Here is a 72,089-nt window from a genome sequence, read left to right as displayed (position 1 = left end):
AAGAAAGACAAAGTCCCAACAAGAATGCAAAATGATCAAGCAATTCATACAAGTGGGCGGTTTAGCGAAAGTTTTGCAATACTTGAGATAATAGTCATACCATAATACAAGACAAGGAGTAAGGAAACAACCTATCAAAATACTTCAAATTGCAGAAAATAAAATATTCCAAGTTCAAGTTTATACATAAACCTTGGAGTTTTAGCACATAACAAGTTCTACCACAACTCGAGGAGTTAAATTCATTTACGTCATAGACCAACCAAAATCCACTTCGTCAAACGGTTTCTCTTAGCTTGTATAAGAGCATATACACCTTAAATACAAAATTAAATATCTACTTAAGTTTAAAATTCTCAGCATATCGAAACTCAATATGAAATCAATAAAAATCAGCCCAAACTATCAAAATAGGAATTCTGGACAGCCTATTATCTTGTATTGTTGCTGCGTTTTGAAGGGGTAAATAGGGGAAATAGGCTTTATGGCATCAACAAAAGTTATAGACATATGTATTAGAGTAGCATACAATTTTGAATCACCCCTACAGCAATTCGATACAAAAAGATATGTCCAAAATACCAACAGCAGTCCATGTAGGATTTCCAAAACAAAATCTGGGCAGCACCTCCCCTATACTTCATCACCCTTTTTCGAACAGATAAAAGAAAAATTGGGTTTTAGAGCCTGAATAAAAGTTATAGACCTATGAAATATATTTCGAAAACATCTTGAATCACTCGAAATGAAGCTTTACACAAGGAGTTATACTAATATTACTAACGGCAGTCCCATCCGAAAATGGATTTGCTAACAAGAAAAAGAACATCAATCTTACCTTAAAAGTGGGTCTCTCAAGTTGGCTAAAATATGTGGTGTGCACGTTAATCTCCTCTTGTTCTTTCTTTCTCTCAAATTTTCTCTAAGTTTCTAAGTGTAAAAGATGAACAAATGAGAACCCTTAGTCATTAGTTGCCTTATATACTTCTCCCTTGAGAGTGACACGTGTTAGCCCCTAAGGGTGACACATGTCCGGCTCTTAGGACGCCACCTCATTCCATGCATCCACCCCATGGATGCCACATGGTGGGGTGGGGTCCACCTAAGTAGGTGCATCACCTACTTGGTCCAAGTAGGTGCATTACCTACTCGTTCTAAGTAGGTGCGTCATCTCCTTATTACTCTTTTGTGGGTTCGAAATCTCGTCTCACTTGAAGAACCTATGAAATCTTTGCTACTTAAGCTCGACATATACTCAAGTAGCTTTATTATTTAAGACATCCAAGTCGGTAGCTTACGCAAGTAGGTTGATTACCACGACCCATTATTTGGCCTCCAACTCTTTCCAAATCCCTTTAAACCTATTTCCTACCGTTCCTACTCACGTAGAACTTCATAGATAACGTGGATCACCTGGCAATCTTTTAGAAAAAATATAAAAAGAAAATTAGGGTGTTACAGTTTATAAGTTGAAAATAGCTTATAAGTCAAAAAAAAAGTTGGTCTGTACCTACTTTTTAAAAAAACTTATAAGCAGTTTTCAACTTATAAGTTGCTTAAAAATAAGTCAATCCAAACAGGCTAATAGTCTTTTCCCTATTTTTAAGAAGGAATGATTTTAGACAGTTTTTGAGTCTAGGTTCCTAATCTATTTAATCCCCAATTCATTCACTAATCACCCATTCTAAAAATCTTCTCTCTACAAAAAGTCTCTCTAGACTCCATTGAAGACCTAGCAAGGATCCTCCCAATATCTTCATTGATCTTCAAGTTTTTCTTCAAGTTTCTTCAAAATTAGTATTCAAGGTACGTGGGCTTCATCTATGGGTACCTTTCACCCATGAAATCCAAAGAATTTCTTAAATCTTCCATGAATTTCAATTACATATTTGAATCTTCTTAATTCCAATTTTAATTGCATGAATTATGATGTATCTTGTGAATTAAAATCTATTTTTAGCATAAATCGATGAATAATTGTTTGGAATTGGTAGATTCTTCATATATATTCATTATATTGATAATTAGGGCTAAGGATCTCATTATAGGGTATGAAAACTCATGAAAAATGATGAAAACAAATATGGAAATTTTCTAGGGAAAGGTTGAGGCGTCGTGCCACCAACGCGCCAAAGCAAGCCCTCTCAAATTTAGGGGCTGGGGCGGCGCGCCAGCAGTGCACCATTTCTTGGTCTCTGAAGTTCAGGCCCTGGGTGCGGCACTCCAGCAGTGCGCCACCACCCAGATTCTTCCCTACACAACCTTTTTTACGTATTTGAGACCGACCCCTCAATAACTACTCTTTCAAGTGCATGAATTACGTTTTATTTATAATTTAAACTCATCTAAGCATGAATTACTACTACATTACATGATGTTGCTTTCAAGTATAATTATACAAATACGATTTCAGGTATGTTTTGAATTATGAGTTGCATGCAAGTTTATGAAAGAGTGACTTAGGATCCTTAATGAGGAAGGTGACCTAAGACTCTAATAATGTTGATACAATATGTATTTTTAAATGATAGAAGGCCTACACCTACATTACATGATAATGAACTAAATGTAAAAAGGTGACTCAAGATCCTTCATGGGTGACTTGTGATCCTTGTTGAGCTATTCCTATGAACATGTTATGAAGTATAATTATGAGAAGCTATGTGTCACGACCCAACTCCGTAGGCCATGACTGAGGTCTGACCTGGACCCTCGTATACATAAATCTCAACTATAAGAACTACACACAAAAATCCAGAGGGTGATAGCAAATTCGTCTGCATATAGCCTCTTTCATTTGCACCCTGTCATGCAAGGACGACAAGGCTACCTTAACATAATAACATTTATAATATGACATATAGGCACAACTGAATCAAACTCAAAAACAACCCACGTACATATATCTACAGACCTCTAAGAATATTAACAGTGACATATGGCGGGACAGGGCCCCCGTCATACCCCTGAATAAATAACTATATACATAATACGATTAGCACCAAAATCTAGGCTCCGGAATAGTAGAGCACTTCCGACATAGCTGAGTGGGAGTCCTAAGCTGGCGGATCTCCAAAGTAAGTATCTTTACCTGCGGACATGAAATGCATCCCCCCCCCCGAAGAAAAGGAGGACAGTAAGATATATGTACTAAGTATGTAAAAATAACACATCATAGCTGAGACCATAACTGAAACAAGGATGCAGGGGACAAGTGTAACAATTAAAAAATTATTATACCTGCACCTTAAGACACGTAGTCATATACATCATCATACGCTATGCCCGGCTCACTAAGGAACCCGGTATCATAACTATTTCATCATATTACCATATCACCATATCATCATCCCCTCTCATCATGTATATTATTTCATCAAGTCATCATATACAGCATCATCATAGATGGCGTAATCTTATCGTATATGTCATCATAGTACATCTGGTCTACTATGGGGCTCGGGGTCACAAGTGTATCCCTATATTTTCATATGCATGCCTACGTAAGTATCCAGCCCTTTAGGGAGGGACTCGGTGAAAGAGTAGTGTACATAACGTACCATACCCGGCCCCTTTATAGGACTCGGTGCCATTATCACATAGTAAAATATACTGAGGAACATTCGTCCCAATCCATAATTTAAAATAATGCCGAAGAATGTACGGCTAGATCCACATTTTCATCATATCATATATATATATATATATTTGGCTCGGGACTCGGTGAATAACTTCATCACATACGGTGTCATCATATGCTTCAACTTCATCGTATACGGAATTTCATCATCATATACTTCATACATACATATACATAGCCAGCTCGAGACTCGGTGAAAAAGTAATAAAGTTGTGCACGATAACATTCTCGACCGATCGTGGGACTCAGTGAAAGAAGGGTTACCGTATGCTCGAGTAGAGTAGTGAGAAACCATATGCAACTAGGTCATCTCTTGAGACTCAATGAAACGGTCAAGTGAACCATCACTTGAAGACCAGGGAATTAATTCTCCGAGGTACCCTTTAGATGTTATTAGGGATTTCATCAATTAGGGCCTCAGGAACCACAGGCGTGTACCAAGATAATGCCACACAATTTATGCAATCAAAGACATAATTTATGCAATCAGACATATAGCTTATGCAATCAGAGATACAACTTATGCAATCAGAGACATTTATCCTCTCAGAGCCTTTTAGAATAGGAGCTTATATTTCCACTTACTATTCAACATATAGGTGGCTCGGGAGTAGTAGTCTAACTACTTTAGGACCCTTAGTATTCAGAAGTGACTACAAGTCACGAATTATATCCGGAACCTATAAATGGAATTATCTCTAAACTCATATCAAACATCATTTCCCTTACCTTAAGCCCCTTTCAAAGAGAGAAATAGGCAAGCCTTATATGTACTACTTATCATCCGACAGCAAACTTGAAAGGCGGGGACTCCACTTATTACAAGAGTTCTAACATCCAGAAGTGAACAAGGCTCTTGACTCCTACTCAATGCTTTATGAATGGAATGACTCCCAAATTTCATATATATATATAGCTTAAGGCTAAGACATGTCAAAAGAAAAGAAAGGGTAAGCTTCACATACCTTTTGTGGATTAACTGTAATCCAGCTCGCCTCATTACCTCTTTGACCTAATAACATGAGAGTAATAATGAGTTTAATGACCTTTCTCTTTCTGATTTCCAACTCTACAACCAAGTACCCATAGAAATCATTTCTTTATCCAATACCCTCGACTAGTTTGTTGCTAGTTCCAAAGTTACCGAAAATCAGGTAGCATCTCCCCTATAACTTCAACATCCCCGAGATTTCACTCGGTCAAAATTTCAACAACCAATCCAACAACAACAACCATCAGCATATATATAAATAAATTACTTCAACATTACCCAATACAACTCCAAACAACTAGCTCAAAACTACGATACCAAAATAGAGTTTTAAATCTTTATTTTGTAAAACCTTTAACCATACTAAATGGGGGGTCATGTGGATGCAACCAGAAGCACCCACACCCTTTTTATAACCCTTTACATCCGTGAAAAACACAACCACACCAGATACAACCGCGTCCCACAATCACAACACCCTACGCGACTTCGATTTAGCTATGACGACTTCAATTTAGTTTGTTTCTAACATCAAGCATCCTTATTTAATTTTTCCACTTCCAACCTTATTTAAGACATTTAATATACCTTATAACGTCATCATAAACTCAAATTTAAAAGGGAAAACCTTACCTTGCTCGAAACTCGCCAAACTCGCCAAAACTTGCCTCAAAAGTTCCTTTAGCATGACTAAAACCTTGTGGCTGCTTGCAAACATTTTGGTGCTGCCCCAAACCATAAATTTACATTACTACCACCTTCATCACATCATTTTATACCCTAGATAATTAATTCATGGAAAAAAATCAGAGGTTTACCTTTCTTTCTCCTTGGCCGAACCTACACTTTTCTTCTCTTCTTTCTTTCTCTAGAAGTCTCTTGAACTAGGAAGATAAATGAATTTCTTGTAGATAAGAATGATTCATAACATATATATATAGGCTACTTTATGGGGGTGACACGTTTCAATCCCTAAGTGGTGACACGTGTCAACCCCTAAGAGGTGACACATGTCAAGCCTTAAGTGGTGACATGTGTCTAGCCCTCATTATGCCAACACATACCTTCCTCCTACCATAGGCTTCCACATGGAAGGTAGGGTCCACCCCCTTGCTCCAGATTCTTCCATGTGGCACTCTCCCTTAACGCCACGTGGCACTCTCTCATGCTTCCATGTGTCACTCTCTTTTCCTCCTCGTGGGTTTGTAATCTCGTCTTACTTTATGAACCTATATAATCCTTGCTACTTAAGCTTAGTATGTAATCAAGTAGCTTAAGTATGTATTATTTCCAAGTTGGTAGCTTACGTAAGTAAGTCGAGTCCTACGACTCATTATTTGGTCTCCAACTTGTTCTGGATTCTTACAATGCTATTTCCAATCTTCTCTATCATGAGGTGTCATATTCTCCCTTCCTTAGAGTTTTTTGATAGCGTTATGGACTATCCGGATCCCATGGTAACTTCTAAGAAGCTTGAAAAGCTTTAAGAAACTTAAGAATCCTTCCAAAAACTTAAGAACCTTTCAAGATACTTAAGAAGCTTAAGAACCTTCCAAGGTATAAAAGTATGGGGTGTAACACTATGATTTTACTTAAGTATGATTATTCACTATGATTATGATTATGATATGTATTCTGTAGGTTGATATACTTAGCACCGAGAGGACTTTGAAGTGGGGGCTCGACCTAAGCCTTAGTAGCAACCTCTAGTCCCTTAAACTATGTTGCCACCATAGGTTGCCTTATAGATTAGCTAGTGGATCCAAATATAGCTCTTAATGATGAACATGATTGGATGAAGCCTACCTTGGAAAGTAGCCTTCCCCCTTATCGATGAGGGGATCATAGAATTCCATGTTATAGTTCGCATGGTCTTAATATCGGTTACGGTTATCTCCCACATATGTATACTATCTATTATTTTCTTGACGATCCCAATTATGTCTCTTAAATGCTTTCGCCATTACGATTTCTCTCGTGACCTTATTTACCCTCTTTTATACTATGTATATTATTTTGATCATTGAATCTTATGCTTTACGTTGTATGGAATGCCCGCATACTTAGTACATTCAAATGTACTAACGCATATTTTTGCCTATATTGTATTATAATGTAGGGGTCAATAATCACATCTATCCTCTACGTGGTTAGAGTTGAGGTTCTACATTCCAATCTTGGTGAGCCCTTATTTATCGAGGGCAAAATTATGAGTTTCTTCCATGTCAAAGACTATTTTTCTTCATTGAGGGTGAGCTTGGGACTTGTCTTAGCCCCCTTCATATTGTCTATATAGAGGCTTGTTGGATCCCTTCGAGGTTTCAATTGCCGCGTCATGGCTTGGCACTAGTTTGGATCATAAAAAACTTGGTATCAAAGAAAAAGATTTAAGAGTGTCCTAGGGAGTCCAACATACCACGTCAAGTAGAGTCTTATTCATGGGTGTGAAGCACGTCACATCTATAAATAGCAAGCTATAAGGCATTTTTAGGAAATCCTCGCTTCTTTCATGATCTATGTCATGCGATAGAGTGTACTATAAGACTTTATCTCCTTAACAATTATTCTTTGCAATTTTTTTTAGAAAATGCCTCCAAGAAGATCATATTTTCCAAGAAGAATTAATGTTAATGGAGACCAAGCTCCTCTGATTCCTCAATAAAATGGTCCTTTGCCTGACCAAGTGAATAATGCGGAGTTCTGAATTGCTATCACTATGCTAGCTTATGTTATGGCCAACCAAGGAGGTATTTCTTGTTACACCCCGCACTCTTGAGCTCGGAACGTCTTCTTAAGTTCCTTATACACTATCATGTGAGCCGGATAAGCTACGACACTATCAAACAACTCTAAGGAAAGAAGATTGTGATACCTCGCGAGAAGGGAGGTTGGAGATAGAGTCATAAGAATCCGGAAAGAGTTGGAGGCTAAGAAATGAGTCGTAGGACTCGATTTACCTACGTAAGACACTAAGTTAAGAGTCTTATACACTTAAGTTGCTTAAGGATATACCAAGCTTATGTAGTGCAGATTACATAAGCTCTTAAAGTAAGACGAGATTATGAACCCGCGAGGAAGGGAAAAAGACGACGCGTGACAGCCAATGGAGGAGCGACACGTGGCAGCACCTCAAGCAAACAGGTGATGCACCTACTTAGGGTCAAGTAGGTGATGCAGCTGCTTGGGGGAGGTGGACTCCGCTGCCACGTGGCAGCCCCTAATTGGCAGCATGACACGGTGGCCAATCATGGCTTGACACGTGTCATCCTTAGGGGATGACACGTGTCACCCCTTGGGACCACCTATATAAGTTGATATGTATCCTAATGACTTCAGTTCATTAACAAATTTCCAGCAGCAACGTGAGAAAACAAACCCTAAGAGCTAAGGAGAAAATTTCGACGGCTTGGGAGAAAAAAATAGGTAAGTCCCATTTTCGTTCCGTAAATTAATTAATTAGCGTATACTACGATGATATGGAAGTATTAGTAGTACAAAATTAGGATTTGGTGCAGCAAAAATCGGACAGCAAGCTGCCACAACGATTCAGCACGTGAAAAAAGTTCCGAGGCACGATTTTGGCGAGTTCTAGCCAATTTCGGGAAAGGTAAGTTCTTCCCCTCTAATTTGAAGTTTATGATGTTAAATTATGGTGTATTACACACCTTAGGAGCTGCTGGAAGTTGGGGAAAAGGTTTGAAAATTTCGGCGTTCGAAATGAACGAATTTAGAATCGCTATAGTTAAGTTGTTGTCGAAATAAGGTGTTATGCGCGTGGGGGCTGCTGCTGGTTGTGTTGAGGCGTGTTGCAGGGTCTAAAAGTTCTCTAAATTAAGTGTGGGAGCTGCTGGTTACAGCCACATGACCCTCCGCTTGGCAATTAAAGAATTCGCGAAAGAATGATTAAAAACTCTAGTTTTGGTATCTTAGTTTCGAGTGTATTGTTGGGGGTTTATATTGTGTAATTTTGGTCGTAATATGTATATGTATGGGCTACTGGTTGCATTGTTGGTTGTCTGCAGGTTCTAAGGACATGGTTGGGAATTCGGATAGGGTACATTATAGGGGAGGTGCTGCCCAATTTTCGTTAACGCCTTAACTAGTTAAGGAACTAGTCGAGAAGGCGAGCGAAGGGATGAATGTTATGAATACTCGTGGGTAGTCAAAGTTGCTGAAAAGTCTAAGGTTGTTAATACTTGCATTACTTCCATGTTAAATAGGTTTTGAGGACAACGACGTGGACGTGATTAAGAGAAGTCCATACAAGGTATGTGAAGCTTTCCTTTGGCGTGTTTTTGGAATAGATATGTAGAGCTATTCTTCTTTTCTTTTGGCATGTCTTAGATATAACCTATAAATGATATGAATATGATATTTGGGATTTAATCTATTCATAAATGCCTGAGTATGAGTCGAGACTCTTATTTACTTCTTGATATTAGAACTCCTGTAATAGCTGAGTCATTGCCTTTAAGTCTTCTATGTGATGGAAACTAGTACATGTAAAGCCTATTTCTTCTTTCCTTTAAGATGACTTAACTTTTAAGTGAAATGATATATGATATGGGTTTAGAGGTAATTCCATTCATGAACTCTGAGGATAACTCGTGACTTGTAGTCACTTCTGACCATTTAGAGTCTGAAAGTAGTCAAACCATTATTCCTGAGCCTGCTATATAGTGAATAGTAAGTGGAGATACAAGCTCCTTTCCTTGAAGGCTCTGAACGATCAATGTCTCTGATTGCATAATTGTGTCTCTGATTGCATAACTATGTCTTTGATTGCATAAACCATGTTTCTGCTTGCATAAGCTATGTGGCATTCTCTTGATGCATGTCTGTGATTCCTGAGGCCCCAACTGATGTAAGCCTAATGACATCTAAAGGGCACTTTGGATAAGTACCTTCCTAGTCTTCAGGTGACGGTTCACTTGACAGTTTCATCGAGTCTCAGATAAGGACTTAGTTGCATATGGTTTCTCACTACTCTACTTGTGCATACTGTAACCCTTCTTCCTTCGCATCCCACGATGGGCCGAATATTATATCGGGCGTAGCTTTACTACTTCTTTCACCGCGTCCTGGGCCGGATGTGTATAGTTCCACGCACGAGGAGATAATGTCGTACGTGAGGTGTGATATATGTTATATGTTATGACAATACGATTATTCACCGAGTCCCAGGCCGGCTGCAATATGATAGTATATGTGGCAAAATAAGGGAGGCACTACCGAGTCCCTCCTTAGAGGGCCGGGTACGTATGTATATTATGATGGTACGCTATAGACGCACACCACTCCATTCACCGAGTCCCTCACTAAAGGGCCGGATACTTTATATAGGCATGCATATAAGATTAGAGTGATACATTGTGACCCCGAGTCCCGTAGTGAACCGGGTATAATATGATAACATACATGATAAGATGATACCGTATACGATGATATGATACCGTATACGATGATATGATGAAATGAAATGCATTATGATACGATGATATGTGATTATGAAGAAGTGATTATAACACCGAGTTTACTAGAGGGCCGGGCATAACAGGTGATGATGTGTATGATTTATGTGTCCTAAGGTGCATGTACAGTAATTCATTTAATTGTTATACTTGTCCCCTGCATCTCTATTTCAGTTATGGTCTCAGTTACGATGTGTTATGCTTTACATACTCAATACATATATCGTACTGACCCCCCTTTTCTCGGGGGGCTGCATTTCATGCCTGCAGGTACAGATGTTTATTCTAGAGATCCATCAGCATAGGAGTTCCTCTTAGCCGTGTCGGAAGTGTTTCACTGTTCTAGAGCCTAAATTTTGATGCTGATCACTTAATGTATATATTTGAACATTCAGGGGTACGGCGGGGGCCTTGTCTCGCCATATGTTGTGGTTACTATTCTTAGAGGTCTGTAAACATATGTGTATGTGGGTTGTTTGTGAGTTAGTTTCGATGTTGCCTATTCGATATGTTGTGAATGTTTTTGTTATAGCAGCCTTGTTGGCTTGCGTGCCCTTTCATGATATGATATGAATGGAAGAGGCTACAGGAACATGAAAAAGTTTTAACTCATTGGGGTTTTTTTTCGAGTAGTATCCCCTTGTTCATAGTTCAGCATGACTATAACAGATAGGTAGGTATACGGGGGTCCAGGTCGGACCCCAGTCGTGGCCTATGGGGTTGGATCGTGACATTTCTCCTCCTAATGCTCTTACCCCGACATCTAGAGTGAGGGATTTAGCAAGGGTGAACCCTCTCGAATTCTGTGATTCAAAGGTAGATGAAGATCCTAAAGAGTTCATTGATGAAGTGTATAAGGTGGTGGACATTATAGGGGTGACTTTGGAAGAGAAAGCAGAGTTGGCGGCTTATAAACTCAAGGGTATCACCCAAGTTTGGTACACTCAATGGAAGTCCGAGAGAGTTGAAGGTCTTATTGGTTGGTAAGTCTTCAAACTTGCTTTTCTTGATCGTTTCTTCCCACTAGATCTAAGGGAAGCAAAAGTAATGGAGTTCATTAATCTCAAGCAAGGTCAAATGAGTGTGAGGGAGTATACCCTCAAACTCATCAAGCTATCTAAGTATGCTCTTTCTTTGATTACCGATCCCTATGCCCGAATGAATCAATTTATATCAGGAGTGTCCAACCTAGTTGCTAAAGAATGCTGAACTGCTATGCTTATGAAAGAAATGGATATATCTTAGCTCATGACCTATTCCAAACAAATGGAAGTTGAAAAGCTTAAAAAGAGAAAGATGAGAGAGTTCAAGAGGGCTCGGTTTGAAGGTGGTTTCTCTAATGCTAAGACCGGTAGTGGTAATGGTCATTTTCAACAAGGCCAAAGATTCCAAGGTCAAGGTTCCTCTTAAGATTCGGACCAAAGATTTGACAAGCATAGGGTGTCATACTCTAAGGGCCAAGGTGGAGGTGTGAATGCTAGTGGTACTACTCTCCCTAAGTTCACCAAGTATGGAAGGAACCATGGGGGTAAGTGTTTGATTGGAATGGGTGCTTGTTTTGGATGTGGTAAAATGGGGCACAAGATCCCTAAATGCCCTAATAAAGGGAGAGAAGGACGTCCTCAAGGGCAAGCTACTCAAGGGGGACAAGCTCAACAAGGTGATGGTCAACGCCAAAATAGGTTCTATGCCCTACATGCTACGCAAGATGTAGATGAGACTCTTGATGTTGTTATGGGTCTTTACTTTTGACGTTTATGTATTACTTGATCCAGGTGCCAACTTCTCTTTTGTTACTCCTTATCTTGCTATGAGATTTGATGTGTTCCCCAAAATTTTATTAGAGCCTTTTTCGGTTGATACTCCCATTGGTAATTTGATGTTAGCCAAGAGAGTTTATAGAAATTCTCCCTTGTCAGTCTTGCATAAAGTTATTCCAGTGATATTGTTAAACTTGACATGATCTATTTTGACATCATTCTTGGTATGGATTGGTTACATACCGCTCATGCATCTATTGTTTGTACAACCTGTAGGGTCAAGTTTTAATTTTCCAATGAGCTTATTCTTGAATGGAAGGGTAATGATTTGGTGATTAAGGGTCGATTCATTTCATATCTAAAGGCCCCAAAAATGATTTCCAAGGGGTGTATCTATCATATAGTATTGGTTCGGGTTGTTGATTCTAAAACTCCTACTCTTGAGTTGGTCTCTATTGTTAATGAGTTTCCTGATGTATTTCTCGATGATTTGCCCGGTGTTCCTCCTGAAAGGGAAATCAATTTTGGTATAGATATTCTTTTTGGTACTCAACCTATTTCTATCCTCCTTACAGTATGGATCCGGAAAAACTTAAGGAATTGAAAGAGCAATTGAAGGACTTGTTGGATAAAGGTTTCATAAGGCCAAGTATTTCACCTTGGGATGTTCCCGTTATGTTTGTTAGAAAGAAGGATGGATCACTTCGAATGTGTATAGACTACCGGCAACTAAATAAGGTGACCATAAAGATTAAGTATCCAATTCCTAGAATAGATAATTTGTTTGATCAATTACAAGGGGCAAGTTACTTCTCTAAAATTGATCTTCGTTCCGGATATCACCAATTAAAGGTAAGGGAGTGTGATATTCCCAAGATGGTGTTTCGAAAAAGATATGGTCATTTTGAATTTTAGTCATGTCATTTGGGTTGACTAATGCTCCCATTATCTTCATGGATTTGATGAATCAAATTTTCAAGCCACATTTAGATATGTTTGTGGTGGTATTTATTAATGATATCTTGATTTACTCCCGGAATGAGGAAGACCATATGGGTCACTTGAGGATTGTGTTTCAAACTTTTAGAGATAAGCAATTATTTACCAAATTTAGTAAATGTGAATTTTGGTTGAAGTTTGTGGCAATCCTTGGTCACATTGTCTTCGGTGATAGTAACATGGTTGATCCAAAGAAAATGGAGGCAGTAAAGAATTGACCTAGACCATTGTCTCCTTCGAATATTAAAAGCTTTTTGGGCTTAGCCGGATACTATTGAAGGTTTGTTGAAGGGTTTTCGTCTATTGCTTCGCTATTTACCAAGTTGACTCAAGAGAAAGTAAAATTTCATAGGTCGGAGGAATGTGAGAAGAGTTTTCAAATATTGAAGAATCGTCTTACGTCGGCTCCTATTTTGACATTGCCGAAAGGTTTGGATGGGTTCATTGTTTATTGTGATGCCTCACGTGTTGGTTTGGGTTGTGTTTTGATACAACATGGTAAGGTTATAGCATATGCTTTTAGGAAACTCAAAATTCATGAATGAAACTATCCAACCCATTATCTTGAACTTGCGGTGGTTGTATTTGCATTAAAAATTTGGCGTCACTATCTTTATGGAGTGCCTGTGGATGTGTTCACTGATCACAAAGGCTTGCAATGTGTGTTTAGTCAAAGGAATTTGAACCTTAGGCAAATGAGGTGGCTTGAACTCCTAAAGGACTATCATATGAGTGTGTTATACCATCCGGGTAAAGCTAATGTCATAGCCGATGCTCTTAGTCGGTTGTCTATGAATAGTATGCTCATATTGATGAAGGTAAGAAATAGTTGGTTAAGGATGCACATAGATTGGATCTATTAGGTGTGCGTTTGGTTGACTCCAATGAGGGAGGTGTTCTTGCACATAATGGCTCAGGATCGTCTCTTGTAGCGGATCTTAAGGGCAAACAAGACAATGATCCAATTTTGGTTGAATTAAAGAAGTTGGCTATCGAAAAAGCCATTGAGTCTTTCTCCCAAGGGGGAGATATTGTACTTCATTACCAAGGTCGTTGTGTGTCCCTTATGTGGATGGTCTAAGGGAATTAATAGTGAATGAGGCCCATAGTTCTTGGTATTCGATTCATCTGGGATATACTAAGATGTATCGTGATTTGAGGAAAGTGTATTGGTGGAATGGCATGAAGAAAGAGATAGCAGAGTTCATGGCTAAGTGTCCAAATTGTCAACAAGTGAAAGTTGAGCACCAAAGGCCGGGAGGTCTAGCTCAAGACATTGAAATCCCTACTTGGAAGTGGAAAGGTGTGAATATGACTTTGTCACGGGTTTGCCTCGTACTAGAAGGCAACATGATTCTATTTGGGTTATTGTAGTCCAAATGACTAAATCGACATATTTTCTACCGGTTAAGACTTCTTATAGTGCCGAAGATTATGCTAAATTATATATTCGTGAGTTGGTAAAGCTTCATGGTGATCCCTTTCCCATTATATCAGATCGAGGTACTCAATTCACTTTATATTTTTGGAAGTTATTTCAAAAGGGCCTTGGTATAGGAGTCAATCTAAGTACCACTTTCCATCCTCAAACTGATGGTCAAGCTGAAAGAACTATTCAAACTTTGGAGGATATGTTGAGGGCATGTGTTATTGATTTCAAAGGAAGTTTGGATGAGAATCTATCATTGATTGAGTTTGTCTACAATAATAGTTATCACTTAAGCATTGAAATGGTTCCTTTTAAAGCTTTGTAAGGGAGAAGATGTAGGTCCCCAGTAGGATGGTTTGAAGTAGGTGAGGTAGCCTTGATTGGTCCTAATTTGGTATTTGATGCTATGGAGAAGGTAAGACTTATAAGGTAGAGGCTAAAGGCTACCCAAAGTCGCCAAAAGTCCTATTTAGACAATAGGAAAAGAGACCTTGAGTTTAGTGTGGATGATTGGGTCTATTTAAAGGTTTTGCCCGTGAAGGATGTAATGCATTTTGGTAAGAAAAGGAAGTTGAGTTCTAGATATGTGGGCCTTACAAAATCTTGAAACGTATTGGTAAGGTGGCATATGAGTTAGACTTGCCATTGGAGTTGGCTATGGTTCATTTGGTGTTTCACGTATTAATGTTGAGGAAGTTTGTGGGTATTCCAAATTCTATTGTACCAATGGAAGTGTGAGTATTGAAGAGAATTTGACTTACGAGGAGATTCCAATTGAGAGTTTGGACCACCAAGTGAAAAGATTAAGGAGCAAGGAAGTTGCATCTGTTAATGTCTTATGGAGGAATCAAGAAGTCAAAAGCTCTACATGGAAAGCAGAAGCGAACATGAGAAAACGATATCCTTACCTCTTTCCTTCAAATCCATCCAAAGGTACTTAGACATCAATACTCAAATCCTCTAAAAACTCCTACATTTCGACTTTTTCGTGTCATAACATATGCATGCATACCATGAAAATGATTTTAAAATGATGTGGATGTTTAGAAGTTGCATTGTTGCATTCATGTTTCGTTGTTGCATACCCACTCTTTTCTACTCAACCTAGCTCCTATCTCATTCAAACAAGAATATTTCCAAGGGGGAGATATTGTAATATCCTGATATGACAAAGATAGAGCATGATATAATAAGTGGAATAATAAGCCTTGATGGACTCATTGATGGGTTAAAGGAGATTTTCATTAAGGGCAATATAGTCTTTTCCCTATTTTTTAAAGGGGAATAAATCTAGACAGTTTTAGGGTGAGGTTCTTAATCTATTTAATCCCCAAAGCTCTTAATTCTTCTAATTCATTCACTAACCACCCATTCTAAAAATCCTCTCTGTATAAAAAGGCTCTTTAGACTCCACTGAAGACCTAGCAAGGATCCTTCCAATATCTTCATTAATCTTCAAGTTTTTCTTCAAGTTTCTTCATAATTCGTATTCAAGGTATGTGGGCTTCATCTATGGGTACCTTTCACCCATGGAGTCCAAAGAATTTCTTAAATCTTCCTTGAATTTCAATTACATCTTTGAATCTTCTCAATTCCAATTTCAATTGCATGAATTATGATGTATCTTGTGAATTCAAATCTATTTTTGGCATAAATCGATGAATAATTGTTTGGAATTGGTAAATTCTTTATATATATTTATTATATTGCTAAATTACGGCTAATGATCTCATTATAGGGGATGAAAACTCATTAAAAATGATGAAAAGATCTAGAAATTTTCTGGGTAAAGGGAGGGGCGACGCACCACCAACGCGCCAAAGCAAGCCTTCTGAAGTTTAGGGGTTGGGGTTGCACGCTAGCAGTGTGCCATGCCCTAGTATTTGAAATTCAGACCCTGGGGCAGCGCTCCAGCAATGCGCCACCGTCCTGATTCTTCCCTACACTACCCCTTTTACATATTTGAGCCTTATCCCTCATCAACTACTCTTTCAAGTTCATGAATTACATTTTAGTTATGATTGAAACTCTCATCTAAGCATGAATTACTACTACATTACATGATGTTGCTTTTAAGTATAATTATACAAGTATGATTTCAAGTATGTTTCGAATTATGAGTTGCATGCAAGTTTATGAAGGAGTGACTTAGGATCCTTAATAAGGAAGGTGACCTAAGACTCTAATAATGTTGATAAAATACGTATTTTGTAATGGTAGAAGGCCTACACCTACATTACATGATAATAAACTAAATGTAAAAAGGTGACTCAAGATCCTTCATGGGTCATAGGTGACTTGATATCCTTATTGAGCTATTCCTATGAACATGTTATGAAGTATGATTATGAGAAGCTATGATTTTATGCAAGTATGATTATTCACTATGATTATGATTATGATATGTATTTCGTGGGTTGATATACTTAGCACTGAGAGGACTTTAAAGTGGGGGCTCGACCTAAGCCTTAGTAGCAACTTCTAGTCCCTTAAATTATGTTGCTACCATAGGTTGACTTATAGCTTAACTAGTGGATCCACATATAACACTAAATGATGAACATGATTAGACGAAGCCTACCCCCTTCTTAATGAGGGGATCATTGGATTCCATGTTATAGCTCGCATGGTCATAATGTCGATTATGGTTATCTCCCACATATGGATACTATCTCTTAGTTCTTGACGATCCCAATTATGTCTCTTAAATGTTTTGGTCATTAAGATTTCTTTCTTGACCTTATTTACCCTCTTCTAAACTATGTATATTTTTTTGATCATTGTATCTTATGTTTTACATTATATGGCATGCCCGCATACTTAGTATATTTAAATGTACTAACACATATTTTGCCTACATTGTATCATAATATAGGGGTGAACGATCACATCCATCCTCCATGTGGTTAGAGTTGAGTTGCTACATTCTAATCTTGGTGAGTCCTTATTTATCGAGGACAAAATTATGAGTTTATTACCTATCAAAGACTATTTTGCTTCATTGAGGGTGAGCTAGGGACTTGTCTTAGCCCCCGCCATTGTCACGACCTGAACTAGGGCCAAGCCGCGATATAGGGATCGACATGCGAGGGATCCCAACCATGTCATCTTAGCATACATCGCATACATAAGGTAAAGAAACATAATAAGAAGAGCAGACGAATAAACTCAAGTAATATGTCCAAACGGACTACATCAACTCCTTGTCTAAACATGCCTCTATCATACTAACATATATGGGTGCATAGAACAAGCCACTAGCTCTCCGAATAAGAAAAGAACGTCTCAAAATAACAACATAGTCTAAAAGTAGCAAGGGAAGAAATAAGCTCGATAGGTAGTCCTCGAAGCATGAGGACTTACCAAATCAAGTGAACACGTCTTCTATCTAGCAAATAAAGTGTATAGGGTGATCACCGATCCCTACATTATAACACAATGTAGGCACAAAAGTATGTGTTAGTACATTGAATGTACTAAGTATGTGAGAAATACAATACATGGCATAAAATAAATGACGTATGATCAAGGCTAGAACACATAATAAGTAAACCATTTATACGTGATAGTGAATCAAGAGTAGGCTAATGCCATTTAAAAACCATAATACAACCTTATGAAAAGAGCTTATACAATGCATGAATAGTCATGAGTTATTATGAGGAATCATAAAAGAACTTGCAAGTTCATAATTAGTAGTAAGGACCTTAAGTCATGTTGAAAGTCATAAAAACCATGAGTGAGAAAAACATACTTCACGTTGTGAGAAACATATTAGCCATAATAAGAAATACCTTAAACTTTGAAAGTGGGACCTTATACCTTTTCGTGAGAGCGACCGTTAACCGATATAAATCATCTGAGCTATAACATGGAGCTCCAATGTTTACCCATACATTGGAGGAAAGGGGGAGACTACTTGCAAAGTAGACTCCTATATGCCTAAGTGGATCCACTAAGCTACATGAAGGATCAAGCCTCTTCTACGGGTGAGACTTAAAGGAATCAAGCCTCTTCTACGGGTGATCCTTTATCCTATGGTGGCACGTAGTTATGGGATAATGAGATCTTTTTACAGGTCTCTTGCCTTTACTATACGAGAGAATGCCTATCCCAAGGTCCACTCGGTTCTACGTAAACTCTCAACGGAATAGACAAACCATAAGACATAAAGTCAACATCATGTGGGAGGGGCCATATCTACTACCCGTCCACTCTTCATAAAAACATAATCATAGAATAGATCCTTAACTTTATCTCATGTAATGTGAGTGTAGAAATTTCATCATCTCATATCTTTGTTCATAAATATCTTTAGGGCTTTAACTCACTCTATCATTAACTTGTTTAAAACATCTTTGAATCATCATTCATAACTTTTCATGAGTCACTCATAAGCCTTGAAAATCATTCATAAAGCTTTCATTGAAATAACTTGAAATCCATGATCATAGCTTATACTTGAAAATATAGTGAAAACTTGAAAACACGATCAATTGACTTCGAAATCACGAGATTGACTTAAAAACATGCATGATCATATACTTTTTATCAATTCACACATATTTCATGAAGATGACATCAATTTGAAACATAATATGATGTACCAATGATCGATATCATAACCCTAATTACCAATGTAGGAAATTTATAGAAAATTATTAAAATCATCATTTATAATCTTCACCAATATTCCATAAGTCTCAAACATCATTTATAAAGCCTTCATTGAAAACCCCATTGAAACTAATCATAATTCATTAAAATCACCATTGAAAATAACATTATGCATGGGCACTTATAGAACAACTTGAAATCATGTAATAAATGTAGAATCATGCTTATAATGATTATTGATAACAATTAAAAATGAAATGAAAACAACCCAATGCAATTCATCAAAAATAGGGTTCATAACTATTGAAAATTGAATGAGATTTTGAGAAAATTTTAGGACAGCATGGGTGAAAGGAACCCATGGATCAATTTTCACATACCTTGATTGAATCCACTAAGAAATTGAAGAAAAACCTTGTTGATCTTGAAACCCTAGCTTGAGTGTTGAAGAAGACCTTTGAGAAGAACCCTTAGGAGAGAAGACTTGTGATTTTTGAGAGTTAATAAGAGAATGAGAGTTTAGGAATACTAAGGGTAGTCAATAGTTGATAATTTAGTCCCAAAAACTTCCAAATACATTGAGTAACTTGTACGGAAATTACCAAACAACCCCTCATAAAAATTCGATTGGAAGACCCTATAAATCAACTTTACAGGTCGAGTCGTAAACCCAATTTGTCCTGTCAACCCTTGGAAAAAGCTGAAAAAATGAGCCTCAGATTTTTTTTATGACTCATGTTTATGGGTCGTAAACATTTCTACAGTTCGTAACATATTTCTACGAGTCGTAACTCAAGGCCATAATATTTTAGATTTGGTAGTCTTTAGTAAATGGTCATAACTTTTTACTCTGAACTCCAAATTAGGTAATCTTGGTGGGTAGGAAAGAGGACTCAAAGACCTTTAATTTGATAGGTCATGGGATACCCAATTCTTTATATTCTAGGATATATAATCATTTGAAATTGACCAAAGTAAAATATTTCCCCAAAACTCAATCGGTAAAGAAGCTTTTAACTCGACTTTGTGATAGGAGATTCTTGTGACCTTAAAAAATCTCCAAATCTTTTCCTACACTTAAATATTGACCTTAACATCTATTAACAATTAAGAATCACCCTTTTCGAAACTACACATGGCTTCTATGACTCATCATTTAGTCTACGGGTAGTCAATATGAGTCCTCAAAGTAATTCTCCAAAATCATAGGTTACTGGAATGAAACTTGGTCACTACGACTCATCCTTACAAATCGTTGACTATCCTACTAGTCGTACAAATGAATCATCAAACCCCACTGATGTTTGGTCATAATTCAACCCTCAGAACCCATCCTACGAGTCCACCTTACGACTCATCGGATCTTTATGAGTCGTAGAACCCACTCATCTTTTAGGTCTGAAACTCTGAGCGTCTGAACTACTTTTACGACATATGATTATGAGTCATCTTTTGGAGTCGTAGACCTTCCCTCAGACTTAATCAATTTTCCACCTCTTGAGCCACTCCTATGATTCATTTCTACGAATCATAGAAATTCCTACAAGTCGTACATTGACTCATCAAACCTAAAGTCAGTCTCTTTTTGTTGAAATTTTCCCTTCGTTTCATTTTCCAACTTCCAAAGTCTTACAATATCCCCCCCCTTGGGAACATTCGTCCATGAATAAGATTCAACTAGCATCGAACGGACATGAGAGTAGGACTAGCAACTCAACATGAAATATACTAACACATCAAAATGCATAAACCTTGGGAATTTCAAACTCATCATAAATCATGACCTTTAAAGTCAACTTTATGAACGTGCATACATATGAAAAAATGAGATTAACTAGATTTCGAGAATTCGTTAGGATAGACATGAGATACTTAACACTTTAACTAGCATGGAAACTCAAATACTCGGGTTATCAAATCAATCATGGAATAATGAATACAAAACTAATCCATACCAACTATTATCATAATCAAAGGAAACTCATAACATACAGGATGAAGCAGCCTAAGCTATCTCCCTTCCTCTTCTGGTAGCCACCGGGCAATCCCTCATCTTATGCTCTATATCATCACACTTGTAGAAACCCTCCTAACCATACATATATTCTCATTGGTGCTTCCAACCATACCTTTCATAGGGGGTAAAAGGACGTGCTTCATTGTTAGGCCTAGACGCCAGGGCATTAATAAAAGATTGACCACTATCGGCTTATGCCCTATTGGAGTCCCTATATTTCTCCCTTAGTTTTGCATCTTCTATTTATTCGGCATATGTCATGAGTCGGGAGATATCTATCTTCCTTATTAACATCGTCGTCTTACACTCTTTGAACACAAGTTCAAAACTCCCGAAATAAACTTGCTCATTCGAGCCCTAGGGTCGGCAACCATAAATGGGGCATATTTGGACAATTGGGTGAACTTGAGGGCATACTCCCTCATACTCATATTCCCTTGTTTGAGGTTGATGAACTCTTGTATCTTGACCTCCCTAAACTCCAATGGGAAAAAGTGATCAAGAAATGCAACTTTAAAAACCTCCCAACCAATAGGACTCTCATCATCCCTCTCAGACTTCCATTGGGTATACCAAACTTGAGCAACACCCTTGAGTTGGTAGGCCGCCAACTCTGTTTTCTCTTCCGAAATGAGCCTCATAATACTTACTATCTTATAGACTTCATCGATGAACTCTTGGAGATACTCATCAATATTTGAACCATGAAATTCGGAAGGGTTCATTCTTGTAAAATCTCTTACCCTCGAAGTCGTAGTAGGTGCATTAGAAGGAGAAACAACCCTTTAGTTAGCCACAACTTGGGCTAGCATGGTGAAGGCGGTTCGAAACTTGACATGGGTAACTTGATCGGTAAAAGGATCATTAGCTTGAGGGACTTGTCTTTTTGGAGGCATTTTCGGAAAATCGAGAAGACCAATAGTTAAGAAAAGAACCTTAGGGCACAACTCTATCACACGACATAGATCATGAAAGAAGTGAAACCTTTACTAAGATGTTTCATAGCCTCATATTCATAGATGTGGCATGATTCACACCAATGAACAAGACTCTACTTAATACGGCATGTTAGACACCCTAGGACACTTGAACCTTGTGCTCTGATACCAAATTTATCACGGTCTGAATTAGGGCCAAGACGTAATACGGTGATTGGGATGCATTTATCTTTCCAATTATTACTAACTAAAATTAATTATTATTTTAGTATATTGATGAAATTCTTTACCTTATGCGGGAGAGGCCTCTCTCGATTTGATAATCACTATGATATACATGATAGAATCATGGATCTCAACTTCTATACGTTCTTCAAAGAAAGTTAAAAAACTTTGCGATAAAACAACAACTTTTAGTGGCAGAAGCTTAAAGAAGTTGCTTGCTGACTTTAAATGGCATGAAGATCTTCTTGACTATGTTAGCGGGAAGAGACCATATCCTGGTGGCATGGATTGGATAGGGAAAAAAAGAATTCTGGCAATCATGTGTTTAGAGAAAAAATATTTTGTGACTCTTGAGATCATCTTGAACAAGGGAGCCACGAATGTTTATAATTGCAACTTGTCAGCTTTTGAAGATTGTGAATTTTTGCTCTTAATACAGCCTATGTTGGAGTTATTTCCGATCATGTTGAGGCAAAGTGTAATAATGAATCATTTACCAAAAAAATTGCCCAACAAACCATGGAGTTTTGAAAAAGAAAATCGACTTATGAACCTCCTCAAAAATAACAGTGGTGCTATGTACAGATCATTCTCGCTTATATCTATTGAGCATTTGATAACAGAGATACTTTGGAACCTAATAAGACTTTATTAAATGACAATTATGTTAATAGAATGCTATAGGTTTGGGTTTCTGGGATAGTATCTGGGAGCTTAGAGCCTTGATGTATATAGTGATATCATATTTGTAATTAACGATAATGTTTTATGTTTACTAGTTGTCTTTTATTTTGTCAACTTCATGCAATATTTTATGTTTATTAGTCATCATAATTATGTTCATTAGTCATGAGTTGCAACATATAAGTCTAATGTTGCAACATATTACGCACAAGTTACAACATAAGACTGATAAGTTGCTACATATGAGTCTTATGTTGAAATATCTGACTCAAAAGTTGCAACATATTACTCACAAGTTACAACATAAGACTTATGAGTTGCAACAAATGACAGTAATGTTGCAACATAAGACTCATATGTTGCAACTTGTGAGTCATCTGTAGCAATATAAGACTCACGAGTCACAATTTATGAGACTTATGTTGCTATATATAAGTCTTATGTTGCAACATATGACTCATGAGTTTCAACATATAAGACTTATGTTTCAACATGACTCACAAGTTGCAACTTATGAGTCTTATGTTGCCACATGTGAATCTTATGTTGCAACATATGAGATACTACATTAATATATAAGGATTCATAACCAGTCACCAAAAAGGAACAGTTCACCTATTATTTTTATAACTTATCAATAAAAAGTTAACTCCAAAGTTACACTTAACCATAACCAACAGATCTACATTTACCATTTGGTATTAAAATGCAGGAAAAAACTAAAATGCCCCTTTAAAAATTTGGCCGGAAAGGACTTTACGGGTATCCTTCACGGTCCGTGGTGCTCACCACGGTCCGTGGTAGGGTCCCGCGATGAGGGACTTAGAAAAAATCAAAAAAGGGCCTGCAGGGGTAGTCTTTGAAGTTTCACCATGGGACATCTTCACGGTCCGTGAAGATCACTACGGGTCGTGAAATATGGCCGTGGTGCAGGTCTGCAAGTGGACCTGCAGAGTGTCCACCATGAGGACTCACCACGTTCCATGGAGAATTCCACGACTCGTGGTGGGCGTCCGTGGACCTTGCCTTAAGAAAATTCCTGAGGATCTTGGGGAAAGGCTCACCACAGAGGGCTTCACACCCCGTGGTGCTCACCACGCTCCGTGGTCCTCCATCATGGTTCATCCCCTACAGTGTGAGTCTCTAAATCTCTACCACAGTTGCTCACCACGATCCGTGGTCCTTACCATGATCCATGACGGCTTCTACGGTCGGCTACAAGTGCCAGCTTCTACAGCCTCTTTGAAAATTCATCGCTGGTTCCTTAGTTTAGGACCTTTCACATTGTTGGGGTCTTACATCGGTACATTTACTATATGTGCATAAGTCATAACCTACTTTTAGTGTCATTCTTTTTTTCTGTAAGAATTTTTAATGTTATTAAGTGTCCTACAATATGATTATAGGACCTATAGATTCTGCTCAGATGCAAAGAAAAATGGGAGAATTGGAACGTGGTGCATATTTTGTGTAATTAAGGTAAGTTCTCTTCTTTTTTTTGTTTCTGTTTTTCTTTTTAAAATATTTATTTCCAGATTATTTTTAAAGAATTTTTTCCAAAAAAAGATTATGCAGAAATTAGTAATCGTAAATAACCTATTATTTGTTTTAGGTCTTTTATTTAATAATTCCGAGTTTCAAAAATTTCGGAGCTTTTTCCCAAAAAGTGTCACTTTGCTATCTCTGATTATGCCACTTGACTTATCGTGGTACTTCTCCTCTACCCCTGCTTTTTAAATAGATATATAAATATATATTATTTAATACTAAGATTTGATTTGAATTTACTTATTTTAGATGATTTTATACTAAAATTACTTTTAAGCACTTTTATAGTGTCTAAGGTAAGATAAAAATTGCTTTTAAAAACTTGTTTTAAGCCAAAATAATAATAAAAAGTAGTCAAAATCCATAAGTTAGGATTATGAGCATGTTTGGATGGACTTATAGCTTACGACTTCTAAGCATAAGTCATAAGCTAATTTTTTTAATTAATAAAGTGTAAGCTAGAAATTCTAACTTGTGGCTTCGGACTTATTTTTATTATTTTGATTTAAAAATAAAGATTTAAAAATATTTTTTTATCGTATTCAAGGGGAACTACTCCTTTGATGGAATTCACAATGGCCTTATTTGCGGTATTTCTATCTATTATTTTGGAGATTTATAATTCTTCCATTTTATTGGATGTAATTTCAATGAATTAGATCTATAAGGACTGCAAAGTCTGTTCTTTTGAGTCCAAAATGAATCATTTAGAGTTCTGATTTATAGTCCATTCTATTTTCTTTTGGTAGTTCGATCATGGAATTTCTTTATTTCTGTATTTTCAGAGTATGAGTATGTGACTTGTTATAATCGATCATAATGATAGTACAGAGAATGGGTGTGTCATCTTGATAGAGATGGTTCTACTTCATCAGATATTTATTCAAATATTAGGAACACGAAATAGATTAAGAAATATTTGAACTATGATTCATACTTAATATTCAGACCTCGTGTCTGGGCTCCAAAATATTTTCAAAAAAAGAATTTTAATTTATAAATCGAAAGATTCTTTGTTTTCAACCCCTATTTATATTTTGACCAAAAGCAAAATCTTTCTTTGAATTTTTAGTCATTCTATGTATTCAGGGAATAGGTGATGATCCGAGGATTCTTACTCAGGGAATCCTTGATTTGATTTAGGTTAGGTTTTTTTATTAAATCATTGTGGTTCTAGTATGAATCTGAGGTTTTAATCGATTCATAGGGTCTTAACAAGAGAATTCCTATCAATAATAACGAAAACAAATAATAAAAGCCATATTCCACAAATTCTATAAAGAAATAGGGGAAAAGAGAATTCAAGAGACCCACAAGTATCAAAATAAAGATAAAGACGACTGTGCCAACTTGATATTTTGGTATTATCGCCACAAAGAAGAGCTTTCGGATTTTTCAGAGAAGATGGGATCAGAACTTAATAAATTTCAAACTTTTTATTCCATATCCGTTGCAACTAGTATTTGAGTGTTTTTTTCTTGAGCTGTACGAGATGAAAGTCTCATATATGGTTCTCAGAGGGGGAGTTCCACTTATCTCAATAAAGTAAATGATTGGTTCGAAGAACGACTCGAGATTCAAGCAATTGCGGATGATATAACTAGTAAATATGTTCCTCCCCACGTCAATATATTTTATTGTTTAGGGGGAATTACGCTTACTTGTTTTTTAGTACAAGTAGCTACTGGATTTGCTATGACTTTTTACTATCGTCCGATCGTTACTGAGGCTTTTGCTTTTGTTCAATACATAATGATTGAAGCCAAATTTTATTAGTTAATTCGATACGTTCATCGATGGTCGGCAAGTATGATGGTCCTAATGATGATCCTGCATGTATTTCGTGTGTATCTCACCAGCGAATTTAAAAAATCTCGCGAATTGACTTGGGTTACATGTGTGGTTTTGGCTGTATTAACCGCATCTTTTGGCGTAGATGATTATTTCTTACGTCGGGATCAAATTGGTTATTAGGCAGTAAAAATAGTAACAGGTGTCCCTGACGCTATTCCTGTAATAGGATCACCTTTGGTCAAATTATTGCACGGAAGCGCTAGTGTGGGACAATCTACTTTGACTCATTTTTATAGTTTACATACTTTTGTATTGTCTCTTCTTACTGTCGTATTTATGTTAATGCACTTTTCAATGATACGTAAACAAGGTATTTCTGGGCCTTTATAGATAGAGAAAATCAAAATATATCCTAACTATTTGTAATCAATCGTTTATCACTTGGTGTAGGAATATATAGTATTTCGTTGCTACAAGTATGGATTATTGAAAATAGTAAGACATGGATTTGGACATTTCCCTTTAACCATTCATGTCAACTAAATGGGGGGATTGAAGGGAATTTTGTGAAGAGAAAATGGATTATGGTAGTGTGTGGCTTGAACTATTGATTGGTCTGTGTAGATATATGCCTGCCACATGAGAATTCACAACCAAATGTATCTCTTTGTTTCAATCGTCGTGTAAGCCCTACATAGAGGATAGGCTGGTTCGCTTAAAGAGAATTTTTTCTATGATCCGAATCATGTTGTACATGAGCAGGCTAAGTAAAATCCAATATGAGTGAGCCAGATAAAACGGAATCTTGATAATTTAGATTCGATTGTATAGTGCATATCCGTTATGTACACAAAATTGACAGTTATTGATTATTCGATCTTTTTTCTTCTTTGTAATTTAATTTGTATCATGATTCAATCAAAATTTATCGAGTTCTTCTAATTTGTAACTTCACCGAAATCGGAATAGTTCCTATACTACTACATTAGTATGAAATCGAATCGCGTTGAAATATTTTTTATTTCTTCTCGATTCCTGTCAAAAAGAAATAATTGGAATAGAGGATTCATATCCAGGTATTTTATAGTATATGATAATATATGTTGTTAGGTATTTATTCTATATGGTAAGTATCATATATTATGAGAAATAATACCTATTTTTATTTTTTTCTTTAAAAAAAAGCTTTTATGTTATTTCGTATAATAGCATAAGTCATAAGCTAATTTTTTTGATTAACAAAGTGTAAGTTAGAAATTCTAACTTGTGGCTTCAGACTTATTTTTGTTATTTTGATTTTAAAATAAAGATTTAAATATTATTTTGGCTAAAAACACTTAAAATAAGGCAATCCAAATAGACTCTATGTTTATATGTTATAAACTCATCCAAATAGGCTTTTAGGTACCTCCTTCTTCTATTTTAATTTATTTGACTTATTTTAACTTGATACAAAGTTTATAGTCTTAGAGCCCGTTTGAATTGGTTTATAAGTTGTTTTCAGCTTTTTTGAGTGTTTGACTGACCAACTTAAAGTTATTTTGTGCATAAAATAAGTCCTAATAAATAATTGAGTTTGTTTGGATGGATTTATTTTAAATGACTTATAAGTTGAAAACAGCTTATAAATTAAAAAAAAAAAGTTGGCTGCACCTACTTTTTAAAAAACTTATATGCATTTTTCAACTTTTAAGTTACTTAAAATAAATCAATTCAAACGGGCTCTTAAACATGTCATGTAGAAAGTTGAGGTTAAAGAATTCAGGGGCGTATGCACATGAAGGGGAGTGGGTTCACATGCACCCATCCTCTCCTCCTTAACCCATGTATAATACTGCTATTTTTTTAATTGAGTTCTTAAATTTGTATAAATAAACTAATAAATAAGTGAGCACTTTAGTATATTGGTAAGTATGTACAAATAAAAGGGTGCATAATTTGTAGTTTTGGTTCGAATCCTTTATTTTTATTTTTAAAGTAAGGTTAAATAGGGCACATAACTAATGAAGAACCCAATTCCCGCTCAAGTCGACGGACTCATGAATGTTGTGATCTCCTCCCCGCCGCCGCTGCCCAATGGACGACGTCGATCGCTTATTTGAATGCTTCAAATGCGGCATTTCTCCCCCTCGTAATCGCTCTTCCCTTTACACTTCAATTATTCAAAACTTCTCTTTTCTCTTTTGCTTTTTTTTTCCTTCCTTCTCCATTTGAAGAATAGCATTTCGATGCCAAAAAGAACGTAAAATGACTGTTTGATATTTTCCTAGTCGTAAAAAGTTTGTCTCTCTCGAAATTTGATATTTTTTTAGTTTACTGTTGCACGACAGCCAAAGGTTTTTTTTGAACCGCCTAAGATGTGTTTACCATTTTTTAGGACTAATATCTGTATATTATGTGTTAGAAATGCTTACAAGACTTGACTTTTGACTATGGTCTATTTATAAAAAATGGGGCTCAATAGCTGGTAAGAAAGCTGCTCCAGTTCAGCAGCAAAATTTTGCTAGAGTCTGGAACCCGGCTAGTGTGGAATTCAAGCAAAATTATGTTATAAGGACAAAAGTTATGGTAAGTAAAGAAGGGAAGTAAACAAAATAAAAGGAGGCACAAATTTAACCAATGTGACCTGAGGAGAAGAGGAGCAAATTTACCATAAGAACCTGTACACTAATTAATCCCAAAATCATATTCCAAGAGAATACCTCACAATGATCACTCAAAGTGTTTACCAACTCATACTCCATGGAATACACTAAACTTTCTATTAGAAAGAATATTCAAGATGTAGTTTTTAACAATTTGGGGATGATGCAAATGAAGGAAGAAGAACAATATTTATAGGGAAATACTTGGTCCCCAAGTAAATAAAAGAATAAAGAAAATACTTTTGTTCTTTGGCTAAATACTTTTGTTCTTTGGCTCCAAGAAATTTAACTTTGGCCATCACAAGTATTTTGCATATGGCCAAATTTTGGTCATATCTTACGGAAAGCATCAAAGCTTAACTTTTTACATATTGTTCTGTTCAGTGTGGTTTCTTTGTGATCTTTAGGCCATAAAAGAAAAGAATAGAAAATATTTGAAAGTGCACCGCAACTATTCCTTCAGTTGCTGATTGACAACATTTAAGTGAACTTTAATTTTGATATTTCTATATTATGTGGTTGTTAATTGTTTCTTATACAAATTTTAGAATCAGCAATAAGAGAAAGGAATAAGGGAAAACAGAATGTGAAGCAAAATGATACATTATCAACATCTTCAGATATTTTTTCATCAAGATCAAAGGGAAAGGTCCAACATGAAACAGATGTTGAGCTCTGCCTACAAAATGTACATATTGCGCTTGTTCCTTTTATATGTTTTGTTTTTTCAAACTTTCATGGCTCCCTTTCTCTCTGATAATACACTTTACTTTCTTAATTCACATAGTTTCTTAAATTGTATTTACAAGTTCTAGTTTTCAAGCACATCCTACGCTGGTGGAAACTACTAACTGAAATTTGAAAATCTTTCTTGTAGACCGGTTCATCCACAACAAAGATACAAGGTCTTAAGAAGGGTTCACATTTCTCTCCCCTTGTGTTTTATGGTTCTCCACATGGAGTTCCTCCAAAAAGACCAGCTCGTTTGTTGCGGCTGTTGAATGAAATCCGTGTAGATTTTAATGAGCAAAATAAATTAAGGTAATTGAAAATGATTCTTTATCACTTTTACCCACTAGGGATGGTTAAATATTTTGCTTTTTTTTTTCTTTCTCAAAAAGTTTAATAAACTTGCTTTTTTTGAAAAAAAAGTATTCTTCCCTGTGTTTAACCAGTCAAGATATATGGGCCACATTTCCAAGGCAAGATGAAGCGATGAGGTATGCAAAAGAGCAAACTGATGCTCGTGTTTTCAGTTACCAGGATCATGTGAATGGTCAAAGAAGATTCCTTGTGTCCACATATCAAGAATTCTGGAGAAGGTGAGTCTTCTCAGTTCTATCTGCATTAAAACATGTAAAAAGATTATACTTCCTTCGTGTCCTAAACTTTCTTTGTGTTTATAATTTTGATTAGGTACGAAACTATGAATCCTAAATTTCGGCACCACTATGAAGTAATCCAGGAGGTAATCTTTTGTAGTTTTCCTGTTAAAACAATAAGGAAGTGCATCTATTATCAGGTGCCGTTGCTAATAAATATAACTAGGGATCATAGAAAAGAAGATCATAGGAGGTAAGCTTTTGTAATTTTCCTGTTAAAACAACAAAGAATTGCATATAATCAAGTGAAGTGCATCTAAGATGAGGAAGACAAGATGTTGGTTGAAGAGACCCTCATTAGATGAAGATAGCAATCATACTTCCATAAACACTCGAACGAAGAAGGGGATAGAGCCATTGTGCAGGTGATTTGGAGCACTTTGAGAGACATCGGGATTTTGGGTACTATAGGTATAAAGTTGAGGAGGTTAAGCATGCTATTAGTAGGATGAATAGAGAAAGAACGATTAGACCAGATGAAATTTTGGGTGTAGTTTTGAAGAGCACATACAGGAAAGGTATGGAGTGGTTAAATGAGTTGTTTAATGTCGTCATTTTTAAGACGACAACAATGCTCGAAGAATAGAGGTGGAGTATAATGGTTCCGTTGTACAAGAACAAAGGTGATATCCAAAACTATTACAATTATAGGGATATCAAGTTGCTAAGACAGACTATGAAAGTTTGGGAGAGGGTGGTGGAGATGTGGGTAAGGAAAAGTATGTCCATTTTTGAGAACCAGTTTGGATTAATGCCATGGCGATTGACTATAAGAGCTATCCATCTTGTGAGGAGACTAATACAAAAATATAAGGAAAGGAAAAGGGACTTATATATGATGGTTATTGACCTTGAATAGTCTTACGATAAAGTCTTGAGGGAAGTCCTTTGGAGATGTCGGGAGGCTAGAAGTATACTAGTGGCTTAAATTAGGGCGATAAATGATATTTATGATGGATCCAAGACTTGAGATAGAATAGTGTGAGGAGACTCAGAGCACTTCCCAGATGAGATGAGGTTGCATTAGGGATCAACACTTAACTCGTTTCTATTTGCCTTGGTGATGGATGAATCGATGAGGTATATTTAAGATGAGGTGCCATGATGTATGTTATCTGGGTCTTTAATCCAGTGAAGTGGGGACATGGATGATGATGTCATACATCGTATTGGTGATCGTGGAGGCTTGCCTCCGGAGTCTTATGTGATAAAAAAGTATCACCTAAATTTAAAGGTAAGTTTTACAAAGTAGTGGTTGGACTGACTTTGTCGTATGGGGCTGAGTGCTAGCAATTCAACAACTCTCATGTTTTGAAGATGCAAGTTGTGGTAATGAGGATGTTGAGATAGATGCGTGGGCATATTACAAGTGATAAGATCAGGAATGAGGATATCTGAGACAAGGTGAGAGTGACCTCCTTGGTCGACAAGACGGCGGAAGCAAGACTGAGATTGTTTGGGCATGTGAAAAGGAGATATACAAATGCCCCAGTGAGGAGGTGCGAGGGGTTAGATGTAGTGGGTACAAGGAAAGGTAGAGGTAGGTCGAAAAGTATTGAGAAAAGGTGATTAGACATGACATGACACAACTTCAACTTATCGAGGACATGAACTTAGATAAAAGAGAGTGGAGGTCGTGTATTAGGTTAAAAGATAATAGGTAGTGGAGTGTTGTCTTGCTTTTCGACGGGCTTAGGTTTGGTGGTGACTGTTCGTAGTATTAGCCTTATTCTTGTCTTGTCTTGCTTTTGATTTCTGTCATCATCTATTGTTTATTGTGTGTCGGTTATCGCACTATTTTGTTGTTACTATGTCCTTATTAGTTGCTATATTTTCTTAGCCATCATTTTTCCGTTTCATACCTACTTTGATTTATTGTACTTAAGCCAAGGGTCCTCAGGAAACAACCGCTCTACCTCCACAAGGTAGGGGTAAGGTCTGTGTACACTCTATCCTCCCAAGACCCCACTTGTGAGATTTCACTGGGTACGTTGTTGACTATTGTATAGTAATCCCGGAAGTAATGTTTTGTAATTTATCACTACGATGGAATGATTTAGTGAAAGTTCATTCCAGAATCTTGTGAACTTGCCTTGATTGTCACATAATGAATTCCGTGCACTTTTATAGCCAAAGATTACTTGGGATCATAGATTACTAGCTTTGTATGTGTGTGTGTGAGAGAGAGATGCCGCCTTTATCTGATTAATAGAAAAGAGAGCCGCTGCAGATATAAAAGTGTTATATCCTATTTTCAGGGATTGCCATGCCATCTCTACTTTGATCTGGAGTTCAACAAGAGAGAGAATGGGGATAAAAATGAAGATGAAATGGTTGACCTTCTTATACAGGTCATCTTTGATGCAGTCAAGGAAAAGTACAGTCTTGAAGGAAAGGATGATTGGGTTGTGGAGCTCGATTCCTCCAATGAAGGTAGGATGTTTAATGGAGGGTTTTATCTAGTATTTCATCTGTGCACAGTATGTTGTGTCGATATGATATGTAGGTATGCATGTTTATATTATTATTTGTATATATATATTTTATTGGTGAACAACCAGCCCATTAACTCCCACTGTTGCACAAGTACTTTTCTCACTATAGCCTAGTGCATGGTGTGCAACATGTTCATCCACTCATTTCTTTGGTAATAAGCCATAATATCTGGTACTAAAGCCTAGTAAAGTGTGCTTTTTAAAAAAAAAATTCAACTCATGTTTATGCAAGTGAAATTAGGATTCCACTGGCCAATATGACCAAGAGAACTTATTTGACTAAAGTGGAACACTGGGATGGGTTGTGATGCACCTATATGTCACTGTAATATTTGTCCACTTGTTTGACCCTTGCTCTGACTTGCTTTAATACCTCTGTGAAACAGAACAGAAAATGAGAGGAACTTAACTTGATTATTCCCTCAAGGTTTTGGGGTTTAAATATCCTAAGTTGCTTAGACTCGGGTGTGGGTGTCCGATACGGGTGCGGATCCTCTATGATCTTAATTTTAAGATTCGGGGATACGGATCCATATATGGATACGGGTGTGGGGATTCGGCTAAAAATAATTTAAATATCTAAAAATAGAGTCATACAACCTAAAATTATGAGATATTATGTGGGAAACTTGAGGAGATAATATTGATCAAGAGGGGAATCCTGGAAGGAGATAAAAGGAAAGGGAGTGACAATGGAAATTTATATATACAAGCTATTCCCTTTTCTTCAATTGCACCTTAGTTTTTGTTTTGATTATAAAAATCATTGAATCTTTTGTCAAAGTATCCAAAATCGGTTGACTAGACCAGGTACGGACCCCAGGCCCACACCCATGTCGTGTTGACACGGGTGCGGCACCAAAAGTAAAGAGTCCGAGCAACTTAGTAAATATATACATTTACATGTCCTAAAAAGGAAAGAAAATCAATACCTAATTACAATTTGAGTAAGTTAAGCTACCTACTATAATTACACATATTCTATAATATTCACAAAGATGCCAACACTCCCTTGCAAGTTGGTGCATACACATTATATGCACCAATCTTGCTATATATAACTTACTCTAGGATTGGACTTGGTGAATATATCCGCAAGCTTATCATTTGACCGCGCAAGACCTCGTGACGATGTGCTTATCATTAAGTATTGGTAGAATGAAGTTTGAACTATGGAGTATGAAGTCAAACAATTCTTAATAAAATTCAAGGCTAAAGTTTTTATGTTTATTTAATAAAAATTTCAAACACATTGATACAAACACAAGAAGATTACCTAATCTACACAACTATTTTCTAGGAAAGGTTTTGTTTGATTAGACATCTAAATAGCTACTTTGCAAATCTAAATTAAAGTAAAAATTAGAAAGAGTCCATTTATCAATGATTCACATATTTTGCATCATTCTTATAACTTCTTCTATGTCAACAAGGGGCGTTGGTCCTATTTGACCATCGTTTGGACCTCCACTTGCCAACAATTTTCCAATCTCTTCATCCTCCGGCTCATATAACTCTTTATCTGCATGTCCTTGATTTCTTCTCTCTGATCTAATCTAATCTCTAAAATGTATTAGAACTTCCAAAATGTTGCTACTTAATGAATGAAAGCTGTATCCTAGTTGCTTCCTTGCTTGGCTAAATACGCTCTGTGATGCAACGGTTGAAAGTTGACACATCGAGCACATCTCAAGCTATTGCTGCAAGAACTAGAAACTATTGTGCATTGTCCTTTCACCATTGAAATGGAAAAAGGTCCTTCTTTGGCTTGGTCACCTTTTGTAAGTAGAATTGAAGCTCATCAATGTTCCTGCTACTGTGTGATTGAGAAGTAGAAAAAGTATTCCGGATAGAGAAATTAGCAACACTGTCATTGTCATCATATGAATAAGATGTAGAAGCAAAAGTAGAAAGAATATTTGTATCAGGTGCAGTAGAGGTGTCAATTATATTTGCATAATAATTGTATTATTGTTGCGAATGTGTGTTAGAGTTGCCATACAAGTCATAACACACAGGTTTCAGTTGGTCCAATATCCATATAAGTGTATAAACATCTAATTAAATTTTGAGTTTCAATCATCTTGTTAGAAGGATTTGAAACAACACCAATTATTAGATAAATTAGTGAAATAGGATAGAAACATTTTTTGGATTTTGCTATCATTATTTCAATGGCCTCTCTATAGCTATCTTTGCTCTTCAATTGATAGAGTAAATAAGAAATTTTAGCTATATGAATTAAAACATTAGCAACATTAGGGTAGTAAGATTCAGAAAATTCAACATTAGCCACATAAAATTTACATAAAAATTTCACAACTTCGTCAATGCTGTCCAAATTTCAATAGTTAACATGCGACTTGGATCAGTACAGTGAGTGTTAACAACCTTAGTTATAGGCAGTCTATATTTGTGACAACATTTCAAGAATATATATGTATAGTTTCACCTAGCAACAACTGCTTCAGACATGTATCTAGGGGTAAGACCATACACATTACACTTGTACTTAAATTCTTTAATTCTAGAAGCTCTAATTTTTTTTTGAGAAAGGTAGTTCTAGAAGTTCTATTATTTTCTTGAATAACACCAACTCTTCTTCTAACTAGAGTAATCTCATGTTTAAATCATTCAAGGCCTTTTTTAACATTTAAATTATAAATATGATATGCACACTGAACATGAAAGATGTCATCAAGTGGTAGGTGCATATGCAATTTTAATAGTAACACAACAACAATATTGTTGGAAGCATTATCAAAAGACATACACAACACTTTTTGTTTTTTTTGGCTTTGGAATTGCTGTGGGCCTTTTGGCTTTCTGTCGTAGGATTCTTCTTTATTTTAATAAATTATGGTTATTGACCATTTTGATTAATAAAACACAACACTTTTTGAGTGAGATTCTATTTGGCCACAACTCAATAATTGTAGTGCTTATAAATGTAGCTATGTGACTTTGATCAATGTCATATTTAAAAGCAATAATACATTTTTGCCTTGTAAAATTATCATCTATCCAGTGACATGTATTCATGTTATTGTCAAATAATCATTTCCATTAACATCATGACCATTACCAGTGAGACAAACTCTATAGGAAAGATTGTTAAACATATATTGTAAAAGCTTCTAAGGAATGATTAAAACTATTTCTCTTTCTAAATTTATTCAAACTTTCGGAAGTTCCCCTTTCGACATCTTTTTTCCAAGGTGGATCTATTGGTTGCTCATGTCATATAGGTCCGAGTTGGACATTTGCTTTGATTTGAATTATCCGGAGAATGCAATGCCTGATATATATTAAAAAGCTGAAAAATTAAACCTATTTCTCGATTCACTCAAAGAGGTGAACATGGTCTGAATAGAGATATGTAAAAAGCCGGTCCGATTACGCGTATTCCTAATCCTAAATGGAATGCAATGATGTAGGGACACATGTAAACATAGTATCTATTTAGATAGGCCCGAATGACCCCTTCTCATTATGAGAATGTATATAACCCTATATCAGCCTGGTCCGGTATGGAATGAACTTATAATCGAGTTCATGAAGAATAAAGATATTAGCTCTTCAAGTACTTCTAGGAGCACCTTTAAATAAATGATTATGAACTCTTTGAATATAAGTAATAAGATATGACAAAGAAGCAAAGGAGAAAGGTAGACAACCCAAAGCAATCAATTTTTCTAACTCCTCACGGTCCTTCATTCTATTATATTTATGGAATCCTCCTGTTCTTGGGTTTATGGTTGTTTGATCCTATATTGCTCGGACTCTTTTAAAATGTCGACGGGTGTGTGTCGGATCCTTCAAAAGTAGTGCAATTTTAAAGGATCCGACACGGGTGCGGCATCATTTTTGGAGAGTCCGAGCAACATAGGTTTGATCAACGCCTAAACCGATAGCCCATTATATGGGTGTTTATCCTTCAAGTGTCTAGTTAGTGTGCCCATCCCTCCACTTCCACCTCCGGTGGAACCTTTAAAAGGTAGGCCACATAGATGACATTTAACCTTATCGGTTCCCTCAATTTCAGCAAAAAACTTCCAGACTCTATTTCTCCTTATATAATTTGTCGACTTCAATATAGGTTACGTATCTCAACTAAATTGATTCTTCCCAATTCCACTAGTATGTTTAGGCGGTGTATCATTATTGCCTAATTCATTTTCATCATCATCATTATCATCTATACCATAATCTTCTTGCATTTGTACATAATCCATAGTATTAGCAGGCGACGTTTCAGAAACATGTGTGAAAAGTTCATTTGGATTACTAGTACTAGAAAAACCTCTTGAATTTCTCTCTCTGCTTCTATAATATTAGTATCACTAGCACTACTATTACCCCGAACAAGTTTGCAGCCTTTTCTAATCAAATTCATTGTGCAAGTTCAAAATTAAAATAACACAATAGAAAATAATAAAAATTAAATTTATGATAATTAAAAAAACCCCCAAATAAGTGGAAGAAATGGAACGACTACCAAATTTCTGCAATAAGTTGAATAGTTGACTCTGACGGTAGCACAATTACATTTGCTTGTTGCTACTTTTGATTTATCAAATAAACCGAAATAAAAATAAACTAATAATTAAGAGAACTAATTGTTGCTAGCACTTTAAGAGAGAAATAATTTGAGATGAAGATTAGGGAGTAGGAGAGTTATGTGAGAAAAAATGGAGAAGGGGGTGGGGGCTATTTATAGGTTTTCTAAAGGGTAAATTTAGGGGAGGGGTTATTTTTTAAAGAATAAACAAAAAGTCTAAAAGTGCAAGAATAGCCGATTTGGACCGTTGGCTCAGACCCCAATGGTCAGAAATCTGATTTATCTTTTTAAAAATTAAAAATAGAAAATAAATGTTACCGTTAAACTAGGCCAGTCTGGTTAACCGATTCTGTGGCTGATTAGACATTACCAGGTTTACCGGTTCCAGGCTACCAATTACCCAAATTAACTCGTGCAGGTCTTGTTCTTAGCGTAATCCAGCCCAACCTTTCCCCCTCTACCTAGGCTGGTCTAGTCTCAGCAAAAATAGGTCCTCTATGTTGTTGGTTTTAACCAAGCTCTGATGCCATGTGAAATGGAAGAGAAAATGCGAGGAGTTCAGTTTGATTATTCCCTCAAGCTATTGGGGGTTCAAATAACTACGTTTACATGTCCTACAAAGGGAAGGAAATTAATACCTAATTACAGTAGAAGTAAATTAAGCTACCTACTATAATTACACATGCTCTAGAATATTTACCAAGATTATAGCCTCTGAAATAGGCTTTTAGATGTTCATATTGAAGAATAACTCTCTTCAACACAGCTTACTCTTGTGAAACTTGGGAACTCTTTCCTTATTTATTTCCCAACTTGATTTTCCTATGTGATATTCACAGGAAAATGTTCTCTTTTTGTGGAACACCTTTTCATTAGATCTTATGCTGATTTCAATATCCCAGGATCTTACTGTTGATGCACAAACATATTACTAAAGCAAAATCTGCATTTAGAACAGGAAACAGTTTCAGCAAATATGATTATTTTGTAGATGAAGTTTCTTTTGGTGGATCAAATGGGGCACAGAATTTGGTTAGGAACAGCAGTAACTAATAGTATATGGGAGAACTATCACATGATCTGATGCAGAATACTTCTTTGCTATATCAATAAGATTGTACTACAACTTCTCTACGTTGTTGTAATCAATATTAATGTAAAGCTTTGCTGGCAGAAAAATTTTCTCGTCATTTAATAATCCGATTTCCAAAAGCTGCTTTCAAGGACAACTCGCATGCAGGTGCATTTGTTACAGAGGTATCATACACATCGGTTTCTCCCACTTGGTCCTGTTTAATTTCAATCTATCATTGTGTGCCGGTCATAATTTTTAAGTGCTTACTTGTGTCTCACTATTTTTTGATTTATGTCTAAAAACATGTGCATCGTTCATATTTTTCGGAAGAATACTACTACAAATGATTGGTCATTAGTTTGTTTATCTTATTCTCAGTTATCAGTTTTGTTCCCTATTGTCAGATATGTTCCAGGATCAGTAGCATAAGTGAATGTGATGGAAGATTTAGAAAGCTTTTTGTCTCAAAGGATTCAAGCTCAATTGATAGTCCATTTCAACTGTTTGTGGATAAAGCTGTCTACTCTAGAAATCGCTGCTTTCGCCTAGCCTTTTCATCTAAAGCAGGGAAGAGTTCTGTGCTTCTTCCAAGTGGACGTTTTAAATGTAAGGACATGGTATGTAACTTTTTACTCTGGTGGTGTTCATCACTAGGTTGATTATGTTAGTAGGTGACAATTTGTCTTCTGCATAAATGATTTAGTCAATTAACTAGGTGATTGTGGTAACTTGTACTGTTATATCATCTCAGATTTTAGCTATCAGAAAGATTTGTGGTAGTAAATGATGATGAGAAAAGATCTGTAGCATTTAAACTTAAATGCAGCTAAAGTTAAGCCACATCACTACTAGGATCTTATTAACATCTGATTTAATATTGTGCTAAATGTACATATCATCGCTCCACCTACTTACTACTAGAAGCATTCCACTAACTTTTTCTAAAGGTAATCTAACAAAAGTCATGGATCTCACTAAAAATCATGTCACTGAAACCCTCTAAACAAGCTGAGTTTTGAACTTCAATGGAAACAGGTAATTAATAATAGTTTCCCATCTTACTGACTCTTTCTGGAGCTTTAGTTGCTAAACATTTTCCAGTAAAATTGTCAAATTAAACATGTGTCACGCCTCAAAACCTTGGTGGGACGGACCGCACCTGGTGTATTAACCTTGACCGAGCGGACCAACCCTATATACATTAATAAGCATGACATGTACATAATTGCTGAAATGGTACTTTTCATGAACATTTCAAGTTTCGTCAAACGTGAAGTCATAATTACAAAATGATAGTTATTCATCTAAGCCATGCGAGACCACAATAGAAATGACAAAAGGAACATGACATAACTAACTGTATCTATGGAGCTTCTATGACTTAATGAATAAAAGAAATGCAGTGATAAGGCTCTGACTATACCCAAAAGAATGCGCAAGTTTGTACTGTTAACAAGATGCCCCAAGTAATAAGTGGCATCACCAAAAGAGAAGAAGATGCATGATAAGCCTTACGAGGATCCACACCACTGTGAATATTTCTACTTGCATCTACAATATGATGCAATGCCCTTGATACAAAAAGATGTGAGTGCACAATGAAGAGTACTCATATGATTTGAAGTTCCCTCACATGAAATAGGACAAGATAGTTCAATTAAAGCATGGAGAAATGCTATGCAAGTTTCAAACAACTATATTTTAATAAAAATCATAATCAAATTTGTGCTTTAAACAAATATATCATTTTAATGAGAGATCTGTATGCATTAGCCACCATGTGTACCTCATTGTGCTCCGAGCTAAACCTGAGACGATTAGGTGTCTCACCATGATGTCGTGTGGATATCGACAATTTGCTAGCATTAGTAAACCCAACCAAAGTGACTATCTAATTGTCCAAACCAATGGAAATAACCATAATCCTACGCCGGTATGTGTAGCTTTGAGTATTTTGCCCTCTTTTTGCAACTACCTTCTTAGTCGTCTATGGGTTCCCCCAAAACATTTTTATTTCATTTGGCCCCTTTGGCCTATTTCAATAAAACATGTTATTTTGCTCAATTCCTTTACATTTCATAATGGTATATCATCATCATTTAATAAGTCACAAAATCATATGCGAGTGCTTTGGAAACTCAATCTCATTAATCAATATCACTTGAAACCTTAAAACATTCATACTTATGAGAAATGGCAAAAATTGGAATTTCTTGACATTTGAAAAGAATAAATGGATAACATATAGTTTCTCAATATACAAAAACAATTCACTTTAGATTTTCTCAAACCCCAAAGTGTATCTAATCAAACAACCAATAATGCTCAAGTAATCATTCTATTTCTAGCAACAATTATCGAATGGGTTAAAATCCAAGTCCTTGCTAATTAGTTCTTTTCACAAATCTTACCCCTTTCTCAAGCAAGAAGGGAATTGAAAGCATAATTAAAGTTTGCAACCTCTAATTCATAATAAAATATGAAGGAACTCATCAGACTCACAATTAATAGTCATTTATCAAAGCTTTTCCATTTTATCCAATTACACACTCTATTCAAGAGGAGTTTCCATGGTGTATGTTGATGCGAGACAGAGTTAATGATAGATTGGAGGTTCGGAGACAAACTCTGGAGTCCAAAGGGTTCAGGTTGAGCAGGAGCAAAACGGAATATTTGGAGTGCAAATTTAGTGTTGTATTGAATGAAGTGGACATTGAAGTAAGACTTGCCATATAGACTGTTTCTAAGAGAGAAAATTTTAAATATCTTGGATGCCTCATCCAGGGTAGTGGGGACATCGACGATGATGTCACACACATGTGGGGTTGGTTGGATGAAATGAAGGCTTGCCTTTAGAGTTTTGTGTGATAAGAAGGTACCACCTAAACTTAAACGTAAGTTCTACAGAGTAGTGGGTAGACTGTCCTTGTTGTAGGAGTGCTAGCCAGTCAATAATTTACATGTTTAGAAGATACATGTTGCAGAGATGAGGAATTTGAGATGGATGTGTGGGCATACTGGGAGTGATAATTTCAGGAACGAGATTATTTGGGAGAAGGTGAGAGTGGACCCTGTGGCAGATAAAATGAGGAAAGCGAGACTGAGATGGTTTGGACATGTGCAAAGGAGGGCCGCTGACACTCCAGTGAGGAGGTGCGAGAGGCTGATAGTAGAGGGTATGCTGAGGGGTAGGGGTAGACCAAAAAAATATTTGAGAGAACTGATTAGACAGGATATGATACAACTTCATATTATCGAGGAAATGACTTTAGATAGGAAGGAGTCGAGGTTGCGTATTAGGGTAGAGTGTTGTCTTGCCCTATGTAGGTCTAGTGTCTGTCGTACGACTAGTCGTACACTATAGTTCTTGCCTTTTATTGTTTATCTAGAGTGTTGTATTTTGATTATCACATTATTTGAGGTTGTTATTGTTTCTCTCTTGTAGATTTAACACCGCTTTTCTTATTAACAACTATGCTTTCTTCCATTATTTTCTTCTTCTTGTACTTGGGTTTGATGCACTTGAGCTGAGGGTCTTTCGGAAATAACTTCTCTACCTCCACGAGGTTGTGGTACAGTCTGCGTACTCTTTACCCTCTTCAGACCTCACTTTATGGGATTTCACTAGGTATGTTGTTGTACACAATATGACCCAACGTCACACACCCCTAGATTGAGGATTTTAGCTACTCATGCTTAAGGAAAGAAAATCAATACTCATATTATCTTCAACACCAGCCATAATCAAATGTGAATAATTCGTCAATCCAAGCAAAAATCAAATCTTAAGCTCCAAAAGTGTGTAGTTTACTTCCCAAGCAAGTTCCAAGTAGAATGAAATGTTCTCTCTGTTGTGTAACAACTTTTCAATCCCCAACTGTCTATTTTGAATCTCCAAAAAGGCTGAGAATTCTGGACAAAAATACCCCGCGGTTGGCTTGTGCGGCTCGCACTTGGGCTTGTGTGATTCGCACATGACCCACACTCGGCTGCCAGATTCTTCAGTTTTCTGCCTGGCGAGTGCGGTTCCATCTCCTCCGCATGTGGCTCACACATGATCTTGTGCGGCTCGCACATGAATCGCACTCAGCTGCCAGAATCTTCAGTTTTCTCCCTGGCGAGTGCGGTTCCATCTCTTCCATGTGCCACTCACACATGAGGTTATGCGGTTTGCACATGCTCATCTCTCCGTCAAGTGTGTTCAGGCATTCCTGGCTTCACTTGTGCGTTTTAGTTTCGCCAAGTGCGGCTCGCACTTGGCTGTGTTCAGCACACTAGATTTTTATCCGCTATTCTTTTGAGTCGATTCTTGCCCTCATTTCTCAACATCTTTTGGTTCAAAACCTTGCACATCATCTTAATTCTTGAATACATGCATGAATGAGCATTTTGTCATGAAATTCACTTAAAATAATGTAGATCAAGACATTGGTAAAACACCAACTTATCAAGCTTCCAATTCAACTTTGTGCTAGAGCTGTCCTTAGACCTTAATTTATTTCCAACACCCTTCCTACACTTAATATCATTCCCATTTGAGATGGTACCACTCCGCAGCTTCCTTTGGCACACAAAAACATTATTTCTAATCGCTATGTCACTGTTAAAATTCTTAAATTGTTTTGGGCCTTCATCCTATTTCCCAAAGTACTTGCACACCTGTCCTAGTCTGTTTAATTACTTTTCACTTCAAAAATCCTCAGGTGGTCCCCACACACTGGTTTTGGTGCGATTGTCGAGATTCTTAAGCTGAATTAGACCGGGTTAAGAGGTCCAAATTTACGGGGTCTTACGTTACGTAACAAAGATTATGTATTATAAGAATACCTGAAAGTCATTGCCAACTCTTACTTATCTAAAGAAAAAAACTGAAAGTCATTACAGTGAGTCCTGGCCTCTTATGTACCAGAAATCTCTATTACTCAAAATAAAATAGTAAATGAAAGAGAAACACAAATCAATCAAAGAACATAAAACTTTTTAACATTATGATGTAGCGTGCTGTACTCAAAAAAGCACCAGATGAATGATTACTTCTTTATATTCCTCCTTTTGTTTGGGGATATCTTCTCCTTCTCTATACTGCATCAGAGTGGGAGGTTATGTTTTATGAGATACTCCTTCCTTCTTTAAAAGTGCTAAATTTTACTCTTGTTTCATTTTATATGGTAATATTTGATAGGACATAGGTTTAAGATGTTGATTTAACATGTGTATTATATTAATGGTAGTGGAAGGAGACTCCGATGTTTAAAATTTGAGTAGTTAAATGAATTTGAATTCTTAAATTTTGAGCATGTGCTTAAATCAGTTATTTTTACACATAATATATACTTGCTCTAATAACCAGCAGAACCTGGCTTCTATAGGTGGTAGTTCATTCTTTGAGAAGAAAATAAGGCACCAAAAATGATCAATGTGTTGTACTCTGCATCTGATGCTCCCTATAGTTGTGCAACAAGCTACATTTTCGATAAATGTCACTACAATATACTTATATATATATATATATATATATAATTATTATTATTATTATTAATGGGTAAATGTTATCACTACAAAATATTCTAGATAAGGAAATGAGAAGTATGTCCATGGTTGTTAAAAACCATCCATGAAAACCTTTTTAGTATGCTTTACATGTGATATGTGCTTGTAGTTTAACCCCACAGACTTTTCAACTTATAACAGTCTGAGGAAGAAGTCTTTATGGCATCCTTGATTTGCAATATGGATGCTGATTTTGAGAAGCTACTGATCTGCACAATGGATCTAGATTGTATGAAGGCTCTTCAATTTGATACAGAGGTAGTTCCTCTTCACGTACTATTTTTTGTAGCAATTAGATTTCCTCATTTCAAATTTGTCTTTTGTGTTATGGACTTTATTTTAGCCCCTCCTATGTTTTTATTTTCTTTGAAGAATAGAAATAAGTTCAATAACTAATAATATGAAGTCTATTTTGACCAGTCGCAGTAGTCAGATTTAGAGATGGAACTGCTGCCATCATTTAGGGAAAAACTCTAACTGATTGCACTCTAAAGGGCTCAATCATTTTGTATGCAGAGTACCAGGAGTTTCCAACAGTATTCTGCTGTTCCACTGAACTTTGACCTAAATGCTTGTACAAGTGATGATCCTTCAAAAACATATATGATGGGAAAATCACCGTTCCCATATCTGGATGTGTTTGTAGAGTCTGTTGCTTCAATTGGAAATATACCAGGTGAAACCCACTACTTTCAGCTTCTTTAGAGCAGATAAACATGGATGACTTTTATGCCTCTTCTCCCTTCACCCTCTTCTTTTTTACTGTTTGCATGTGTACCTTGTTGAATAATTGGACCTTGCTTGCATATGAATAGTTTGTTTCTTTTAATATTCTGTGTTTTACGTTGTTCGTGTGTATATATTGTAATTACTCGCTGCAATTATCTCCGTAGAGTTACCAGCTGTTTGAAAAGGTGAAACATAAGCAGGGAAAAAAGCTCTCAGGCACATTTCCCAAGACCCTCCTCTCTCCTACTTCCTAGGAGGGAGGTTGTAAATTCTTTTCCGGCGACTTTCAACCGGAAAATTCTTCCTTTAACCATGAACTATTCTTCCTTTAACCATAACTTATCACATTCTGTGGTAGGTTTCCACCTTTTCCGGCTTTATCAGACTGAAGCTTTTACTGCTTTGTCTACAAGATGGAAGAGGACAGAATTTATTTCAATGCAGGCTTCAAGTCTTTTGACAGTACTAGATGGACCGTGGGCAGAGACACTTGGTTTGAATGGGTGGAGTGTAGTCGAAACATGATGAGAAGGTCTAATATGAGTCTGAAGATAATGAGATGGATGTGCACCATTCTCATAGAAGCATCCAGAGATAAGAAAACCATGTTTAGGAGATGGAAGACGAAAGAAAATTTATCTGAGTATTTCTGCACAAGGAAGTCAAACGAATATGGCAAATATATGAGCATCCTTTCACTTCATGGTTTAGAAAGAACAGTCATTATTATCCCTGAGTTAGCCTTAAAGGCAGGATGGAAAGAGATAGCATTTAAGATAGAAAGGTTCATTCAATGCTCCAATCACAAGGCACTGGCTGAACAACCAAGATTCACTGAAGAAGATCTATCCTATGCTAGAGTTGCTGGGGAGAGTAAATGGCATTCCAATCTCGAAGATTCGAATGTGGTAGCTGGCAAATGGGACATTAGAATTAGTCTACCTCCTGGGGTGAAGGACACTGGGTTGTATAAGAGATGCCTGGTGGCGTCCTTTGAAGAAGGTGAAGTAGAGCTTCCGTAACTATCAGACATCAGGAAGTGGTCCTCGGTCGTGTGGAAAGCTGTATTTGGGATCAATATTTAGTTATTTACGAGATGTCCAACAACATGTTCCTTTTTGAATTTCCAAACATGAATATGGCAGAGCAAATAGTTCTGAAGGAATGGAAATGGAAGAAGACCAAAGTTAGGCTCCAATGGTGGAACCCAGTTAATGGTTGTGTATCTGCAACACAAAAATCAAACACCACTTGGATCTGTCTCTTGGGAGTGCTGTTGCAACTTTGGTCTCAACAAGTATTCAAAGAGATTGAGAATTTGTGTGGAGGTTGGGTCTCAATAGAAGAAGAGACAGACTTGAAGAACCACTTAAAATGGGAAAGAATTTGAATTACAGGGGATGGAGGTAACTGTCCAAACGAGGTTCAGCTAGAAAGAGATGGAATAAAATTTTTCATTCCTATCTGGGTGGGAAAACAAGTTAGATTTCTGAGAGCTTCGCCGAAGATGGAGGAATCTGGTGAAGGATCCAAAGGTCTATTAAATACTCTGGACCTCTGGACAAAAGGAGTCTCTGGTACAGGGAAAGGACAAGGGTCTAAGTCAATCTCTGTTGAAGGACAAGCAGACTAAGAGTCCGTTTGGATGGGCTTAAAAAAAGTAACTTTTACGTATGAAGTGCTTTTAGAAATTTGAAGTGCTGAAAGTTATTTTTATAAATAAGCAGTTGAGTGTTTGGATAAAAGTGCTTATGTTGAAAAATAAGTGTTTGAATTTTAGGGTTAAAAGAATAAAAAGGGTAGTTTGAGAATTTAATTAAAATATAAGGAATATAAAAGTAATTTATATGATCAAACAAAATGGCTTTAAGCACTTATAAAAAAAAGTTAGAAATCCTAACTTTTCATTTTTGACTGACTTTAAGAACTTTATGGTTTAAAATTAGCATTAGGCAAACACGTCCAAAAGCTAAAAAGGGGCTTTAAGTTGGTCAAAACCAACTTAAAGCCATCCAAACGGGCTCTAAGTGGGAGGAGCAGAGAGAGCTGGAATCCATTTAAATGACTTAAACAAGTCACGTGAGAAGGAGATGGTCATTTTAAAGTCTCAAACATAGACTTTTGGCCTACTAAATCATATATTATTAAAAGTGGAAAGCTCCAATCTTCAAAGTTGGATTACCATTTTGCCCCTCCATTAAATTAAAATGTTATAAATTATTTAATTAAATAAATAGTAAAATTTTAATTCACACAAGGCTTAATTACATGTTTTAGGTTCAAAAATATACTTTACACAATTAGATAAACAAAACGTCAAAACATTCCAAATTCTTGGCTACATTAATTTAGAAATAATGAATATTTAAGAGTCTACCTGTTTAAATGTTATCATACTAAGTGCTAATAATAGCTAAAAGAAATGATAGGAAAGAATAATTTCTCTCATTTTACAAGCTTTCCAAAAGTTTATACATTTTCAGGATGATTATAAATAATTAAAAATTAATAACATGCATATAATTTAATAAAATAATTACTATGAAAACGTACCGTAGCTTATGGCTTTATATGGTTTTCTATAACACTAAAATGTTATAAGTTCAAAAATACTTTAAAGAAATAATAATAATTTCATGAAGAGTCTTTTTCACTATCCACATAAAAATATATGTGGTACAATGTATATTATTCATTTATGAATTGTTTATTAAATTACTCCTAATAAATTTATATTATCTTGAGTTCCCTCACAATTATAAAATTTTCGAAGAAATTGAGAAGTTGAAGAGTTGCCTTTTCATTGGTCAATGTGGATTATTTATATCTGTCAATTCCCTTCATTAGCTCACATTTTTGCATTACTCCTTTTTTTTTTCAACACGATTCCTTATTCACGTTTATGTGAACATTTTCTACTGATCTTTTCTTCTCATCCTCTTATCTAAATTTTATTCTCATTCTTAATTTCAATTTGTTGATAATATTTTTCCTAATTTTGTCTTTCCTTTTTTTAATAGAAGGTTTTGTGGTGCAACCCATATTATAATGCAAAAAGGAAAATTGACTTTATAGTGTTTTAAAATATAAAATATAATTGTTGTTATGCATTTCAAGTTCTACTTATACACTAATTAGTGTATATATTGAAAGTTTCTCAATAAATTGCAGGAATTATTGTGAGGTATGATTGATTAAACTCATGAGAAATATATATTCTTATTATGCTAATAGTTTGAAATTCAAGGGTATCTGTTTTGATTTCTTATTTTATACATGTTTTCTAATTTATATTGCAATCAAATGTTTTTTTAAATGTACACATAAATTTATAACTATAAATATATATTATGCAAATATATGATATGGGATACACGTGCAACGTACGTCTCCGAATACTAGTAGAAGAAATAAGAGAATTGGGCCTGATGAAGCGGCCCACCATTCCACTCTTCCGAAGAAAACAACTTTGGTGAACGAAAGGGAAAAAATGGGCCCAACTCTTTCGGCCCAGCTCATTTCAAGTCAGCTGCCCGAAGAGAATTCTCTCTTTTATCCGATCCAATTGCTGTGGAACTTGAGGCCAACTTAATTACCTCCTCCACGATTTCACCTCAGACAGTGGAGAACGTAACTGAGCAGGGGATACTGGTAAGAGAGTAACAAAAACAACAATGTGAACTATTTTAGATACCTTCTAAATTCCCTGGCTACAGGAGAACACATGCATGCAAGAAGACAGTCCTCAGAGTACTGAAGCTATCAACACCAGTTTGACTCCTTTTGATGAAGCTGTGCCCTTGAACCAACTCAGCCCAGAAGGAGACGACCCAGAGTTTGATGTTCCAATCTGGATCCATCAAAACATCAACAAACTGGCCAAGGAATTTGGAGTAGACATCAAGGGGTATAAGGAGGAAGCTTTATCATTATTCATGAAGATTGACGGTATGAGGAAAAATAACACTAGTGAGGGGGTGAACAACAGTAAATTGACACCAGCAATCAAAAGGTCTAAAGAACTGAAAGACTTAAGAGTGTGGGAGCAATTTCAGAAGCAATGGTACAAGAACTAGAGAGGGATACAATGTTCCAAGTGTCCAATGACAGTAAAGATAATCTCATGAAATGTGAGAGGCCTCAACCAGGCAAACAAGTGATGTGTTATCAAGAATTTAATCCATGGATGGAAAATAGATGTGTATTGCTTTCAAGAAACTAAGATTAAGGGGGATATTAGTAACATTGTAAAAGATTTGTGGGCTAACATAGGGGTAAAGTTTTGTCAACTTGAAGCTAGTTGGACCAGAGTGGCATTTTATACTATGGGATGGGAAGGTCTGGAATGGAGTCATTAGTATTATAGGAGCCTATTCATATCTTGCTAGTTTACAGGCAAGAACTAAGGTTTCATCTGGCTCCTCATGGGTTTATGCTCCTAATAATAGAGAAGAAAGAGAAGACGTCTGGTGGGAGGTTGGATCAGCTAGAGGTCTGTTAAATGGTCCCTAGGTGGTTTGTGGAGACTTCAACACAATTATGTATCCTTCTGAGAAGAAGAACTGCTCCAGAATAACAAAAGCAATGAATGATTTTTCTGAATTCATTATGGACCTGAATTTGTTGGACCCTCAACTAGCTGGTGGCAAGTATACTTGGAGGAAAGGGGACAAACATGATATTGCTGCTAGATTAGAGAGATTCCTAGTGTCTAATGAATGGGATGAAGGATTCAAGAACACAAAACCATCAATTCTACTGAGTGTGCTTAGCACTGTAATGATATAGTGGTGGAATACTATTTGTCGTATTCGAGTCTTTGTGCTTAGCACAATCATAATATAAATTGGTTAAAACATGTAAGTAGCTATTCCTGTGGATCACATTACATTAACCTCTTTGGGATCAATTCTTATTCATAGACATAGCATTATCAAATTGGGTATCATTTTGGCGTTCATGACATTAGATATTTTCATAAGAGATGTATGAACTTGACATGGAGGCATGGTAATCATATAACAATGGAAGCAATAACTAAGAAATACAAGTCATGAATGATGCATATCATGGAGAACTTATAGCATTTCATGGAAGATGGATTACATAGGCTCATAAGATGGGAAAATGTCGAATGAACAGTCACTTCATAACGAGGAAGGAGAGAGTTTAGCCTTACATAGCTCAATCCCTAACATTACACTTACTACAATGGAACAATTCTCCCTTAAGGCCTTTATCTACAAGAACAATGTTAATGGAACTAATATTAGCAACAATACTTCAAGCCCGAGCCAGCTAGGCAATTAATTGAACACTCGAAGAGCATTGGTCTCTCGAGCCATCGAACAATTATGTTTCACCATACCCGACCTTCCACCTTGCTAAAAACACCTCACAAACCTCCTACGAGGCCAACCAAGTAATTCCCCAAACACCATAATGTTCCTAGACAGTCCTTGCGCCCATCATGTATCTCATGCAATGGTCACACTTGGACTCTTGGCTACCTCCTTGCTAACAACATCTCACAAACCTACTACAAGACCAACCGAGTGATTCCCAAACATCATAATGCTCCAAGACAATCCTTGTACCCCTCATGTATCTCATGCAATAGTCATGACTTCCGATTCGTGGCTTCCGCTCACCATCCCACAGCTCTTGAACCCAAAACATGCTTAGGATGCTAATATTCTAAAGATATAACACCTGAGCCTAACTCAATCCAAAAGCTAGTTCATGAGGGGAGGATTGTCAAAATCCATATAAGCAGACCACCAATCCATTCCCCAACCAATGTTGGACTTTTACCCACTCTAACACCCTCTTCACGCTCAAGCCAAACTGGATCGTGGATCGAGAGACCAAACGGGGATGGACCTAGCTCTGATACCATGTAAAGATAGGACATTTGGGCCTAACTCAACCCCAAAAGCTAGCTCATGAGGGGAAGATTGCCCAAGTTCATATAAGTAGACATCTAGTCCATTCCCCAACCAATGTGGGACTTTTACCCACTCTTAACAAATATAAGCTCACACATGTACACTGTTCGAGAAAGTGTCGGCTTCAACGCTTAAAACGGTAAAGCCAAGCAAAGCGTCTCTTTCTCGCTGCAACTACCTAAAGTGACCTCAAAGAAGAAAAGTGTCCGCTTCAATGGAGGAAGCATGAAGTGCAAAAAAATGTCTCTTTTGTTGTAAACCTTTCAAAAATTTGATTTTTTAAATTAAAAGTACAAGTCAGGACATTACCTGGAGTCCTTGACATTTGGATTTAAACACAATTCTGTTGCTTCTTGACTTTAGGTAATAGATCGATCCTTCCTCCTTTTGTTCTTATAGATTGTAAATGACGTCACAAGATCAAAAAGAAAGGCCCGACTTGGATGTATACACAGAAAGTTAGCCATACCGGCAAGACTTATTTTTTTTGAGGATAGTAACAGTATTCTCTATATTCACAGGTATACTACATCCCAAATATGTAGTTCCCCCTATCAGCTCTATTTCTTACAAATAATCTAAAACATCCAAGATATCTTCTGCTTGGACTAAAATATTTTGTTTGCACCAAAAATAATACAATGCTAGACAGTTCATCTCGAAACTCTGAAATTCATTCCGCTTGTCTTCAAAGCACCACTGGTTTCTTTCTTTTCATATTGTCCATCATATGCATGCTGGGACAATCTTCCATCTCTCCTCCTTTGTTGTTGCATTACCATCACTATTCCAGCTGTTAAGGACTCCTCTGATGTTCCCTGGCTTTAACCCAATTTATCTTCCTCAAGCTGATGAACATCCTCCAAAGTTGTTCTGTCCATTTGCAATGCAAGAAAACATGGCTAATTGTCTTCTCTTGTTCCCCACATAAGAACATCTTGAACATAGTTGAAAATTCCTTTTGTTCAGATTGTCATGTGTCAGTACTGATTTCTTAGCTAGTAGCCATATGAAGCAGTTCACTTTGTATGGAAACTTGATATTCCATATCTTCCATGGCTAATTTTCCTCCTTATGATTTTATGTATTCAGTTCTCTGTAAGCTGAGTTGACAGTGAAAGTACCTTGTCTTTCTTTCTTCCATACCATGGTATCCCTTTCTTCAGGTAGATTGTTGAAATTGGCCATTATGGTGTAAAAAGTTGCTACTCTATCCACTTCTCAATCATTCAAATTTCTCCTAAAATTTAGGTTCCATCCTTGTCCAGTCCACATCTCTACAACTGTGGCCTGTTGAGAGATACACAGACTGTGGAGATCTGGAAATTGATGTTGCAATGGTGCATCCCCTATCCAGTTATCATTCCAAAAGGAAATCTTTTGGCCATTTCCAACTTTATAGCTGATTCTTCTCTTCAATAGAGGCCATAGATTTCTGATAGCCCTCCAAACTGTGCAATTGTATGGTATGGAGACCATGTTTGTTGTCCAGTTGTCTTCTATCCCATATTTGGCAGTGATAACTTCCTTCCATAACATGTTATCATTTGTTCCAAATTTCCACAGCCATTTCATCATTAGGCTCTAATTTTGTGCTTTCATATTTCCCACTGTCAATTCCTCCCATTTAACTAGGTGAAATTTGTTCGTCTTCAGTGCCCTGCCAAAAGAAATCTCTTCTAATTTTGTCAATTCTGTCTATCACATTTGCTGGTACTGGGAAGATAGACATCATGTGTGCAGGTAGTGCATCTAATACACTGTTTGCCAAGGTGAGTCTTCCTCCTCTAGAAAGATATTTACTCTTCCAATTTGTCAATTTCTTTTCATATTTCTCTAATACACCATTCCATATCCCTTTGGAATTGCTTTTTGCCCCAGAGGCATGTCGAGGTATGTAGTTGGGAGATTCCCCACCATCCCTCCTAGGTTTGTAGCCAGGCTTTCCAGTTCCAAAACTTCATTTATGGGATAAATGAAGCTTTTTCCAATTGATATGCAAACCTGACACAGCTTCAAAGATAATGAAGATAGCCCTTAGAATCAAAATATGTTCTTCCACTGCATCACAAAAAACTAGGGTGTCGTCTGCATGTTTCAAATGAGTAATCACCAAGCTGTTTACATCCCAAGTTTGGAAGCCTCTGATCCATCCCTTCACCTTAGCTGTGTGTAGTAAGCTGCTCATACCCTCCATTGCCAGGATAAACAAGAAAGGGGACAGGGGATCGCCCTTCCCCAATCCTTTATGAGAAGGAAAAAAAGCCATTTGGTGTTCTGTTTATCATGACTGAGAATTTCACTGTACTAATACAATGTTTAATCTACTTGATCCATCTAGCTCCAAACCCCATTTTCCCCATCATTTGAATTAGGAAGCCCCAATTTAGATGATCATATGCTTTCTGGATATTTAGTTTGCATAGAATACCTGGTAGCTTACTCCTTTGTCTTGACTCCATACACTCATTTGCAATTAGGATGGCATCCATGATTTGTCTCCCCTTTATGAATGCCATCTGTTGTCTGTCCACCAGTCTATGGATAACCTTTTTCAAACTTTCAGCCAAAAGCTTAGCAATAATCTTATAAACTTCCCCAATCAAGCTAATAGGTTTGTAATCATTTAGCTCAATTGCTCCAGTCTTCTTAGGAATTATAGCCACAAAGGTAGCATTGAAACTTTTTTCAAAAAAACCTTCCTTATGGAAGTTTTGCACAACAGCTACCAGGTCATGCTTGATGACCGACAAGACTTATATTCTATGTCTGTTTTATAACAAGATCACAAATGGGGGAATTTGTCACAAACCCAACTTGGATGTTTATATAGATGTTAGTGATACCGACAAGACTTACATTCAATGTCTGTTTTGTAACAAGATCACTAAAGGGGGAATTTATCGTCACAAACATCATCTCATTGGTAGTAATCCAAAGTTATTACTTGTCAAAGTTGCCCAACTCATGTGAAGGAATCTTCTTGTTCTTCTTCTTCTTTCAATTAATTTAGTTGAATATTATTCTTTTGCTCTTAAAGATTGTAAATGACGTCACAAGATCAAAAGCAAGACCCGACTTGGATACAACAACAACAACAACAACAACAAGCGCAGTATAGTCCCACCATGTGGGGTCTGGGGAGGGTAGAGTGTACGCAGACCTAACCTCCACCTTGAAAGGTAGGGCGGCTGTTTCCGAAGACCCGACTTGGATGTATACACAAAAAGTTAGCGATACCGATAAGACTTATTCAATGTCTATTTTGTAGCTAGATCACAGAAGGGGGAATCTATCGTCATAAGCATCATCTCATAGATGGTAATCCAAACGTTACTACTTGTCAAAGTTGCCCAGCTCATGTGAAGGAAGAACTAAAGTTTATGTTTTAGTTTTGATATTGTTTGTATAATGGAGATTTGTGCTAGCTACTTATTAGTATCTGAATTGAACAGTTGCTTATATATATTGTTGTATTGGAAAAATTATTTTGGTCTTTCTTTAAAATTTGTGCTTCACTTCAGTGAAGTGAGAGCTTCTCTTCACGCTTCGTGCTTTTAGTGAAGCAGGGCCTTGTCACCTTTTTCCGTTTTACGCTCCCCTGAACACTGTGCATGAAGGTAGGAAGAAGCGCTTACCTCAATTGAAGATAACTCCAACCTCTTCACATGAACCCTTTTGTAGAAAACCCTTGATTTAGCTAGAATTCGAAGGGGAATCGTTGTTAGAAATGCTTAATTGTTGAAGAAATATCCATGGAAGACATTAGAAATCAATGACCTTGAGTGGGGATGAGTGGAGAGTGAAAGGGGAGCAGCTGAAGTTGAGTGAAGTGAGAAAAATGATTTTGGAAGTCAAACTTCGTGTATTTATAGAGTCTGCCAGATTCAACATGCAGTTCCCATGTCGGCCACATCCTGAATTCCCCCGAAGCCTGCCTGTGACATGTAGGCCGTATAGTCAACATATGGACCTTATGTGGCCTCGCAAACCAAGACCCTCATTTTCTTTCCTTCCATGTATGGTGGACATACAAACCATATGTCACAAATGTTGTCCATAAGTGACCTTCTGTATCCCATTCCAGTAGCTCAAATTTTGGATACATTTTGGGCTCCAACATATGGTACAATATGCAGATTACAAGTCATTTATGCAGTCCATATGTGAGCCCACATCTGGACACCTGAAACCCACCAAATTTAGCCTTTAAAAAGTAGCATCTACGGTACACCAGGTACAACTTCTGGCTCGTATCTCGAATATGCAGCATGTATGTTGAGTCCACATCTCAATAATTGAAGCTCAAAATCCCAACTTCACATGTGGTTGAACATGCGGATCACATGTTACATTATATGGCCACATCTTAGGTTGTATCTTGGCGCAATCTCATTAAACTTGTTTTTTTTGAGAATTGCATTAATAATTCGGGTAATAGTCGAGGAATTAGTAAGAAATCATTAGGAGGGACTTACCTTGATATGGAAGGATGAGGAGAGCATAGAAAAATCGCCCAAAGTCGTGTAGAAGTGAAACAAAATTGAAATTTCCGAAAATCTCGTATTTATAGACCTGCCGACATGCGATAGACAGAGGCTACATTCGCCTGCATGTCGACTCCCAAAATTTTTTCCCTTCCAACAGGTGGGTTCCGTATTCCAAATTATAGAAACCTAACATTTTTCCCGAATTCCGGACATCAACATATGACACAACATGAGGACAGTATGTCCAACATGTGGTCATATGTTGGTCTCGTAAATCAAACTTTACAGACTTGAATTCCTATTTTCAGGCTTCAACAACGGTACAATATGCGGACCGTATGTCCAACATGTGGTCCCTATGTTGATTCATACATTGAGTTCAGGGCTTGGTTGTTCACCTAATTTTGGCTCCAACATACGATACAACACGCGGACCGTATGTCCAACATACGGGTCGTATGTTGCTTCGCATCTTATCAATTGTAAATTAAATTTCCAACATTCTTAGACCTCACATCAATTTCAACATGCGGTTCGTATGTCGATTTTGGGGTCCATATGTCCACAACATCTCGACCCAGATTTCTAAGTTTTTTCCTCCCTATTCTTTTCAACTCTAATCTTTTGTACACCCCGTACATTTTGAATCTTGACTTTATACATGTGCACATTTTAAATCTCTGGGGTTCGGGTCTAATCTCCTGCTTTGAGTGAGTTCAATTCTACGGGGTGTAACACCCTCAATGAGAGGTACTGCTTTTCCATTTAACGACCTTTTTTCACATTTCTCTAATATTCTATCCAATTTAAATAGACTGTTAGAGTTTGTTTTAGCCCCAGTACTAAGCCAAGATATTTGTAGGATGAGAGCCAATGCTATAACCATTATTTCTACCAAAATCTAGATGTTGGGAACCTAGTTGACCTAAGTTTCTCGGATTCTTCACTTGCGGTGCCACAACTGTGTCGACAAGACGTGGGTGTGGGATCCGTACCCATCAGGTCAACTAATTTTGGGTACTTTGCTAAGTTTGAGGGAGAAATTTTGGACAGATTCAATGATTTCTGTAATCAAAACAAAAACTAAGGTGAAATTGAAGAAAATGGAATACCTTGAATATTTAAATTTCTTTAGTCACTCCCTTTCCTTTTATCTCCTTCTAGGATTCTTTTTTTGACAATGATCTGCTTCCGGGATTCTCCTCATGATCAAGATATTGTCCTCAAGTTTTCCACATAATATCTCATAATTTAGGTTTTATAACTCTATTTTTAGATAGTTGAATTATTTTTATCCGAATCCCTGCACCCGTATCCATACATGGATCCGTATCCCCAAATCTTAAATTTAGATCATAGATGATCGGACCTCTAGATCCGCACTCGTATTGGACAAGCGCACCCGAGTCCGAGCAACTTAGTAGTTGACTGCATACAACTGACTTTTGAGGTAATTAGCATGCAGCCTAGACACGGCCTCAATATCAGTGGAATAACTTTTTGATAATTGTATAACATCTTGGTACTGAAAAGGTTACACAAACTGAACTTTTCCAGATTACATGACAAAAGACTAACAAATCCAGAAAGTCTTGACATATCAGTAGCAAAAGATCCACTATTCAAAACAATAAATTCTGGAAACATTTAAATTTTATGACAGTTTTACATTCCTTCTTCCCATCAAAACAACTTTCCTTCCTTTCTAGCCATATTTTCCATGCTCAAGGGAACTGGTCCTCCAAAGCTTCTTTTGCCTCCTGTCAATTCTCTCTGTTTGCCAAATATTTAGTAAATTTCTAAAACGTGATGTGACTGCCCAATACTCCAAAAACATAAAAATAAAGGCCAAACCTGCTGACAAAAGCTTCAATGAAGTATCAGATAATCCACTGATTCCATTGGATTCTCACAGAGAAAACACCTGCTGCAAAGAATCATCCTTTCTTTTGCAGCCTGTTCTGTGTTGAGCACGCTCCATGGGCAGCAAGCTAGTCAAAGGAAGCAACTTCAGTTGGTGCTTTTGTCTTCCTTTCCATTTTCCAAAGCCATTCTTTTTAATTTCCACTGTAAGTTCCTAAAACATGTCATAGCATGTCTTACCAGTGAATGCTCCATCTCTTTACTTGCCATATACCATTGGGAGTCTTCCTTGCAATCATCCAATGTTACATTCTGCATTCTCTGCAAAACAGAGGCAGTTTCTGCCATTTCGTAGTTATTAAGCCTTCTTCCAATTGAAAGTTCCATCCTGAATCAGAAATACTCTGCCATTAGACAATCTTTATCTCTTACAAGATTGAGTTAGGAAGGAACAATGTCCTTAGGTAGCCCTTCTTCACACCATTTATCTGTCCATGGCTTAATTTTTCTCCCATTTCCTACATTTAGAATTTTTCTCAGATAAAGGATGGTAGACTTTTTTTTTAGATATCTAGGATCTTGTAAATATAATATAGCATGATTTACTCCCTATAATTATGTATTTAATTTTCTTTCTTTTCTTAGAACATGTGCACATAGCTATTTAAACCCCAATGACTTGAGCGAATATTTAAGCTGAGTCTCTCTCAATTCCTTCTTCCTTTTTCGGTTTCTCTCATGGTATAAGAACAATAGTGAGAAAATTACTCGCTACACATCTTACTAGCAAAGTCTGAGAAGAAAAGAACCTCGGTGATATTTTTCAGTGGATGTCCTCATCAACTCTCATTTCTGTTCCTATTGTGCAAAAACCAACACCACCGCGAAGTCCACCATGGTCTGGCAACCCAAGTCAACCTCTCTGGCAGATAACTTCACACGCGCCAGAAGATCTCTGATTCTTTCGGCAAGATCCACTCATGCGCCAGCTTAATAGGCTTTCTAGAAATTTTCCTGCAAGATTTATTTTTCTAGGGTGATCATCTACCTATTCCGACTTGACCCATCCATTTGTTGTTGGATTTTAGTAGCTGGCATGTACAATCAACTTTCCAGCTTTTGTTCTTTGTTGCAGCATTGATCTTGCACTGTTGACTGTTTCAGAGTCTTAACAAGCCTGGGACTGTTGTCAGATTCACATTGTGTTTTTTTTCCGGGCAGATTTTGGCAGTTTTCGTGCAAGTTTAACACTTTCCTGGCAACTTCAATTATTCTTCTAGTTTCTGCGTGCTTTCTGGTAATCTTTATATAGAACAGTACTGATCACCCTTTTTTTGGCGAGTTTTGTGGCAAAGTTGGTATAGTTTCGTAAGCTATACTCGTTGGACATCCTACTTGTCTATTTCTTTAGGTTTTCCTGTGAGTAAGCAGGGAGTTTAAGAGAAAATTCAACTTGATTATTCCCTCAAGCCATTGGGGTTTAAATAGCTAAGCGTACAAATTCTAAGAAAGGAAATAGAATCAATAATACATAGTTACAGGTGTAAATCAAACTGTTTATATTTATAAGATCCTAAAATATTTATGAGATTCAAACACTATTCGTCACGCTGGAGCATATAAATCATATGTACCAAGCTTGTTACAAATGTAGTTGATGCAAGAACCCAAGGGACTTGGTGAAAATATCTGCAATCTGATAATTTGACTTCATCAGTGAAAAAAAAGTCGCAGGAGACATTGTTTCAAAACTCTTGAAGTGACAATCCATCTCAATTTCTTTAGTTCTCTCATGAAACACATGATTTATGCAATATGAAGACTATCTTGGTTATCACACACATGTTTCATATGACTGATTTCTATAAAATTTAATTCTCTTAACAATTGTTTGATCCAAATTAGTTCGCAAGTTGCCACAACCATTTCTCGGTATTCAACTTCTGCGCTGGATCGAACAACCACATTGTTTTCTTGCTTTTCCAAAACAACAAATTACCTCCTACCAGAACACAATATCCAGACTAATTATCAGAAGGTAATCTTGTCCAATCAACATCCTTGTATCCAACAATCTGCTCTGAACTCAATTCTCAAAAATGATCCTTTGCCCGATGCTTATTTTCTTTATGGAAAAATACAAACAACTGCATCCCAGTGACTATCACACAGAGAGTTCATAAATTAGCTTAAAATACTCATAGGAAAGGCAATGTCAGGTTAAGTCACTGTGAAATAGTTCAACTTACCAACCAGGCGCCTATACCTTCCAGGATCACTTAGGACTCATCCTGTCGTGGTAGAAGTCTAATATTCAGATCCATAATAGGTCTACCGACTGTCATACTTGCCTTCTCAAGGATGTCTAAGGCATACTTACACCGTGAGATGACAATTCCTAATTTGGACTGCCGACCTCAATTCCTAGGAAATACTTCAATCTGCCTAGGTCCTTCGTCTGTAATGTTGAACGATATGTTGCTTCAATTTACTTGTACCATATTCATTATTGCCTGTGATGACTTATATCAACATAAATGTCCAAATAAATGCACAAATTATGAATAATATGTCGATGGAATACAAAATGATCGACCTCATTGCGAGTCATACCAAACTCCTGAATGGTTGTGCTGAACTTACCAAACCATGCTCGAGGAGACTGTCTCAAATCATATAGGGACAGACGCAACCAATATACAACACCACTTGACTCCCCCTGGCCAACAAAACCAGGAAGTTACTCCATATATACTTCTTCCTTTAAGATCATCATGGAGAAAAACATTCTTAATGTCCACCAGGTAAAGAAACATATGGGGAATAATAGCCAGGATAAAAAAAGACGGACAAATGTTATAGTTAAGCTGCCAGGAGCTACCTTAATCTCTGAATCTACATTTAAGATCATATGGTGTTGTGATAATTGACAAATCTTGTACAAGTGACAGTCTATGTATAAGGGATAAATCTCTTAAAGGAAATGGTACAACAGGAACTGCTGAGGACTGTTTTGGAAGGCAACAAGGGCGAGAGGTGAGGCACTCGCTTTTTGAAGTGAGGTGCCAATTAGTACCAAAAAATTAAAATATTTTATTGAATATATTAATAACCAAAATCTCAAGAACAATAACATATTAGCAAATATTTCAATTCAAAAACTAAAAGTAGATGGTAGATACTAAAAGTCTAGAACTTGACTGACTCAATAATTCACAAGACAACAAGATCGAAAAAAACTGGACAGATTAGCAGAAAATAGAAAACAGAGGACAAAAATAGGGGGAAGAAGATATTGTGCTAGAAGAAAGAAAAAGAAAGAGCTGGAAACAGAGGAGAAAGAAAAAGAAGAAAGAAGTAAAGAGGAAAAAGAATCTGCCAGTGCCTAGTTGGCAGAAACAGAGGAGAAAGAAGAAAAATGAAGAAATAAGCAGAAGAAAGGAGAAGAAACATACCTTTGCGCACAACTGAAGTCTGAAACCAAAGATGGAGAACTCAGTCAAACTCAGTCGCGTAGTTGACTGAAAAGGGGTTTGAAAAACCCTAAAATTACATTTTAAGTTTTTAAAGTTGCGGTCATTTTCTTAGTCCTTTTTCTTTTTATAGAAGGCACGCCTCCATGCTCCCCTCGCCTCAATGCCTTCGATTCGCTTGTTTCATATCTCTCGCCTCACAGCAGAAAGACGACACATGGACGCCTTGCCTCTAGCCTAAGGTGAGGGCCTTTGATAACACTGGCTGAAGTAGTAATCCTTTAGACTAAGAATTGAAGAACTGGAGACTTATTGAAAAAAGATGTTCCACACAGACTTGGAGAATCGGTATTAAGACTTCATTCAATTCTACAAGGAGTTGGAGTTCAAAGTTATGAAAACATTACCATAAATTGAACATATGGAATTACTTTGAATTAGGAGAAATTGGTTGTATACGCTTGAAGATGAAATCCAAGTCAAACAAGGATTTTTTTTGGGAAGTCTTGGTTAAATTTGTAGAACTACAAGCGGCTATTTACTCATAAAATACAACAGGAAACAAGCTTTGGAGCTTAACCACAACCAAAGAGAGACGTAAGAGTGAGTGCAAAGTCTACAAAAGAGTCTCGAAGAGGAATCAATTGCTACAACGTGAGAACCTATTCCTGTCAAGATATATTCATATTGTTTTTGAGTTGTAATTGTTAGATTCTTGTGGTTCCAAAATAAGATCTTGATTACATTCTTAGTTAATTGTAGTAGTTGTTTTGTATTGTAAAAGGACTTCTTTGACTGGGTAGAGTCATTGAAGAGCTACGAGAAAAAGCCAACAATGAGAGAATTGTTTAGTGTAGAGGTAGGGACGGTTGGGAACAGTTCCTTAGGTGTACAAGGGAGGTTGTAACCTTAAATTGCTCGAGTTCAGTGAAGAGTTTTGGGGAAATCTGACTAGAGGTAGGTTGTGGTTTTTTCCTCCCTTGAGCAAGGAATTTTCCACGTGAAAATACTTGTGTTGATTTACGTATCCCGTAATTGACCTCGTTGCATAATTGCTCAAAGAATCTGGTTCTTAGAGACAATAGGTCGCAACAAAATAACAGTTGGTATCGGAACATGTACTTATTGAAAGGCTAACACCTTGAAAGTCCTCACTATGGATGCAATGCAACTTCAGGAGTTCAAGAAGGATAATCAACAAGGCCACAATGTTTTAATGGTGAATACAATGGATGGAGGAAAATAATAATACAAGACTTTATCATTGGAGAGGATCTAGAGCTATGAGATATTATCCAAGAAGGTCCAAAGATCCTCATGACCACTGATGACAAAGGAAAGAAACTGGTCCCCAATGAAAGAGAAAAATATACTGATGAGTATGCCAAGGCTATCCAAAATAATGCCTTAAAAAAGTATCTTATTTGTGGCATTGGACCTTCTGAAAACAACAAAATATCCAACAGTAAAACTGCCAAAGAATTGTGGGATGCCTTGCAAACCACACATGAGTGGACAAATCAAGAAGTCCAAGATTGCCTTGTTAAACAAGAAATATGAGCTATAAGATGAATGAAGGAGGATTCCTTCCTGAGATGTTCAATATATTCACAGATAGCACCAATGAATTGAACTCACTTGCAGAGGTTATTTCTTCAATGAGAGGTTAGTTTCATTGATAATTTTTGAAGATGTACTTGAATTTTCTTAATGAAATATCGCTATGATACCATGTGAGAAATAAAAGAGAAAAGTACTATTGAATTGTGTTGATTATATTATTACATTGAGCCCTATAGACTCTACATCATAATCTTTTTCTATGTTGGAGACTATATACAATACTATTCCTATTCTAACAAAATTAATGTCAACACTTCTTTCCAAAACTACCAAACAAAATAAGGAAAGAAGTAGCACATGTATTTCCATCCAATACACATGCCTCTTTTACCAAGAAACATGCCCTTCATAGGTGTCAATTTGGGGTGTTTTGTGGGCCCCAGTCCTCTTGATCTTGTAGTTGGACCATGAATTATATGTAGCACTTAGCCAACTCTTCTTCACAAGTCTCGAGCTCTATGTTCACAATAAGCATTTTCTTGAACTCCCATTGAAGCCCAACAACTTTGGCTTTTATGTCCTTAGGTTGAGATCTTGTGAGTGGCCTTCTTGGTGGTTCGGTTCCGTAGCTTCATCCTTGTCCATGGAGTTATCAGTTTCTAGATGTTAGTCCACCACTTTCGATCAGTTTAACTCGATGTTTTAGGAACATGATATGATAGATGCAGAGGTCCACCCATAAAATAAAAATAGGATGATTGAGATGGAGAAGCGTTACTAGAATGTTATACTTTAGGAAGATACTTACCAAAAGACAAGTTATATAAAACAATTGTAAGACCAATAACATTATATGAGAGTGAATATTGGGCCTTTAAGGTCCAATGTATCCACAAGATGATGTTGCAAAAATATAAATTTTAAGGTAAGTGTGATTAGAAATGATCACATACAAGTAAAGTAACTGACTGAACATGAAATGATAGAGGGTCATTTGATGTGGTTTGGTCATGTTTTATGTAGATCTGTGGATACCCCGATCTGCTGTGATATCGGAATGATCAAATGTGTTAAAAAAGGGAGACAAGATAGCTCTAAAATAACATAGATGTTGTCACGAAAGACCTACAACAAAAGAAAGTTGACTCGAAAAACCTACATTATCTTAAAATCATTGCAAATTTAGCGAATTTGAACCCAATGGAAGAAAAAGATTCATATAGGCATTATCAACTAATCAGGTTTAAGTCTTAGAGCCCGTTTGGATGGGCTTAAAAAAAGTAACTTTTATGTATGAAGTGGTTTTAGAACTTTGAAGTGTTGAAAGTTATTTTTATAAATAAGCAGTTGAGTGTTTGGATAAAAGTGCTTATGATGTGAATTTTAGGAATAAAAGAATAAAAAAAGGTAGTTTGGGAATTTAGTTAAAATATAAGGGATATAAAAGTAATTTCTATGGTCAAAGAAAATGACTTTAAGCACTTTGGAAAAAAAAAATTAGGAATCCTAACTTTTCATTTTTTACTGACTTTAAGAACTTTATGGCTTAAAGTCAGCATTAGACAACTTAAAGCCAATCCAAACGGGCTCTTAGTCATGCTGGTAAACTTACATTAGGTCCAACTTCTAAGAGTTTTTTTTAATCTTGTTACATATTTGTATGTCTTTGGAAAATATAGAGAACCTGTTAGAGAACCTTAATTTGAATGGAATGGGTCCAGAAGGAGCAATATTGAAAATGAGGATTTATATAGCCAAGACCAACTAGCTTTGGATCGAAGGCTAGTAGTTGTTGCTGTGAACTACCTGTCTGCCTTACTGGGTCATGACTGTCGTCATCGTTTTGATGCTTGGGTGTCGAAGATAGTGTTCTAATTCCAATTTTCTTTTAGTCAATGCTTAAAATTTGTAGCAGTCCACATGTCTCTTGAGTGTGGAACCAAGGATTACTGCTTACTTGCTTTCTATTAATTTCTTCGCAGGAAAAATCCGAAGTTGGTATTGGTTCTCTGAGTATGCATTGATGGTCTACAGCATGTCTAGGAATAGATTCTGTGAGAGAATTGGCAGACAACATAAAAGCAATCATGGTAATGCATCACCATTATTACTTTTGCAAGGAAAAAACTTTTGGTAGTGGTCCATCTGTTTGAACTCTTGTTCTCCACTCTTTTATTTCTCATCCAAGGTCACCTTGCAGGACATGTTTCCATTTTCACTGTTGGTAACATCAGATATAGTCATGATCAGAGTATCTTTTACTGATTAATTAGATAGATTCTGTGCATTGATATGCTGTTTTTTTAATGTTCCCCCTTGCATATGGTGTCAGTTATATACGTAGTCGATCTGCAAAGGGGTGTTTATTATCAGAAGTGCCACGATCCTGATTGCAAAGGTAAATGATGGTCTTGTTTCATTCATCAGTTGAACTTTTTGGCTAAAGAATGATGACTTGTAGCCTTTAATGATGTTAAAAGGCTATCGATCTCCGTTGCGACCTGTCCCTGATAATGTTATACCTCATTCATCCATTTCCCTCAATCTGCCTGGACATAATTTGGACGAGGAGCAGCCAACTGTAACCAGTGACAAAAGCATTTTCAGCAGCTGCAAGAAAGAATGGTGGCTTGAAGCCATAAGGATTGCAGACAGCATTGAGAACATACAGAAAGCATTGGATCTTACTGAGGTTGTTTATCTTCACTACAACTTCTTATGAATATTTTTCAAATATACTTGATTTGTTTTTGTAATAGTAGCCAACCCACACAAGTAACTTTTCATCATATGCTTAGATATCTTATGAATCTCAGATCTTGGGGAAAATTGATGTGATAGGATCTAAATGAGCAAAACCCAAACTTTAGGTGATACTGAAGCTCAGTAGCTGAGCAATAAAGGGTTAGGTATTTTCTCCCGTTCAGTTTTAGTTCCCTTTTACTTCGTTTTTGTTTTTGTAAATAGACAATAGTGCAGTTTAGTTGTTCGCGGATCGTTAGTTGTTTGCCTGTGTTAGAACAGAAAACAGATGCAACTGTTGGATTGGCTGGTTAAAATGGGCCTCTAGTGGAATAAAAGTGATGTACAAGTACATTGTTACTGAAACAATAATTTCTCTTCCTCTGTAACGTGAACTAGATGAATCTGACTAGCTTCTTTATTTTTGTTACTAAAAGCAGGACGGAACATGTGAAGAAGATGAGTGGTGGATGGCTGTTGAAAGGACTGCATACCAGACAGAGCTATCGTACTACGGAAAAACCTAGCCATTTCAGCCCTGGCAAAATGCTCAACTTGTAAATATAGCCAGGTCCAGCTAGTTGGTGTTACTGGTTTTCCCAACCACATCACACATTGTGTTTGTCCTGTTAATTGATGACTTCTCAGTTTTGTCTACTATGCTGCAAACCAGTGCATGGCGGATCCAATTTTATACATTTATATTTATCAGTGTTCACGGTTTGGATAAAAATCGATTAAGTAAATCAACTTTATTTTGGTTTGGTTTTACATTTTTTTTAAAAACGGTGATCTTTGATTTGATTTTGGCTTTGTTCAAAAAAATTGAAGAAATAACCGAATCAAATTGAACCATTTATTATATAAATATTTGATATAACAATATGAATTTGGTTTATAACAATATACAAATTTATATTTATTAATTTTTAGAAAATATTTAAAAACTTGATATACAATATAATACACTTAATATTCAATATTATATAAAATTATAAAAATATATTTATATACCATATATAATAATATGCAATTTTATCACTATTATATAAAAAACTGAGTTCATCTTCTATGAATTCAAGAATGAAATTCATTCAAAAACACTTTAAAAACTACACTAAATCACCAAAATTTCAGATTTATGCTCCTCAATATGTAATCAATCTTTTGCAACAATCCTTGTTACATCATTTTTTTCCATCTTAGGTCGAGTCAAATCCTCCCCAAGGTCCATAACTATCAATTCTAAGGTATAGAAATCAAATAATTAGATTAGGAAAATAAATTACTTACCTTTACGAAGAATCTTGGTGGAAAATCGATGAAAATTTGCTCAAATTGCCTCTGTTCTCCCCCAAAACATTCTTGAGTAAGAATGAATATTTTTGGGGAGGTTTCTGCATTTACAGCGACTTATCTCACTATAGCAACGCTGCTGTAATAGAAGTCGCCCGCTAAAGTGGGGTTGATCGCTTGACTCTCGCTATAACGAAAGCCGTTGTAATAGAAGCCGCTCGCTATAGTGGGGTTGATCGCTTGACTCTTGCTATAACGAAAGCTGTTGTAATAGAAGCCGCCCGCTATAGTGGGGTCGATCGCTTGACTCTCGCTATAACAAAAATGTCTCTGCTATAACGGTCGACGCAGTAGCGATTTATCAAAAACTCAAGAATCCTCCTAATTTTGTCCATTTCCGAACACACTTTCAAATCTTGATGTTCCTTACCAACCCCTTCATGTCAAGTTAGATATCGAGAGTTCTACTCACTCGAATTCAATTTTGAAAAATTCTGTGAACTCCTTATCGTCTTAGCTAAAACCAAAACCATCACAAATTTAGACATTTTACCTAATCCGTTCCCGAATTGCCCTTAACTTCACTTCGCTGATATTTTGTTCGAGCCTAGTCTAGCCTGAAGTATTCAACTCCATAACCCGAAAGTTTTTTCATCGATAGATCACAAGACTGAGATAAATATAAGGATCGGGATGGCTATGCGTAGGGGTGTACATGGACCGGGTTGGTTCGGATTTTTTACAAACCAAACCATTTGTGTCGAGTTATTAAATTTATAAACCAAACCAAACCAATAAAAGTCGGGTTTTTCGATATCAATTTTTCTCGGGTTTTTCGGATTTTTTCGAGTTTTTCATAGTATCTAATAAAAAGCACAGAACAGTGCTTCTTAAAAAGAGTTCTAGTACAAAATATCAACATATAAGATGGAGGCAGAACACTGTTTGAAGTTTTAACTTTATAATATAACTTTATAAGATGAGTTTTTTTTGTATATTATTTAGATGGGCTTCTCAAGTCCAAATCTAAATGTAAGAAAGAAAACAAAAATTATGAATTTTTTTTTAAAAATATTTATAAATTATATTTTAATAAATATTTTTATGTATAACATAATTTAAAAGTAGCATATCTATAATCGGGTCGGTTTGGGTTCTGTTTGACTTTTTTTAGTTAAAACCAAACCAACCCTATTATGGTCGATTTTTTTTCAAACACCAAATCAAGTCAAACCAAACCACTAATCAAGTTTTTTTCCGATTTGGTTCGATTTGTCGATTTGATACGGTTTATCGGTTTGTCCTGTAGAACCCTAGCTATGCGTGATCACCATCTTGTCAATCACGCATTAAGAGCATATTTAGTGTCTGCTAGGGCCACTCTGACCCAACGACAAACATAGAATTAGGCAGAGATTGAGGCAAGAGTCAGACAAACTCAATCGAATGTGGGGAGAGATTATCAATCAACTATTCAATTGTTAAATTTCAATTTGGAACGAGCTAGGGAAAGAATTGAAGAGCAACAAGTAGAATTCACATATGAAAAAGCCAAGGCGGCTCAAAGAGATGTCACATCCCTTTTTTCCACCTCCGTGATAGAAGGGGTCATCTATTAAAAGAAGATTTTTTTTTTTTTCAATTGAAGTGAAGGTATTGAAAAGAGAATATTTTATTTATTTTATAGTCGTTACTTGGAACTGAATTTTGATATTTCAAATCACTTTTTAAAATTTCTAATCAAAAGAAAATGAGTTTTTTATTTTTTGATCTGCAAAATAAAAGATGAAATAAGAAATTAATTGATCTAGCATGGTCACTTTTATCAACTTATAATACTCAACTTAAACTGTTTTTGGACAAATTACATTGCAAAACGTAATTTGCTCATACCTTTTATCGTTGGAATTTAATTGATCTCAATCAAAATACATAATCGCATTCTCGATATTAAGACACTCCGACTTAGAAGCATAACTTTTTTTCTCTCAAGTGTATCACACCTTATAATCTATGTATACACGTCATGACTTGAATTAATCAAAAGATTATTAGAATAATTTGATCAAGACGTGTCACTGTATTTTAAAATTTGTTTTACATGTCTAAAAAAATCTGTAATTGCATTTTTAATCGAAATAAACTTTTAATGTGTTTATGATCGTCACGGGTTCAAGCCTTGGAAACAGCCTCTGACAGAAATGCAAGGTAAGGCTGCGTACAACAGACCCTTGTGGTCGGGCCCTTCCCCGGACCCTGCGCATAGCGGGAGCTTAAGTGCACCGGGCTGCCCTTTTAATGTATTTATGCTCGTCAGACGTTAAATGGATCCAAATGTCTGTTTTTGTTCATGAGCTTAGACACGTGTTTAGCAAATTCATTAAATAATCTCTTAATAAAAGATGGAAAAATTACTTAATTGAATGTGTTTTAAAATTTTTTTATCATTTTTAAGCATACTTTTATTTTATTACCATTTTTAACAATTACTAACAATACTTTAATTAAATAAGACATTATATACACTTTTTTATTTGGAGAAAAGAAAAAGAGCGTCATTATCTCTCTCTTTCTGTTAGGGCTTTTTCTTCATTTTTCTAGCTCTCTCTTTTTCTCTTCTCTTAGGGCTTCTACATTCTTTCCTTATTCCTTCATCTTTTTGTTTGTTTCAAACGAAATTCGTAGGTTTTAGGTGCACAATTGTAATGGAAGGTTAGAAATCTCTTAGAAGAAGCCTACGAATTCGAATTGTTGATTCAATCGGTGGTGGTGAAGTGAATGTCGGTCCTACTTTTAGTTTGCGAATTTCTGCAAATCAATCTCCTGAAGAAGCTGGTGGTGAGGTTAATCAAAATTTTCAAGCAATGCATGTGAAAAAAGAGCTGTAGAAGTAAGAAAAAAATCACTGAGTTGAGTTCTAAATCTAAATTGAAAAGAAAACGAGTTGATGTTGCATTGACATCTAAGAAAGTTGTTGACAGTGATGATGATTTTGAGGATTTACCTCCTCAATTTCAGTCAAAGAAAGTTAGACCTACTGTTGCTCAGGAGAAGAATCCAAAAACTCGAAATCGATTCTGCAAATATGTCATTCTACCAACACATTATTTAACTGATAGCATTTTCAATTTGTTTATGTATATTTTCTTAGTTTATTGTTGTTTCGAACTTGTGTGCTAGATGTTAAAGAAAAAAATTGTGTGTTTGATACTTTTATTATAGTCTAAATTTATTTGCTCAAGTTTATTATATCAGTGATTGTTGGGAGTTTTGCCAGGAATTATTAGATCATTTGTATTGTAATTTATTTATTTTTTTAAATAAATAAATATAAATGAATTAAACTTTGAACTAAAATGTATTACACATACATTAAAGTTGAATTAGAAGAGAAAATGAAATCTGTAGTTAATTGAAAAAAGTTTTTTCAGTGATCTGTACACCACAAAAATGAATTAAACTTTGAACTAAAATGTGTATTACAGACACATTAAAGTTGAGTTAGAGATGAGTGAAACCTATAGCTAATGAAAAAAGTCTTCAGTGATCTGTACACCACAAAAATGAATTAAACTTTGAACTAAAATGTGTATTACACACACATTAAAGTTGAATTAGAAGAGAATTAGAGACATTGATATGTAAAGAACAAAAGTGAAAATTTTTGTGTATTTTTTACTTTTATTATAGTCTATTTTATTTTAATTTGTGTATTATACTTATGTAGTCTTGACTGTGTAGGCATTTGTTCCGCATTAAACAAATCCTAACTATCTTGCTGTTTTGAAATCAGGTTGCTGTATCTTCCTACATTTTCCTGTGTACCAATTGCTGTCTTTTCTATGTTATGATACAATCACTAAATTCTAACAAATATTAAGATGATTTCTGGATAAGCTCTGTCTTATCCTTGATTGATGAATGCTAATATTATCATTTGGTTGTTTGTTTGGTGAGATTTGTATGAAGCTGGATAGTAATTACCTGTTTCTCTAGATGAATGTGCTTAGTTTCTTGGTTAAAGGCAAATCTGTTCCTTATTATTATTATTTTTTCATAAAATGATTGGGTTGGATATTTTCGTTTTGATAGATATATTGGTAGGTTAGATTAGAACCAGATTAGAGGCATGTCCTGGACAGAACTTTATAACATGTCTATACTTTTATTGAACTAATCAAGAAACAATATTCTAAACTTCAGTTAAGAGTGTGAGGAAGAAACCAAGGAAGAGTAAGAAAGATTTAGGGCCGACAGGCCAGTCTCGAATAGATTTCCAGCGATCTTCAAGTCAACAACAGAGGCGAAAACTTGCTCTTCTTCATAGTCATAGTTGGGTACAGGGGGGGGGGGGCGAATTGTTGAAAGGTCTTTGAAGGTGTATGATTCATTTTCCGTCTAGAGGGGGGGGAAGAATTTTCTGACTCAAAACGCTGCTGGCATAATTTCATTGGTTTTACCACACTACTTGAGTGTGGTCAAGTTCTATGATAAGCGTCCTGAATTGAAGAAATCACCTAAATACAATGGAAAAAATGAGTTTGAGCTCATTGAATCTAAGTTCATAACTGAAGGAATTCCTAGACAACAAGAAGATTAATTGTAAGTTTAATCATTTATCAAATAATTACTATATCTTGTATTGGTCTTATTAAATTCAATAGTATTTTTATAATGATTTTATATTTTAAATTTTGTAGGGACCGTGGAGTTTTTGTGGATGCATTTGCGGAATTGGTGAGCAATGGCCAGGATATTGCAAATCAACAACTAAGTGCAGACAGTCTCCGAAAGAGGTTTGAGGCTCTACTATGGAAATATGCAGTGAAGAAACAAAAGAGTTACCTTCAAAGTGAAGATGAAGGACCATATAAATTAATAAATGTAGTTATATTAGTTAAAATGTCTATGAAAATTATGTTGTCTAAAAACAGTTTATAGCTGATGTATGAGTTATGTTTTGAAGATTGTTTTCAGTAGTATCTTTTTTAAGATGATTTTTGTTCATGTAAAATACACTTTTAATATAATTTTTTGTTCATGTAAAATATATCTTCTTCTTTTTTTATAATGCAATACATAGCTACGTTAATGTTAAAGTATTTCAGTAGTGTTATCAAATTAAAACCTATATTATGAATTAAACTTGAATGAAAAATGAATTAAACTTGAATGAAAAATGAATTACATACATACTAAAGCTGAATTAGAAGAGAATTCGACACGAATGAAAAGTGTAGCTAATGAAAAAGCCTTCAGTGATCTATAGAAACACAAAATTGAATTAAACTTGAAATAAAAATGAATTACATACACACTAAAGTTGAATTAGAAGAGAATTAGACACGAATAAAAAATGTAGCTATTGAAAAAGCCTCTAGTAATCCATAGAACACAAAAATAAATTAGACTTGAACTAAAAATGAATTACATACACACTAAAGTTGAATTAGAAGAGAATTAACTATTGAAAAAGCCTCCAGGTGCTTTTGAAAAAGAAGAGAATTAGCTATTGAAAAAGCCTCCAGTATTTAGGGCTGGGCGTTCGGTATTCGGTTCGGTATTTTCAAAGTTCGTATTCGGTAATTCGGTAATCGGTAATTCAAAGTATATACCAAATACCGAACTTTCAAACTTCGGTTCGGTACGGTATTCGGTAATACCATATTATTTTAATAGTTAATGTACAATAAAAATTTATTCGCATTTATTATTTACATTAACCTAAAGAATATATATCTTAACTTATATTTTTATTACTACACCATAATTAAGTAATATATGCATTTTAACTTACTGAATACCGAAACTGAAATTGCTTTGAAGCCACATTCTACGGAGGAGAAATGATACATCGTAAACAAAGAGAAAATAATTTATGAATAGATACAGAATAAAAAAATATTACCATATAATAAAAATGATGAAAAAGAGTGAAAACAAAAATCTCTAATCTATCACACATAACTTTTATACATATGTTTTTCTTTGAATTATCCAAAAATTCTACATCATTGCACTAATTATTAATTAGTTCCTACAAAGATATAAAAGAGTTGGAATCTTTCGTTTTCAATGTAACTACCAAATAATTTATGTAAATAACTGACGTGGTGAATCATGCAAAGTGAAATTAGAATTTTTAACCAATTGCATAAATTTGA

The 72,089-nt window shown here is 36.1% G+C and overlaps 2 protein-coding genes across 3 annotated transcripts; both read left to right on the top strand.

Moving 5' to 3' along the window:
* The first annotated feature begins 10,816 nt into the window (after positions 1-10,816).
* LOC129894036 (uncharacterized) lies at positions 10,817-11,854 on the top strand. Its single transcript, XM_055969532.1, has 2 exons — positions 10,817-11,085; positions 11,542-11,854. Exons 1-2 carry the CDS (start codon positions 10,817-10,819, stop codon positions 11,852-11,854), a joined length of 582 nt encoding a protein of 193 aa, XP_055825507.1.
* A 16,248-nt stretch (positions 11,855-28,102) lies between these two features.
* LOC129899748 (uncharacterized) lies at positions 28,103-65,419 on the top strand. 2 transcript variants are annotated; one of them, XM_055974793.1, is made up of 14 exons: positions 28,103-28,244; positions 29,307-29,446; positions 29,636-29,799; positions 29,934-30,080; positions 30,175-30,226; positions 32,399-32,573; positions 38,371-38,453; positions 38,676-38,888; positions 43,963-44,079; positions 44,338-44,497; positions 63,870-63,977; positions 64,220-64,285; positions 64,368-64,579; positions 65,067-65,419. In XM_055974793.1, the coding sequence occupies exons 1-14, from the start codon at positions 28,190-28,192 to the stop codon at positions 65,154-65,156; spliced, it is 1,782 nt and encodes a 593-aa protein (XP_055830768.1). In that variant the 5' UTR covers positions 28,103-28,189; the 3' UTR covers positions 65,157-65,419. The 2 variants fall into 2 exon arrangements, with proteins under 2 accessions (XP_055830768.1, XP_055830807.1); XM_055974832.1 differs by having other exon boundaries at positions 28,117-28,244; positions 65,070-65,419.
* Positions 65,420-72,089: the final 6,670 nt, after the last annotated feature.

The sequence above is a fragment of the Solanum dulcamara genome, chromosome 1 (assembly GCF_947179165.1).
Source record: "Solanum dulcamara chromosome 1, daSolDulc1.2, whole genome shotgun sequence".
Classification (NCBI taxonomy): Eukaryota; Viridiplantae; Streptophyta; class Magnoliopsida; order Solanales; family Solanaceae; genus Solanum; species Solanum dulcamara.
Note: the sequence above shows the minus strand (reverse complement) of the source record. Positions and strands in the feature narration are given on the sequence as shown.

Excerpts from the sequence above, each read along its gene's own strand:
- LOC129894036 (XM_055969532.1), top strand. The coding sequence starts at position 10,817 with ATGGGGTTGGATCGTGACATTTCTCCTCCTAATGCTCTTACCCCGACA. Across the intron at positions 11,086-11,541 it reads GTTGAAGGTCTTATTGGTTG|GGTGTCATACTCTAAGGGCC; the intron begins GTAAGTCTTCAA and ends TGACAAGCATAG.
- LOC129899748 (XM_055974793.1), top strand. The coding sequence starts at position 28,190 with ATGGACGACGTCGATCGCTTATTTGAATGCTTCAAATGCGGCATTTCT. Across the intron at positions 30,227-32,398 it reads ACTATGAAGTAATCCAGGAG|GGATTGCCATGCCATCTCTA; the intron begins GTAATCTTTTGT and ends TCCTATTTTCAG. Across the intron at positions 64,286-64,367 it reads CCACGATCCTGATTGCAAAG|GCTATCGATCTCCGTTGCGA; the intron begins GTAAATGATGGT and ends TGATGTTAAAAG.